A 72,089-nucleotide genomic window follows, 5' to 3' on the forward strand; every position below is an offset into this window, starting at 1 on the left:
TACTCAGCTAGTTCACTCTGCCACAGCTGCTACACATTTCCACTAATTACTCCATCTGGTTACTTTGTCATCCTTCACCCCTGCCTCAGTATTTAAGCTCCTGTTTTCTCATTATTCACTGCTGAATTCGTCCATTGCACTGCCAGATGTTCCGTTACTCAGTTTCTCTGCTAGTGCCGTGCTCTGTGTCCTGTACCTTATTGTAAGCTTCACCTTTTGTTAATATTAAATCCTTATATTCATCATGCTGCTCCCAAGTTCCTGTCTGCACTTTTTTCTGAAAACAACCTACACTACAAGACAAGCATACATGGGATGCTAAAACCAAGTGGCTAGAGTAATGTACAGGAGCCATAAATAATGAAAAGGTTTACTATAAATAATTAAAATAACAATAGAAAATAATGACAATGCTTACAATTTCTCTGGGACACCCCTCTGTTTGACATGATGGAGATGGTGGGAACGTTTTTTTTAATTCATTTATTTCTTTATTTTGGTATGAACAAACAACCTCCATCATATCATTACAGGTCCTTCTCAAAATATTAGCATATTGTGATAAAGTTCATTATTTTCCATAATGTAATGATAAAAATTTAACATTCATATATTTTAGATTCATTGCACACTAACTGAAATATTTCAGGTCTTTTATTGTCTTAATACGGATGATTGTGGCATACAGCTCATGAAAACCCAAAATTCCTATCTCACAAAATTAGCATATTTCATCCGACCAATAAAAGAAAAGTGTTTTTAATACAAAAAACGTCAACCTTCAAATAATCATGTACAGTTATGCACTCAATACTTGGTCGGGACTCCTTTGGCAGAAATGACTGCTTCAATGCGGCGTGGCATGGAGGCAATCAGCCTGTGGCACTGCTGAGGTCTTATGGAGGCCCAGGATGCTTCGATAGTGGCCTTTAGCTCATCCAGAGTGTTGGGTCTTGAGTCTCTCAACGTTCTCTTCACAATATCCCACAGATTCTCTATGGGGTTCAGGTCAGGAGAGTTGGCAGGCCAATTGAGCACAGTGATACCATGGTCAGTAAACCATTTACCAGTGGTTTTGGCACTGTGAGCAGGTGCCAGGTCGTGCTGAAAAATGAAATCTTAATCTCCATAAAGCTTTTCAGCAGATGGAAGCATGAAGTGCTCCAAAATCTCCTGATAGCTAGCTGCATTGACCCTGCCCTTGATAAAACACAGTGGACCAACACCAGCAGCTGACACGGCACCCCAGACCATCACTGACTGTGGGTACTTGACACTGGACTTCTGGGATTTTGGCATTTCCTTCTCCCCAGTCTTCCTCCAGACTCTGGCACATTGATTTCCGAATGACATGCAGAATTTGCTTTCATCCGAAAAAAGTACTTTGGACCACTGAGCAAAAGTCCAGTGCTGCTTCTCTGTAGCCCAGGTCTGGGGAATGCGGCACCTGTAGCCCATTTCCTGCACACGCCTGTGCACAGTGGCTCTGGATGTTTCTACTCCAGACTCAGTCCACTGCTTCCGCAGGTCCCCCAAGGTCTGGAATCGGCCCTTCTCCACAATCTTCCTCAGGGTCCGGTCACCTCTTCTCGTTGTGCAGCGTTTTCTGCCACACTTTTTCCTTCCCACAGACTTCCCACAGAGGTGCCTTGATACAGCACTCTGGGAACAGCCTATTCGTTCATAAATTTCTTTCTGTGTCTTACCCTCTTGCTTGAGGGTGTCAATAGTGGCCTTCTGGACAGCAGTCAGGTCGGCAGTCTTACTCATGATTGGGGTTTTGAGTGATGAACCAGGCTGGGAGTTTTAAAGGCCTCAGGAATCTTTTGCAGGTGTTTAGAGTTAACTTGTTGATTCAGATGATTAGGTTCATAGCTCGTTTAGAGACCCTTTTAATGATATGCCAATTTTGTGAGATAGGAATTTTGGGTTTTCATGAGCTGTATGCCAAAATCATCCGTATTAAGACAATAAAAGACCTGAAATATTTCAGTTAGTGTGCAATGAATCTAAAATATATGAATGTTAAATTTTCATCATTACATTATGGAAAATAATGAACTTTATCACAATATGCTAATATTTTGAGAAGGACCTGTAAATGGCATCATGGTGTGTTCTCCATCCTGGAGCAGTGGTTGTCAACTGGTTAGGGTTTTGGATCCACCATCACCTGTTACTGACAGGCTGTAATTCAAGTCAAGGTAATTTTCCCTTTATTCAAGCATTAATTATAAGTCGGATTATACAATTAGATATTAGTTTTTATTATAACTTTTTGTTTAAAAGTAAGAAATGAGGAGAACTACAGCCAGGATAGAGAAAGGATTCCTTTTTTGGGGGGTGCGGCAGAAAGAGAACATTTGGTGTCTATACGTTTAGACTTCATTGCTATTTTAATTGATCATTTTGTCAACACATTAGCATGTGTCAGTAAACATACAGAAGGTTGTCAGGAGGTTGTCTATCATAGCAGTGATGGTGTGTACAAGCTCATAAATTCTGTCATGATTCCAGCCCTTCAGCTCACCTTGACTGTGCTGATTACTCATTGCCTTCACCTGCACTGGGCTGCTCCTATTTAATCAGCTGCTCGTCACCAGCTCAGTGCGAGATCGTCTGTTGCCTCTGTCACAGCTTTCAAGCCTTGATTCATGTTTCAAGAGTTTTTTCTGGTTATCTGATCCTGCCTGTTTTTTGACCACAGATTTCTGCCTTGTCCTTCTGCTGTTCGGAAAAGTCCTGACCTCACGTTGCTGAAACCTGCCTGTCTCTGACTTTGTCTCTGGATTACAGGACTATCCCTGCCTGAAATCCTCCAGTGCTTTACCTTGGATTGTCTCCCGCTTCTGCATCTGGTTGGTGGAAATATTCTCTGTCTCCTGTTTGTTCCTGGAACCCCCAAGACCTCCTGTTGTCCACTTCCCCTTCCTCCCTCGCTGGATTTCAATTCCCTGATAAACCTCCATTCCTGTCCTTCCTGTCTGACCACTTCAGTGGAACCTCTTCTACCCAATTATTATTATTATTTTTTATATTAAAACTTTTGGTTAACCATTCTCTTGTCTGGCTGCGTTTTGGGTTCTGGTTGAGTTGCATCATCGTTACAGTACTATCTCGCCAGTATGAACCCACAGCCGAATCTCGATTGGTGTTCTAAAGTAGAGGGGGCTATTACTGGCCTAGAAAGAAATGTCCAGGAGCTTTTACGGGGACTTTCTTCTCTTAAAATCACCCAGGTCCAAGCTAGTTCCTCAGTTGCTCAACCACTCCCCTCTACTGTTACTCCGACGGCTAACGCAAACAACAAGCCTAAGTTTCCCCCCCTGAGCGTTTTAATGGGGATTCTGAACAATGCAGACCTTTTTTGACCCAGTGTTCCCTGCTATTTGAACTCCAGCCCACTGCCTTTCCTTCGGAACGGGCCAAGGTGGCCTATACAATCTCTCTACTGTCTGGTAAAGCTAAGCTTTGGGGAACTTCTGAGTGGGAGAATGATGCTGGCTGGTGTGACTCATTTATAGAGTGTTCTGATGAGATGAAGAGCGTTTTTGATCCTATTCGACCTGAGAGAGAGGCTGCCAGGAGACTGTTCTCTCTCAGACAGGGCTCTCGACCTGTTACTGACTACATTATCAATTTCCATGCCTTGAAGTCTAGTTGTTTTTGGAATAGTGAAGCCCTGTTTGACGTTTTTTACCAGGGTCTGTCAGATGATATCAAGGATGAAATTGCTACTCGTGACCCTCTCAAGACCCTCGAGGCCTTAGAAAGGCTGGCCACATGGATTGACCAACGCCTTCGTGAACGTAAGAGGGAGAGGTAATCATCTAACTATCAAAGACGAGTCTCAACCGTCCAGGTCAGTTCAAGCACTATGCCCCAAGTCTTCACTCCTCTTCCTGTTAACACTGAGGAGCCCATGCAACTGGGCAGGACCAGACTCTCCACTGAAGAGAGGGATAGGAGATTCAGGAATCAACTATGTTTTTATTGTGGAGAGAGGAATCATCGGGCCTTTAACTGTCCGTTAAAAGGGCAGGCTTAGTAAAGTTCGGGAGGTCTTTGCTTAGCCCTATCCTCAGGTCTCAGAACCCTCCCCATAATCGGTGCACCATCAGATTTCCCGACTCTCCTGAAAATAAGGAGGTACCTGTTTTCATTGACTCTGGGGCTGATGCTAACTTTATTGATGTCAGCCTAGCTCATAAGCTTGCACTGGAGTTGGAACTTCTAGAGAGACCATGTGAGATTTTTGCTATTGATGGGCATCTCATTGATCAAGTAACTTGCTGCACTAAGCCTGTTTCTGTACTCATTTCAGGAAACCACCACGACAGGATCATGTTTCTGCTAACCAGGTCTCCAGAGATTCCTGTGATTCTGGGACGCCCCTGGCTCATCAAACACAGTCCAGTCATCAACAGGCTCACTGGTGAGGTTCAGTCTTGGCGGCCATCATGCTCTACTAATTGTTTGAGGGAAGCCCCTATCATGACATCTCCCTGTGAGATCAACCTTGTTTATCCAGACTTGTCTAAGGTCCCTAAGATTTATCATGATTTGTGTGAGATATTTAACAAATCTAAGGCCACTTCTCTACCACCCCATAGAGAGTACGACTGTGCCATTGACCTTCTCCCTGGTACTACCCCTCCTTGAGGCAGAATCTATTCCATTACAGGTCCTGAGAGAGAGGCAATGGAGGAATACATTTCTGACGCCCTCAAGGCAGGACTTATCAGAAAGTCTTCTTCTCCTGCAGGTGCAGGATTCTTCTTTGTTGGCAAGAAGGATGGTTCACTTAGACCATGCATCGATTATCGAGGTCTAAACGAAATTACAGTTAAGAACAGATACCCTCTACCTCTCATGACTTCTGCTTTTGAGCTCCTTCAAGGTAGTGCTGTCTTCACCAAACTGGATCTGCGTAATGCCTACCATCTGGTCCGCATAAGAGAAGGAGACGAATGGAAGACAGCTTTTAACACCCCTTCAGGTCATTATGCATACTTAGTCATGCCTTTCGGGCTCACCAATGCCCCAGCTGTCTTCCAGGCATTGATTAATGATGTTTTAAGGGACATGCTAAACAGATTTGTTTTTGTATACCTTGATGACATCTTAATTTTTTCAAAGGATCTTTCTACCCATATCAAACATGTTTGTGAGGTTCTTCTCAGGCTTCTCCAAAATAAACTATTTGTTAAGGCCGAGAAATGTTCATTCCATCAATCATCTGTATCCTTTCTGGTCTTTGTCATAGCTCCTGGTAGAATTCACATGGACCCCTCAAAGGTGGCTGCAGTCCTGGAGTGGCCTGACCCATCCAGTTTGAAGGAACTTCAACGTTTTCTTGGGTTTGCCAATTTTTACCGCCGTTTTATCAAGGGTTATAGTTCTGTGGCCGCCCCTCTTTATCAACTCACTTCTATAAAGACTCAGTTCAAATGGTCCTCAGAAGCCAAACAGGCCTTTGACAAACTAAAACATCTCTTTACCTCAGCTCCTATTCTGCGTTTTCCAGATTCATCGAACCCTTTTGTTGTGGAGGTTGATGCCTCGGAGACTGGGGTTGGCGCTGTCCTGTCGCAAAGGTTTTCAGACGATGCTAGGTTACATCCTTGTGCTTTTTTTTCTCGCCGGCTTTCGACCTCTGAGAGAAACTATGATGTTGGGAAAAGAGAACTATTGGCTATCAAACTAGCGTTAGAGGAATGGAGGCACTGGCTTGAGGGATCCACACATCCTTTTACTGTGTGGACAGACCATAAGAACCTGGAATATCTCAAATCTGCCAAGAGACTTAACCCACGCCAGGCTAGATGGTCACTATTTTTTAGTAGATTTAACTTCACCCTAGCCTATCGACCTGGCAGCAAGAACATCAAGCCTGATGCACTTTCTAGACTTCATCAGTTTTCTGTCTGTCCTTCTGATTCTGTTGATCACGACTACATCCTTTCCTCCAAGACCAGGCTAGCTCTTACCAGTATCGAAAGCCTGCTCAAGAGGAGTCATCAGAGAGAACCACCTCCTGTTCAGTGTCCTAAGGGACTTCTGTATGTTCCTGAGGAAATGGTGTCTAAAGTCCTTCAGTTCTGTCATGGCTCTAAACTTTTCGGTCACCCAGGTATTACTAGGACCCTGGCAGTGGTCCAGTCAGGTTTCTGGTGGCCCACACTCAGAAAGGACACGCGAGAGTTAGTGTCAGCATGTACCACCTGCTCCAGAGTTAAACCCTCAAGACGCCCTCCAGCCGGTCTACTAAGGCCTCTTCCTATTCCACACCGACCATGGTCCCACATCTCTATGGATTTTGTCACCGGCCTACCTCCTTCTCATGGTAACACTGTACTCCTCAATGTGGTTGACAGATTTTCCAAGATGACCCACCTCATTCCTCTCCGTAAGTTACCCTCAGCTCCTGTACTCGCTGATGTAATAACCCGAGAGGTGTTTAGACTTCATGGCATTCCCCGTAACATCGTTTCAGATAGAGGACCTCAGTTCATTTCCCGTTTCTGGGGTGAGTTTTGCACCCTTCTTGGCATTGACGTCAGCCTTTCTTCAGGTTTCCATCCTCAGACGGACGGCCAGACGGAAAGGATGAATCAGGAAGTTGAGACCAAATTACGCATCCTATGCATGGATGCTCCCAGTCGCTGGTCACAGAATTTACCATGGGTGGAGTACGCCATCAATGGATTGCCATCAAGTGCCACAGGTCTGTCACCATTTCATGTTGTTTATGGCTATCAACCGCCTATTCTCTCTGTTCAGGAAGGGGTTACCCAGGTTCCTGCTGCCCATTTAACAGCACGTCGTTGTCTCAGAGTCTGGAGAAAGGCCAGAGCATCTCTCTGCAAGACCTCAGCTGTCTATGCCCGTAATGCCAACCGTCTCAGATCCCAAGCTCCAAGATACCTGGTGGGTCAGAAGGTCTGGTTATCCACTAAGGATTTACCCATCAAGGTAGAGAATCGCAAGTTGGCACCCCGTTTTTGGGTCCTTTTCCTATTGCCAAGGTCATTAACCCACTAGCTGTGCGTCTCAGTCTACCTTCTTCATTACGTGTGCACCCCACTTTCCATGTCTCCAAGGTCAAACCTGTAAGGTCATCCAGGTTTTGCCCTCCTTCCAGACCCTCTCCACCCCCCCGACTCATAGATGGAGCCCCTGTCTTCACTGTAAAATGCTTGCTATGTTCCCGACGTCGGGGCCGTGGCATCCAATACCTGGTGGACTGGAAGGGCTATGGTCCTGAGGAGAGGTCTTGGATACCTTCTCGCCTGATCCTGGATAAGGGCCTTATCCGCGATTTTCATCGCCGACATCCGGACCAGCCCAGAGGGGCGTCAAGGGCCGCCCCTTGAGGAGGGGGTGATGTCATGATTCCAGCCCTTCAGCTCACCTTGACTGTGCTGATTACTCATTGCCTTCACCTGCACTGGGCTGCTCCTATTTAATCAGCTGCTCGTCACCAGCTCAGTGCGAGATCGTCTGTTGCCTCTGTCACAGCTTTCAAGCCTTGATTCATGTTTCAAGAGTTTTTTCTGGTTATCTGATCCTGCCTGTTTTTTGACCACAGATTTCTGCCTTGTCCTTCTGCTGTTCGGAAAAGTCCTGACCTCACGTTGCTGAAACCTGCCTGTCTCTGACTTTGTCTCTGGATTACAGGACTATCCCTGCCTGAAATCCTCCAGTGCTTTACCTTGGATTGTCTCCCGCTTCTGCATCTGGTTGGTGGAAATATTCTCTGTCTCCTGTTTGTTCCTGGAACCCCCAAGACCTCCTGTTGTCCACTTCCCCTTCCTCCCCGGCTGGATTTCAATTCCCTGATAAACCTCCATTCCTGTCCTTCCTGTCTGACCACTTCAGTGGAACCTCTTCTACCCAATTATTATTATTATTATTTTTTATATTAAAACTTTTGGTTGACCATTCTCTTGTCTGGCTGCGTTTTGGGTTCTGGTTGAGTTGCATCATCGTTACAAAATTCTGTCGTTTTTGACTGCAGATCTAACAGGAATAGACCAAAAGTTATTATGGTCTGTCAATCAAATTAAGCAAGTCTAAACAAATTTACTGCACTTCTTTGTTCTGGTGTTTCAGCTCTGTCTCACTCACCCTTTTGTCCCTTCCTACTTAATGTTTATCTGAAGGATAACATAACAGGTTATTTAGGTCTGCAAGTGTGTTCATAGCATGCTTGTCTGCTTATCAGCATGAACAAGGGACAATACTGGAAGCTGAGGTATGCTGCTTTGGCATTAAAGTACCTGTTAACCGCTTTTCCCACAAATGCTGAAATTGAAAGAAAACATCTTAATATTGATTAAATTGGACATTAATTGTCATTATATTATGGTTAGAGATGTGATAAAAGACAATTGTGACACAAAAAAGGCATATTTCTTTGTCCTTTGCAAGTTCACAGTCGTTTGGGTGAAAGGGGAAATCTCCGGTCATTCATTGTGTTGAGCGTCAATGATAAACTGTTCAGGTAAAAACCAGGGTGCGTAAAAACAGCGTTAATATAGTGAAATAGTGCATTGCTGGTGGTGGCAGCAATACTGCGACAGCAGCTGTTAGTCTGCACTACTTTCCTGAAGTGAAGAGGATGAATAACTGCCTGGATCAGAGCTGGAAAACTGACGAGGGACAGATGGGCTGGTCTGACCAAGCAGCCAGTTGTGATAAGAGTACTTTGATTAAAACAAGAAACACCTGAATTCGCAAGATAAATTATCTCAGAGGTCGGGAAATCTTACAGGCGATGGAGAATATTGAAAGCAGATGTTATACATGCTGTTCAGTGCATCTGATGTGAAAAGATTGCCAAAGAAAAGTTACTGGAGAGAACAGATTTGATTTGTGAAACATGAAAGGTAGGGGGAATACAGAGGTGAGGTGGTAGGTTCAGGCGAACAGTGGAAGGACTGATGACGCATTCAATATGCAATGGGCCGAGGAATCCGGGGAAAATGTTTTTACAGTAAGATTTTAGAGTGATGTCTTTGGATGAGAGCCATACCTTCTGCCCGGGTGAGTATACAGGAGCCGGGATACATTTTCTGTCTGCACTGCTCCTTGTAAGGGATGGGTTAAATGCAGAGGACAAATTTTGTTGTAATGTACATGTGCAATGACCAATAAAGATGATGATTATTATTATTATTTATTTTGGAGGGAGGTGCGCTGAAGAGCGGTTGGGTTTGATCCCATATTCTGCGGTAATGGAGCAGATGCGTCTTGAAAGATTGGATGACTGTGTCAGGGAAGGACATAGGGAGAAGGGAGGGCTGATACCTTATTGAGGCTTCCTATGGGGACAACCCAGAGGCTGCAGATAGGTATGATAGTTATGGGCGTACTCGACCCATACACTCTAAGATTTAGGGTTGTTGACATAGAGACAGTGGAGAATGTTTTCAAATTCCTGATTTAGGCGCTCGCATTGACCTTTGGTTTGGGGGTGAAAACCACAGCAAAGTTGAAATTTGGGTTCCAGAGCAGAATAAAGGTCTTTACAAACCCGAGCAATGGCTGTTTAGACTGATTTATTTATATGCTTTTTCATATATTCTCTTTCGGGGCGTGAAAGGTTGTACAGCCGTCCTGAAGGGAGAGGAGCCCCTGACAGGCGATCAGTGGGGCAGTGATAAGGTCGATGAGTGGACAGAGAAAGAGGGAAATCCTTATTGAAAACCCTTTGGAGGTCATGGTACTCTGGTGGTACCCCGGAGAGATCTGAGGATGAGAGAAGTTCAGATGAATTAGTGGATGAGTGAGGAACTGCAGACTGAAGACAGGTGGAGAGACGGTGTGTGCTCCAGGATTTAATTCTGCATTTAGACCACTAGAGAGGGGGGTTGTGTTTCTTCATCCAGGCATCCCACAGCACATTAGGAACCTCCTTGGTGGGAAAGATAAAAAAGGTAATGTGTTCATGGTGGTTGCCGGAAACAACAAGGTGCAAAGGAGTGGTCTGATGTCTTACACTCTCTAAAGGACTCCCATCTAGTGCTGAGACTTTGCGAGGGAAAGGTAATTTGTGTACCAGAATGTTAAATTGTTGAACAGCTGCTGGGCTGATGAGGTTTTGTTCTGATCTTGAATCTATTAAGACCTTAACAGAAAAGTCTCTTCGGTTAGCACAAATTATGGAATTTAGCAAAAAACTTGTATGTTTGGACTAGTGAATCCAGTATCCCCTGAATATCCTGCGGTCTTGGTCGTTTGGCTATATTGGACATGTCGGATGGATGTGACTAGGAGCACCACAAAAGAGGCAACATCAGGAAGATAGTCTCCTATTTCTCTCTTCAACTGAAAGGTGGGTGCGACCAATTTGTATGGGTTCAGATGTGTGCTGCTGGGAGGGAATTAATGCAATTTTACCTTCTGACGTCACACGAGGTGATGTATTGTTTTATAGTGGGTCCGAGGGTAGATGAGTCCTCTTTTCTTTAATCCTTTCTCTGAGACGGTTATCAATGCGTATGGACAGACTGAAATCCTCCAGTGTGTTGGTTTCATCTTAGCTACATATAACCCGACTACTTCATCTTTGCTTTTTTCATTTAAGGACTTAAGTAATGCCCCCTTGGGAGCTGGTGCATTCCAGCCAGATTCAGCAGCTAATGTCTGGTTCACACAGTAGAATTTTTATGCCAATATTTGCCCAAATCTTCTCCTTCCGGCATGCCCCGATTATTGTGATGGCTCTTAAAATAATCTTTTGAGATCTTTTGAGTCTTCTCAGAAGGACATCAGGACCTCTCTGACCTGAAATCAGGGATATTCAACATTTTGGGCTTGCTACTGTATGGGTTGTTCCCTGAGGACCAGCGATCATGCAGCCTGTTGAATGAAATGTTGGCCAATCAGAAAGCGATGTGATGGAAACATGGTAGGGAATTACTCTGAATTAACGTTTGATCTTGAGAGGGTTTGCGAGATTTCCTGTGTGACATCTGAATGTTTGTAAGTGAAATCTGTTGGTGTGTGGTGTGTTGTGCTTGGCGTGTTTCTGGACATCCCTCACTGTAGGACCAAACCTGTTATACCTAAGATTTTTTTATCGTCATGTGTAGAGTCACAAGTAGGATGCCCTGCTGAGTGAGAGCTGTTTGAAACTGTGCCTGTGTTTGAGCCGCAGAGTCTATGTGGCCAGACTGTTCTGTCATAATGGTTAGTGGTCAGACTCTAGTGTGTGCAACAAATAGGCACAGGAGAAGTTTTACAAAGTTTATTGTTGATGGGTAAACAGAGTTGCTTCTTCTGGGATTCTGTGTTGGACTCTGGATTGTCACTGAGATGAGAGAGATTATTAGTGTGGAGTACGGGGGAATGAGATGAGAAGTGGAAGACAGAGAGTTGAGAGCTTACTATTAGAACGTAAGATGAGGTCTGGGAGGAATGAACAAACTCACATAGACTGAGACCAGCAGGTGGGTGTGTCTTTAGGCAGGTGGCAGATGTGGATCCATGAGAGTGCATCCAGTGGAGTGGATAAGTACAGAGGGTGGACAGGCAGGTGATCGATGGCGAATGGCAGTTAGAATTAAATTCTAAGAGGAGGCTTGGAGGAGCTGAGAGGAGACCAACAATGAGAAGAGAGTGAAGCTTCTGGTGAGTAATACCGCACCAAGCTTCGGCAAATCGTCACGCAACGAGTCGGAGAGAATCCTGGAAAAGGAGGACACAACTCAGGTTAACACTGGACAGAAGGCACAAAGAGAGAGAGAGTAACAGAGGCCTAGTTACCACACAGTAAGCGTAAACAGCCTGATCCTCTAAATGCTCCTCCTGATTGCTCCAACAAGCGGCAGCTGCGAGACCCACCTGTCAGAAGAGCCACAACCACAAAACACCTGCGCAGATCTCCGTGAGAATGACAGTAGTGTCTTCAAATCTTGAGGCATCATTTGTTTCTGTAGCAGATTTGGCTAAAACATGCATGTAGGAATGAAACACAGCATGGACCACAGGGAGGACAATGTTCAAGACCCAGCAGGCCACCCTGGCCAACCCCAAACCAATGGCATCCATACAATGCAACAACCCGCCAAAACTTGGCAGCCAACAGACCATCCGCACCCCAAAGTTTCCGTAAAGCAAAGGAACACAACCACATAGACTGCAACTGCCTTCAGGCATCACCACTGATTCAGGCCATACCTTACTGAGTGAATTGCCATCCCCAGCACTGCCCAAGAACAACCCATTGATCTTTCCATATAACCAGAAAACCCATTCCGGTTTTACAAATTAATTTACATACTATTAGAAAACTGTCTATAAAAGTTTGTCTTGAAGTTTGTTTAACACTTCAGATTTTTACACCATTACCGTTATACAACATTATGGGAGCCATCTGCTTGATTTCGATAGCTCTGGGTCTGGATCTAGCCTGTTAATAACCTCTCATACATAAGTGCTGAGATCAGAACGTTCACTCTTACCATATGAGGAAGTGCAGTGTACCTTAGATAAAACTCTGCCTCCCCTAACACCCCTACCACAAACACATGCAAACCCACAGCAGCCATCTGCACATGCACACATACATGCTCATCAGGCCTGTGCCATCTCAGCCTGTTTCCTTTGTGGGATTTGTATCTCATGGCTCCTGAGTTGGAACCCCCCCCAGGCCTCTTTGTCCTGTCAGGGTGCACTCAGGGGTACATGTTTGCAGCTTGAGCAACTATGAGAATGGGTGGTGACGCATAAAATATTGCCCATATGCTGCACTCTCGTTGTCTTCTTTTTTCACCACAACATATCAGTTAACTGAATTTGGACAGTAAAAGGTGCAGTGCTATGAGACAGTATTAACCCACTTACAGATTTCCTCTGTTTTTAAATTTATCACACTTAAATGTTTCAGTTATTCAAACATGAAATAAGATAAAGACTAAATTTGTAAACACTAACATCAGTTTTAAAACAATAGTTTAAATTAATAAGGACAAAAAGCTATTGAAATTAACCTTCAGTACATGTAAATAGATTTGCCCCTCTTACTAAATCATGAAGTAATTATAACTTGTAGGTTTAATTTTATTTTTTACTTTTTTCGCACCCAGGCCTGATCACTGTGGGACCTGCACGATCAAAGAATTACATAAAGGTAACCACATTGAGACCCGTTGTCCACAAATGGAAAAAACACGGAACAGTTGCCATCCTACCAAAAATTACTCAATATGTACATCCAGGAGGTCACAAAATAATTCAGACCATCTAAAGCATTGGTGGTCTCACTTGGATCAGACACACATATCAGTGTACATGGTTTAACAGTCAAAAAGAGACAGGGCAAAAATGGCATTTATGGGAGAGTTCCAAATCAACAACCACTGCTGACAATAACAACACGAAGGACTGTCAGAAAACATCTTGAGCCCCAAGACATCTGGGAAATGATTCTTTAGACTGACGAGACAAAAGTACATCTTTTTTGAAGTGTATCTCCCATTACATGTATAATAAAACCAACACAGCATTTTTTAAAAGAATATCATACACATAGTTAAACATGGTGATTGTAGTTAAATTGTTTGTAGCGACTTTCCTTTATCCGGACCTGCACAAATTGCAGGAATTGCTGGAACCATGAATTCTGCTTTGTGGTATAAAATCCTGAAGCAAACATATCTGGGCATCGGTTTTTACGCTCAAGTGCACTCTGGTTATGCAGTAAACTGAAAAACACCAGCTGGTCTAGCAGTGAATGCTTCAAAAAGCCAAAATCCTTTTTTCGGAGTTGCCCAATCAAAGTCCAGATCTAAGTCAGATTGAGATTCTGTGGCACCTTAAGCAAACTGTTCAAGCTCAAACACACGACAGTGTGGCTTAATTAAAACACTTTTTTAAAGAGGAATTGGTGTCTCTTACAGTGATGTAAAAGATTTATTGATGGTTTAATGCTCAAATCCTTTCTTACATATGGCCAGTTTGTTTTGGAATGCTTGCCTCCCTTAACAAATACAGTCATCATTTAAAAATGCTTTTTGTATTCACTCAAGTTATTTTTTTCTGATTTTAAAATTAGTTTGAAAATCTTAAACTTTGAAGTGTGACAAGAAACCAAAAATCGAATAAATCTGAAAGAGAGGAAATACTTTTTTGCTGCACTGAAATTACTTTTTAGTAGAGTTTAGTTTGTTTACGAGAAAATCCCTTTAAAGAAATTTTACTTGCTTAAAATGGTGTGAACCGATATGTTTTCTAAAGAAGAACAAAGTTTGTGACAATGCTGGTATTCAGCTCCCAGTCATGGGAGACCAGTGCATATGGGAATTTGTTGTAGTGTACATCAAGGCAACCCTTATTTTAAAAGGAGGACTCGATGCTATCTGCGTTACAATAGTAGATTACTGACAGCAAGGATGGAGCCTGGGCATCACATGTTGTAGCATGAAGCATCACATGATGCAGAGGAAAAACATTGTGATCCTTTCTGGAGGGGTCATTTAATGGAGACCCTGGAGGGATGTTGTTAAATATTTCTTTTCTCAAGAATAAATCCATGTTTGGGCAGCTTCACCGTGGCTGGAAGTTATTTCTCTCACTAGGTACTTGAAGCAATGTTTTTTCTCTGGAAAACTGGATCAGGATCAAGAAAACGTTCTGCTCCTGTCCAGAGAGAAGCCTGGAATCTCTGATGGTCATGGCTCACAGGCCTCTCTGTTTCCTTCCAACCGTGTGCTAAACAAGGTGGTTTTTCATATTAAACTGCCAGATTTACCACAAACTGTGTTTTTATGAGAGTGACATGGTTATCAAATTTACAACCACTGCGAGGAACCGCAGCGTGTTGGGCAACTGGAGATACAATATATCAACACAAGAGCTGCAGCACAAAACACAAGGGTTGTATGCAATTTTTCTTTTTTTGAATAAACTGCTTACTTACTGAAATTGACAATAGAAGAACTATAATTTCAGTAATTGTTTGAAAGGGCACAGAAACCAAGAATTTGCATAAATAGATGTTTTTTACTGGCACTGTGAATGTTTTTCGAGAAAATTAAATTTGGTACCTTCATTAAATCCATCCTGTGATGAAAACACAAATAACATTAATTGTGTTAGATGTCATTCAGAAAATGTCGTGAGACATACGGGTAGTATCGACCTTTTGCCAAGGAATAAACGTTTAACCATTACAGAAAATTCTCCCAATCTCTTTCTCATTTTCCTCCAAAGCTTCCTAAACTCTGACTAACAAACTTCTTAGCTTCAATGGTGGGATTTCCTGCCACCTCTTATCAGTTAGATCCTAAAACAATGGTCACTGCCCCCACAACTTTCTGCACCTTCCCCATCTGAACAGGGGGTTGCTTTGAATGACCAGATGTGTTTTTGTGGACTAGAGTCCATGAAGACAAATAATAGAAAAGACAGAATGGCTCAAGTGAAATGAACTTAAGATGTTGGTATAACCACCTGCAAAAATAAAGCTTTCGACACATACTATTTTCAGGTTCTCTGACATTGCTAAAGTCCTTCTAACAACCCCAAGAAACACATTAAACTATTTTTACAACTTTAAAGGACGGGAGGATTGTGAAAATTTATTTAAAGTAAAGGCCAACTGTTATTGATGCACTCTACAAATCTTACTTATAAGAAAAGTGACTGTAAAGCCACAGTTTGTCATGAGTCATGGAGGGGATAAGCGCATGAGAAAGAGGATCCATACAGCATTATGCAATGGGGATATTCTTCTTCAGCCGTTGCAGATATTTGAAAATTACAGGGCGAACCTGGAAGAAAACCTGTCGGAGGCTGTGTAAGTCTTGAGACTGGGGAGGACAGAGTGGCCACCCCAGTCTCAAGTAGCTGCTCTTCCAGTAGGAAAGCTTTCCTAATCATCCTTTTCCTAATCATTGGCAAAAATTAAAAACTGATGTTTACAGAAACAAACCATCCAATCTGCCTTGCAAAGAGGAATGGACAGAAATCTCAGTCTCTAAATGTGAAAAGTTGGTAGAGACATACCTCAAAGAACGTGTAGCTGTAATTGCAGCAAAATGTGGCTTTAACAACTTGGGGAATTATCTTGCAAGACACCGTAGATAAATTCTTAAAACAACATAAAATCAGGAAAATAGGAAAAATTTAAATAATGACCAAAAAATCAGAACTGAGAGTTCAATATAGACAATTTTTATTTACATTGACACTTGTAATAGCAACATATCAGATTTTCACAATAACTTTAAAGCTTTAAATAAATACATAGGGAAATGCAGCAAGCAGCTGAATGAAAAATAATCTGGTATTCAAGAAATCTCCTTCCTAACTGTAGGATCTTTTCATAGTAAATCACTGAAAAGTTGCTTGGATCATCAGATCAGCCCATTTGGACAAATGTTACTGGGGAAACTAGAAAAAATGGGAAAAAAAGTAGGAATTGGCCAAATTAAACACCAAATTGAATCTGTTCTGTTAAAGATGTCATAGTGAGAAGAGCAGTAAGCAGAATCTCTGGTTAAATCTACAGAGGGAAGTCTGTGCACATATAGGAAAATAAAGCATTATAATTTCTGTATCATGTACCGTTTCTTCATTAAGATAGACATCTTTCAAAGCAATGACATTACTTTGTAATATACGCTCCTTTATATTTACAAAAAGACGAGCAGTAAGACTTTGGGGTCTTTAGTAAGCTAAGTGACTTGATGAATCTGTAGTAGTGGCACCTCTTGACAGTAACTCTTTTAAACTAAACATTCATACAGTCATTCACATCAAGGAGGATGTGCATGCTCTCTCATGCACACAAACACAATCACACACTTATTCGTCCAAGCAAACAGGACACTTTCCTTGCACTCCTCTGAACAGCATCCACAGCTGGGAGAGATGCTGGGACCACTCCAGACAACTGGCATAGAGGTGCTGAAAACCCCGCTTCCGATAGAGGAAACAGCTGGACGAAAAAAGAAGAGAGAGACAGCAAGGAAACCAGCTACTGGCCGGACAACAATGAGACGGCCAACACAATACGTTCCACACTGAGTGTCACTGTCTGAAGGCAGAGCTAAGAAGAGCCTGTTTTTCTCTTGCTCCTGTCACCACAGGGAATACTGCAATCCACTTAATGGCATATAACATCAGGTTCAGCTTGACTTAATGCATGATATATAGTTGAAGAACTACGCTGCTAGCATGGGGTGACAACACACTACTCCAAGTTGGTAAAAACAGTTTCCAAACCATTCATGAATGGATGAAGGGTAAAAGCAGAGAAAACCCACCTAAGAAATGGCAGTACCTACCTCATGCTTGTAAACAAATATACAGCGGAACATACAGGAGAACACAGTTATATACATCTTTACAAGAGATCTTTACCTCTCGCAGTCCAGCTGTTCTCAATGTAACAAAGCACAAACAGTTGCATATCTATATCTAAGCTGTATCTGCAGTCATGCACTGATCATGGTATCTGCTAACAAAATCCCAAAAGTCATTTGCCCTTTAGGTGCTGCAATCCTGTATCGACTTCCTAATAAACGTGAAGCACTTATGGACATGTCGACGACCATGCTGCTAATAGCTTATTTACGTATCCATGCTATCATATCTCAATTCAAATTGGCCCCCAAAAGTCTCTTTTTCATACAGCATAGATCTGCACAGTTGGAAAATAATACTGACAATGAAAGTGATAAAAAAAAAAAACTAAAGACAAAACAAAAGTTGTATTATATGCATCATGTGATGTATGGAATAAAGTAAAGTTTGAGTGCCTCAAGTGCTTTGTTTTCCACCCAAAAACTGCAACAGTCAAGGAAACTGCAAATGGCGCTCCATGATAGAAAACATTAGAGAGTAACCAAAAAAGAAAAACACACCAAACGTTAAAATAAAAAAAACTCCAAAAGAAAGAAGACAGCTGCTATATGTGAACTGCTCCCCAACCCCAAAAAACAGAAGGAAAAATAATAAACAGTTTTAATGAAATGTAAAGGAAACCCGAAAAAGTGTAAAATAACCAAACATATTAACAGTGTAATAATGTACTTTGAGACAGTATTAGACTAATGGTTGATGATTGTCCACCCTCCGTGATGTCTTCAGAGTTCTTGAGATTGGGAGCAATGGTCCATGTGTCCTCCCAGCATTGAGTATGCAAGAACAGTGATTGCAAAGGTAAAAGCCATTCATCTATAGAACTTCTCTCTTGTAAGAGATGGCATTTACTCTTCCGACAACAACGTTTGCTGGTGCTAGGGAGGCGGACAGGTGTAATGGTTGGATGATTTCTTGCGTAACATGACAGGCACTTTGAGGCAGTTAAACAAGTCCAGTGGGTCCTTACACCCTCTGGGCCTGAAGGATTGTCCCCTCTATGAAGACTTCATGCTGAACCAGTAAGGGCTGTGTTGGAGCGCTCTTACTGCTGGATGACTGAGAGCTGTGAGCTGCTGTGCTGTCAGAACTGGGCTCCTCCCTCGCTCTAGGCAACACGGGGAGTCTGGAGCTGAAGTTCAAATAAATCTGAGAGAAAGGAGAAAAATAATCTGTTGGAATGGATTTATAGATGCTTTAATTCGTGAGAACCCAGTATTCTTTAAGCCTAAGTTTCTTCTCTTGTAACATTTGAAATTGCTTAGACATCTTCAAAGCTTTGGAAAAGTAATAATTGCCCTTGAACTACACATTTTGTTACATTGCCACCACAAACTTCAGTATATTTTACTGTGATTTTTATGTGATAGACCAACATAAAGTAGCACATGATTGTGAAGTGGAAGAAAAGAGGATACATGGTTTACACTAGTTTCTACCTATAAAAATCTGAAAAGCATGCTGTTCACTTGCATTCATGCCCCGTTAATGTGGTACCTGGATGTCACCTAAATAATAAATATAGTCCACTTGTTTGTGATTTAATTTCACTATAACTCCAGTGGTAGGTGAAAGCCTCAGACATTTGTTCGAGAACATTAGTGAATTACCAGCATCATAAAGACCATTATACAACATTTACTTATGCTCTCCCGAAATCTGGTCTTTCTGGAAAAGTGGCGAGAGCAAGCCAAGTATTTGAGTCAGGGGCACTGATGCAGAAACACATGTAAAAGTTGCAGGACTGGAGATTGAGATCCCTGTGCTAAATAGTATGTGGGGCAGAAAACTAGTACTGCTAATAACCATTAACACACCATCTCTACAGTGAGACATGGTGGTGACAATATCATCCTGTGGGGATATATTCTGAAATATATTCATAATATTTTTCATAATATTCAGAAATTATGAAAAAAATGGATGAAACTAATTTCAATCCTAGAAGAAATCTTGTTAAAGGCTGCAGACATGAGATTGAGGTTACATCAAGCATAATTATTAATTGAAATGGCCCAGTCAAATTTCAGACCTCAATCTGACTGAAAATCTGTGGCAAGACTAGAAAAATTGATTTTCACAAACACTCTTTATCCAATCTACCTGATTTTGAGTTATTTTGAAAAGAAGAATGGGTAAAACAGTCAGTCTCTAGGTGTAGAGCTGGTAGAGCCCAACATAAAAAGTAACTGTACAGCCTAATGACTCAGGGGGGCTGAAAACAAATACTTTTCATATCTTGATTGGTAAAAACATTTTAAACCCAAGAGTGATTTTTTTTTTTTTTTCCATTTCACAATTACATATTATGTTGTTTTACCACAAAAGAATCCCAATAAAATACAGGTTGACATTTGTCATTTAAGGGGTACTTTTGGAAGACACCATTATTGTTTTTTTGTGTACATGGAGAAAATCCTCTTAATGTTGCATGAACAGGTGTGCAAGTAATGTTATGTATAATTGATGGAGAATAAATAACCATTATCATGAATTTCTATAATCTACTTTTACATTTTTCTGTAGTTCAGAGTTTTGTGTTTACAAAACAAAGTGTGCTATTGATTGCAGAGAAAAATTAACCCATCATTTAACATGGCGATGACTGAGCCAAAGAATCTTTCCACATGTTTACACTTTGCAAGACAAGTCTATTTTGCAAAGTGCCTGTTGACATGAAGCTCATACCCTTAGGAAACATCAAGGTTTCTGGAATGTAGGAAGACTGTCAAAAGAGAGATGGGTTGCTGGATGGATTTTTGTTAGGAAGTTAATGTCATCACAACTAGTTCACAACGCAAAGGTTCAACTTTTGTGTTAGCCTCTGTCTTGATGAACTTGATGATTTCTTTATATTTTCACAAAAAATATGTTAAAGCTAAATGGGTGGTTTCCTTATTCAAGGTAGGTGCTGTAGATCAGTGGGTAGATTGGCCATCTTGGATCCACAAAACTTCCATTTGTGTACAGTGTGTCTTGAGAAAAAATACTGCTTATGTATTGTGCAGTACATTTGCACTATTATGAGAGCGTATTTTGATGGACAAATGATAAATACTTGAGAAATGGTTTTGTTAAGTCATTTACTATACCTCTGGTTTTGTAGCTAGCACAAGGTAAAGCCTGTTCTTGGGTCACATTTCATTTTAAATGTCACATTTCATTTTAAAATGTTCAATTGTATAAATATTTTAATCAGGGCTGCACAGGGGCGTATTTGGTACCACTGTTGCCTGGCAGCAAGAAGGTCCTGTGTTGGACTCCTGGGATCTTTCTGCATGGAGTTTGCCTGTTCTCCCTGTGCGTGTGAGGTTTCTCCCTGTCTGCTCTGGCTTTTTCCCACAGTCCAAAGACATGTTAGGTTAATTGGTCTCTCTAAATTACTCTTAGGTGTGTGAATGAGTGTGTGCATGGTTGTTTGTGTGTTGCCCTGCGATGGACTGGCGTCCTGCCCATAGACTGCTGAAGATAGGTACCAGCTTTCCCCCGACCCACTATGGAAGAAGCGGTATAGAAAATGACTGACTGACTAACTATTTAAATATTTTTTGTGGAGGCTCTAAAGTAATGTATAGGTTGTCTTCAGATCTCCAGATAAAACCTTTACTAATTCTCAAGCCCTGGTGGTAGATCCAGCATTACTTCAAAATCCTAAATTGCATCCTGTTAGGGCTTCCTGATATACAGTTCTCTAGGAATGTGATTTTGATAATAGAAAACAATACAGAAACAGTGAAAATTTACATGTTTAGTGGCATCTGACAGCTGTTGCTCAATGCTCTCAACCACCTTCGTGAAAGGGGGCCTCTTAAAGGGATCAGCATCCCAGCAGGAGCTCATGATCTGACACCTGCAAAGAAGCAGCCAAACACACAAACAGCATTATGTATCTCCATCTAACAGTTTTTTTGTGTTATATTGTTTTACCAAAGGATCTTTTATATATTTTTTTGTTATTCTTGTGTGAAGCCAAATACAATAGGGCAGGCTGTGATTGAACTCCCCGATGTTGCATTCTTGCATAGAATCTCCAGCTATCTAATGAAACCATCTCTCCTTTGGATGATACTTTTGAAGATGGTCAAATACCATATCAACAGAAACTCACATATCATTGGGTGCAAACTCCGGAGCGTCCATTCTGTATCCTTCTTTTATCTGTTTGTAGAACTTGGCATCCACAGGCATACCAGGATAAGGACTGTTTCCTATGTTCAGCAGAAATCACATTACACACATTACATTATGCAATGTGGATAACATCCAAATGGCCTAGACTAAGCACATAAATCATTGTGGATAGAGAAACATACCCAGTGAGAAGATTTCCCAAAGCAAGATACCGTAGGACCACACATCACTCTCAAACGTATACATGCACTCAAAGATGCTTTCTGGAGACATCCACTTCACCGGCAGGCGGGCCTGAAACAGAGGCACTCAGTGAACACATACATAGTTGCGATGCATCTTTTTCATCTTTCACTCAAAAACAAACTTGACTGATTGAAGTTTCATAAGTAAAACAAGCAAAACATAAAAGAATGCATGACCTTTTGTCTGAGGTCTGTAAAAAACACCAAAAGTAGTTCACTCTACACATTTTTTTGAATCTCTGACAATTACAGCAATGAAACAGAGACGTTTTCATTCATAAGTCTGTCTTTCAGGGGAGGACATTCTGCTGTAACCAGAAACTATGAATATAAAAGTTGAGTGCAGATGAATTTGAGATGCTTGCTTTTTTTCAAATCCAATAGCTGCAAGAACAAAATATTACAAAAACAAACTACCCTTCACTCATTTTCCACTCATAAAAAATACTTAAAAGAAGCCCCATTTAATTAGAAAAAGGTTTTCTTTCAACAGAATAGAGCAGAAGTGTGTAGCAACCTGGAAAGTGCCTTTTAGGAATTTAGATTTCTTAATATTTCACTTTTGTAGTGATTTAATTAACTGCTACACTGTCTGTAACAGCTTGTACTGGAGATTTGTTCTAGCATAACAAAAGGCAACATAAATACAATTTAGAAAAGCCAAACAACATACAACAGGTCAGTAAACTGGTTCACTTGCAAATGTATTCAACTTTTGTAGGTAGTAGTGGCCTTTATTATTCATAAATGAGTTGAAAGGAAATAGGGTGGAGGAGATGCATTAAACACCAACAGGCCAGGACTCAAATCCACGACAGCCTGCGTTGAGGGCTAAGACCTCCATACATTGTGTGCCACCCCAACATCCCAACACAACATTTAACATTTACCTAAGATTACAACCACAAACTTCAATATTAAAATTTTACAAGATAGATTTAACAGAAAGAAGTGCATAAATATTATGTAGAATGAAAAACAATATGTTTTTTTGTACATCGCTCATTAATCTAGGATGGATAGCATCTATGAACATAAATTTTCAGGTTTTGTCACAGATTCTTAATTAGATTTAGGTCTGAACTTTGATTGAATAATTTTTCAGAAACTAATGACTAATTGGCTTTGAGGTAAACCATTCCAGATTTTCAACTGATTTTAGATCTGATCTATGATTGGCCCATTTCAACACATGATCTAAGCCAGGGTGCCGAAATCCAGTCCACCAGAGCTACCATTCTGCAGCTTTTAGCTATATACCTTCTCTAACACACCAACATCAGATAAATGTCTCATAAGCAGGTATCTGCAGACCTGAAGGACTGAATGCTGAGGAGAGATTTCAGGTGTGTTGGAGCACGGATGCATCTAAAAGTTGCAGGATAGTAGCTCTCTAGCACTAGTGTTAGGGACCCCTGATTTAAATCCTTTCATTATAGCTCTGGCTAGATACTGTTTAATAACCTAACCCTACTTTAAACATCTCCTGAACTTTATCCCTGATCTGTCTGCTGTGTTCCCTGGTCTTCACAAATATTCTCTAAACTGAGTCCTTCACAGAACTGCTGGATTCCTACTGAGAATAAATTACACTCAGATGGCCCCTGATGTTTTGGAGAAAATTGTTATGTTGGAATTATTACAGGTATCAGAACCCCTTTTCACAAAACAAGGATGCATTAAGGAACTTTTTTGCTTCCTCCATGTGTCCTGTGAAAGGACTGATGCAGTGAGGGGGATCAAAATCAGACTGCTTCTGTTAAGCCCCCGATTCTCCAAGTAAGGTAGTCAAGTGGCCCGCATTGGCTAACTTTGCTTAACTTTCCAGGTCAAGAAACTGATGTGGCAATGATGTATAGTTTTTGCAACCAGAGGTTTAATAAGCATTAACAAAACTCAGAAATCATTTCTAACAAGAAGAGATGGAAGGTGAAATTTATAACTTAAATTTGACGCATTTGCTCAGCCAACAACAAGGTCCGTTATTTTTCATCCATCATTATTCTTTTGAAATGAACAATATGTGGAGACTTATGCATAGGAACTGTTGTCAATGCTGCACCACACATCTTGTCATCCCGCCCCGCAAGCCGCATTTCTAAAGCCTCACAGCTGTACAGGATATTGACGTCTCCACTTGTGAATTATGAATTGCCAGAACCAGCTCAGAGGCGACTCGCCTTTGCGGGTTTATGATGGAAATATTTTGTGAAAGACGCTAGAGTGAAGGGGCTGAATACAAATGCATGCCATACTTTTCTTTCCTTTTTTTGTTTTCAAAATCATGTATTCTTTTGCTTCCACTTCACCATTAATTATGCTCAAAATAAAGCCTAATATTTTTTTGTCTCAGTGTAATTTACAGAGTGCATCTGAAAAGCAGGAAAGTAAAGAACAGCATCATTTTTCCCCAAGCATCATACCCTTAGATCAACAGCCAACACAAGTGTTGGCAAACCACAAATTGTGAATAAGCTGAAGGTTCTAAGACAATCTTGTTTAATTCTAAACTTGCCACATAATAAGTCGAAGCCTGCAACGTTCAAACTGTAAAGCATTAAGTACTGTAACACGAATCCTTGTGTGTGTATATTTCAAGACACATATCATAACATATGATTATTTTGACACCAAGCGAAACAGCTAGTGACAAGAAAAAACAAACAAGGGTCTCACATGGTACTCAAGGCTGGGATTCATAGGGCCTTCTGTAATGCATTTTACCTATTCACACAAAATGTTGCTTGTTTATTTGCTGTATTTTTGCTGCCACTACATCAGAATGACATCTCAGGTGTGTGTAGACTTACATTGCCCTTGACGATGTAATTTGAGTCTGTGGTGATGTCCCTGGCCAGGCCAAAATCACAGATCTTTGCCACTCTTCCTTGTGTCAGTAGGATGTTTCGGGCCGCAAGGTCTCTGTGAATACACTAAAACAAGAGACATACCACTGAACATCTGATGACACATAAACAACTGACTTGAATTAGTCATGAATGAGCTTCTTCTTGTAACAGCCTTTGGTGCTGAATTTTCCATGCTGGATTCGCACGACCACTGACACACAAGATCTCAGGACACAGTATCTGTGCCTCCATAGGGTATACATTTTTAACAACATGCTCCAACGTGCGTTTTAGATCCGTTTACTAGCTGTGGAAATGCGATCAGCTCTTCTCATAAAAGCACACATTATACACACACTAAGTCAAATCATCAGATGTAAAGGGATTTATCCAAAAATCAAATTCGGCAGCTGTTCATATAAAATCTGCAAACTGTGAGGCAGAAGCTTACATTTTTGGAAGCTAAGAACTCCATGCCTTTGGCCACTTGGTATGAGAAACTGAGGAGATCCTCGGTGTCTAGAGACAAATCATCCTCATTGAACATCTCGCCATCTCCATCAGCTTCGATGTATGGGCCACCTGAGAGGATCAACAGGTCAAAGAAGACAATTTTCTGGTTCTTTATTTTACTGTTTTTAACTTTTTAGGACAGTTGAAATTTTATGAATAGCTGGCTGGCCTGCCTTTGCGTAGAGACTGTCTCCGCTCGGAAGATGAGCTCGACGGTGGGTTGCCAGTAACAGAAGGCCTCATGCTCATGTAGCCATTCAAGCTGTCACTGTGAGGAGGAAAGGAGCAGTCTGGTCTGAGTTGAGTCCTGCCATCCAAATACCCTCCCACGCACAGACTGTATTGAAAATACTGGTACTCTCATTTTCTTTTTCCGGAACTAATCACTTTTAATACACACAGAAAACAAGCCTCACCCATCTGCAAGTCTCTGTTGCATGAGGTTGCGATAGTAGTAGTTGTCCTCTAGTTTATAGGTGATGAAAGATTCTCTCTTTCTCCGGAGAAAGTTAAGAAGGTCTCCGAAGCAGCAGTATTCTGTGATCACCAGTGTAGGGCCTATAGATGGAGAAGCATCAGAATAAGCTTCCCAAATCCATGACACCTACAATGCCTTGCAAAACTATTTTACATTACAGGCACAAGCTTCATTGTATTTTATTGGGATTTCAAGTGCTAGACCAATAGAAAAAAACTCTGTACACTGAAATTGTAAAGTGGAAGAAAAAGGATTAGTTGTTTATAAAATCGTTTGCAAATAAAGCTATGAGAAGTGTGGCGTGCATTTGTATACGCCCCCTAGGGCAATGCTTTGTACAGCTACCTTTAACTGGAATGGCAGCTCTAAGGTTTTTTGGGGTATGTGTTTGATGTTGTGCACATCTGAAGCCTGAAAGTTTGAACAGCAATTTTTATCTCATGTCAACCATTCTCAATTGGATTTAGATCTGTATTTTGACCAGGTCATTTTAACACATAAACACACTTTGATCCAAGCCAGTGGTGTACAAACCTTTTGCTAGGAAGGTCAAAATTGTCAAGTTAAAAGTACTCCTGGTCCGCAAGACTTTTATTTATTTTTTCTCGAATTTAGAAATGCAAAACTTTCACTGTGAACATTTTAAGTTTTTACCTGTTGCACAAGAAACTAAGCCTGGGATATTTTAATGAATCAAACAAAACTGTCTGATTTTAAATTTGTAAGGTCCAAAAGGTCTTCATAGTTGCTCTGGCTTTATAATCAGGATTGCCCTGTATTTTCCACCAAGTTTGACGAGTGTCTCTGTCCCTGCTGAAGCAAAGTATCCCCACAGCATGATGCTGCCTCGACCATGTATTTTGAGACACACTCTTTCCACACTTTTGAGATTTACAGTTGTAAAAAATATAACCCATATATCATTTTTCTTCAATTACAACTAAATAAATCTGAGTCTTCCAGTTTCAATCTACTACACCAAAACAAATAACATAGGACAACATGATTGCCACACCTCCAACAGTGCAGGCTCCCAGCAGGTTGACAATGTTTATGTGGTTTCCCAAGTAACTGAGGACTTTCAGCTCTGACATCAGTGCCTCTTTCTCTGTGGCATGAGCGCTTGCTGTAATAAAAGCAACATGATCAGTATTTGCAAAAGGGTTAGAAGCAAAGGTAGTTGGTGTTGAAATAGGATTTAATATTCTTATCTCATGCTTTTGTGGACTGATTAAATAGATTTTTACTGCGGGCTAAATATTAAGTATGATGCTTAAGCAGCAGAATGCAAACCTTGAAATAAAGGTACCTAAAAAAACAGCTGGCATGCTCTGAACACCTGCAGGCACGTCTTAGAGCTACTGTGTACACTTGTCATATTAGTTATTTGTATATGCAGTGACAGAGCTTACATTTCAGCATTTTCACTGCCACCGTCATAACTGAGTCAGCATTGGAGAGTCCATATGCAGTGGCTTCCACCACTTTTCCAAAAGCGCCAGATCCCAGCGTCTTCCCTGAAAAAAAAGAAGTCAGACACAAAAATGTTATCCCCTGTCCTCTTTTTCCTTCAACAAACAGACAGAGTACCAGCGCTTCCAGGACAGCAACAGTTTGAGCCCTCAGGCTGTGTGCAGTCACCAGGACATGTAGGATCCTGTTTGAAGAGGGCTGTTGAAAACAACACCCAGAATATGTCAACAATATTATGTTTGCATTGGAGGAGTGTGGTTTCTTTTTTTTTTGAGCTGAGGAACGAGTTGGTCAGTAACAACCACAGACACAACAAATACCTTAATTCTGTGTACACGTCTGTAAAAAGAAAAGGGTAAATCAGCGTAAAGTAGCTGGAAGGTGTCAGCATTAGTGTGATGTCATTTTCACTGTACAGTCTGGCTTCATGATTTTAATCCGTCAGGTATGATGGATTAATGGTATTATGGTGGCAATTCAAGGACGCCCACTCTAATGGACTTTGATAAAGGCGTGCTCACCGAAACGCAAGTTGCTCCGTGGGAACTCCCACTGGTAAGAGTAAGGCAGCTGAGTGGGGTCAATGTACACATAGTTGTTCCCATTAATTCCCTCAATGACCTTCCACTGAATCTGGTATTTGGGTTTCTGGCATGAAAAACAGAGGAACAAATAAATTTATAACTGTGACAGGCCCCATGTACGCTTGATTTGAGGGTGTGCCTCACGCTGAGAAAACGCAACACTGTCTTACCTGCATGTACTTGTAGAACAGCATGATAACAATGAGGCAGAGGATGCCTGCTGCTGATATGAAGCCAATTAGCAGAGGAGTGAACAGATCATGCATAACTCCTTTCTCTGCAAGGAGACAGAAGTGATAATGTTAGATAATGAAAGACCTAATCAGTTACTCTTTCTTTGGTTTGTCATGTTTATAAACTGTAAATGACATTGCAAAGGGGCGTTAAGGTAAGTCAGAGAAGACTAAGCTACAGTGAAGCACATTTTGATCAAATAGCAGTGAACTAATCCAATTACTCATGTATACATACATGAATTCACCCCTTTTATTCATTGAACACAACATTTGCACCTCATTTTGTTCTAATGTCACATGATTTCACTCTGTTTTCAGTATTGTTGTTGCCTTTGCAGCTGTGCTGGTGAGCAATTGTTTGTAGTCAGTGTTCTGTTCCTTTGTGTGTGCCCGGTTGTGATGTCTCATTGTTTTGCTCCTCTGTACACACCGGGGTGTAATAAGCTCTTTAGCGATAAGAAGCTTTCTCTCCACTTCAAATCTGAGAATGCAGAGTCTGCAGGAACTAATCCCCTGTAAACCTGTCAGTGGGTTCTAAAGCTCTGTTTTCTTTGCTGCAGCTCCCTGACACCTACAAGCCTCCCACAGACCACCGAATGCCCACTGCCGGGGCTCCTACTGTGCTCCTACACTCTCAAGCGCCTCCGCCTGGTTTGCTGTTACTCAGTACTCAACAATTCCTGGGACTCGCTCTCAAAGCCATGTCCTGCCTGGTCACAGACACTCACTGTCCCCATAATGCACACCCACAGATAGAGAACACCCCCCCCCCCCCCCCCCCCCCCCGTCCACACACACACACACATGTAGATATCCCTGCAAGCTTAGACAGGACACTTTGGTGTAGATTCAGCTGCTACACCACCACTTGTAGGACATCATGCAGCAGATGGGGAGGCCGTTGCAAGAGAGGGGATTTAGAGTCATAACATACACAAATCACTAAAGCTAATTCCCGTTTTTACAAGACCACATGTTATTGCAGCCAATCATGTCTAAGGTAGCATCCCTTTGCTTATGTTTACCAAACGAATTATAACCAACGAAGAGTTAGCAGTGAGTCCAGGGTTAATCTTTACTAAAATCCTTGTTTTTAGTAAACAGTTTTGAGCTGAGGAATTATCCCTTTTTGGATTTACTGAGGGTGCAAGGCAACTGAGATAATCAAGACAACAGAGCAGGAAATCACAGGCAATTTGGATTAGGTTTGTTGTTTAAATAAAGATGTGTTTTTAGACCCATGGTTCTTAAGCTGTGAAATGATCACTATTAGCAGCACAGATGAAATTTTGGAAATACTTATTTACAAAACAAATTAACTGTGATGTAGAGCTAATAAATGCCTACAGCCAAACAGATGAGTTGTTCAAGCACATTGGTCGCATCCCAAAAGAGCTCAGAATACTCAGAAGAGAACAGCAGTAGAAAACGTTTTGGAAACCAGTGGGATTTGATCTACTCAGTAACCAGGCTAACTAATATTAGCAATAAGCATTCACACTCTGCAAACATGTTCACCAAAAGAGGCTTTTAAAGTACTGTATGTGTGAAATGTTTAATGAAGTACCAATTCATAGATTTTTTTTTCTTGCATCTGTACCATAACTACCTTTACATGCAAGGCATGTGGTAATATTTGGTTTTTAGTTGGTGAGAAATTTCCAACACTGACTTCCAACGTCTATGGACTTTTCTGTTCATTTTTACAAATGCAAACATAGAGGCTTACTTTATGAGTTATTAAACACATATTTAATCTGCATTCCTCAATCAATCAACCACAGCCATTGTGGTTTAAACAAAAAATATATTCTGTATACAACAGTTTTTAATTTAAGAAGAATACTCATGTTTTTTGTCAATGTTTCACTTCATGCAGAAGACTACATGAACTTGGCCGATCTGCACCAAGACCACACTTCTTTTTTATAAGTGAAAACAGTTTTTTTGTGAATGTATAAACTGGATGCCTATTTACCACTGATGGAAAACAGTATAAAGGCTTGCTCTCCCTCCGCTGTGGCGACGCACTCCAGCGTATTAAACCGTCCTCTGTTGACATTCACTCGACTCTCCACCCCAGTCTTTCCGAACTTGGGGCTGACCAATGTGACAGTCCTGACGTTGCGCTCTTCCTGTGTGGCATTCTTCTGCTGGGAGCACCTAAAGTCAGATGGTTTTGTTATTATTTCATTATCACATCATTTCAGCAAATCTATGCTTTACAGTCTACAAACCCCAGATTTATAGATGCACCAAACATCTGGCCATTGATCAGAATCAAACAATCTGCCTTTGACCGGCTCTCCTGGGTTACTGGAAAGTGAAGTGCTAACAAATCAGATTTGTTTTTCCCATTTATGAAATGCATAACGTAATAACTCCTATCATTTCTAGTCTATAAACTGATCAGTTAACAATATGTTTTTAGATGTAAGTTTTTGAGTTGAAGAAAAATAATATAAAGGTTATGGGCACATGCTTTAAATGTTTTATATTGGGATAATCCTATAAAATCTTCATTTTTCTGTGGTATTCAAAACTACTATCGCTATCAAAGAACCTATAGCACATTATTTCTCTTGTATGCACTATAGCCCTTAGAAAACAACAATTGGAAACAGTTAATTAGCAGATCAGAAAGGCGTAAATCTGTATTGGTATCAAGAAGACCCTGATCAGTGCATATACTCTTTTTGACAGAGAGCGTTTAAAAAAAACAGCAGAACCACAGTAACACATCTTTATATTTTAATATAGATCACCTGCTGTTTATTTCAAGAGAAAAAAAACCCCTGAAGTTTCTGTGTTTATCAAACAAAGGTTTGCTTTGTTGCGCCATGCTGATAGTCTCAAGACGGTCATGCTACCTGCTCTTCATGTTTAAACATTAATGCACCTGTCATGAATGTGCATGTAATGAGCATTAAGTGGATTTGTTTTCATTTCTTAATAAAATGACTGGGCAGGATTATCAAGTGTGACTCATTGCATGTGCTGCTTGGGATTGGTGTTGCTATGGCAATAAGATGCTCTTCCCTCATCACTGTAAATGTTTAACAAGTTGTATCCAAGCAGATGTGCCCGTCTTCATCCAATCATAAGTCGATTGTTAACAATCCATTGTCATATGGGAGGGGATGCAGGAAATCATCTCATCACTGCCAACCAATCACAAGTCAGCCCTGTCAAATCCAACAATCGCACATTCCACCCTCATCATAATTTCCTGACTCGATCCAATGTGCCTTATGTGACCTTTAGAAACCTCGGGATAAACTTCATGGCTAATTGTTCAAGTTTAATTATAGAAATTAAACAAACAAAAACCAGATCTGAACTGCGCAGAGTGGCTGCGTGGTAAATGTGTTGTTAGGAGTGTAAATAAAGAACATCAAATGCAATGGAAAAAAATAAGCTAAATTAACAAATGCATATTGAAAGTATGAAGAATGATTATTATTATATTTTTTTCATTAAGATAACTCATGGCAGCTCAGCTTTTGTTTTACTTTGATGGGCTGTTCATGACTTTGTCACTTTGTGAGGCAGATGCTCATCCTGATTGATATATAACTATTTAAATTAGCCAAAGATTTTAAATCATAGGATTTAAAATTAATCATCTCCATTTTCTTTATATTAATACCTCATCATAAAATGACTGACATAGGGTGTTGTCAATGTTTTCAAATTCATCCAAACTTATAAGGCCAGTGAGAAAGGCTGAAACAAGAAGACTTTGACAGACATCTTGTGTTCATGCTGATAATAAATGATTGAATCTTTTTTTCAGCTTCTGAAAGTCTCACCTGACATACTGATCACAGTAGTACCATTTGATCTGGGGTGCAGGGTACCCTTCAGCCACACAACGCACCTGTCCATCCACTGGGCCCTCATGAGATGTAATCTCAGGCTTACCTAGGAAACAAAAGTTAACGTCAGACTGAGAGCTTTAAGCAATAAATTTCAGGCTGTACAAAAGGTGGTTGCCCTATTTTTTGCACAGCTGTAACCTTTATAAGGTGTAGCCGGAGGGTTTGGTGAGTCCGGAGAGTTAGACTTAATTTTATTACAGTACATTCTTACAGGTCAATTCCCTTGTGTCATTTGCCGAAGATGAATGCAGTCTGGAAAAACACATTTCATGTGTGGCTTAAGGAGAAAGAGAACCTTTCAGGAAATGCATAACATTACTTACTGATCACAAAGATGGTGAAGGTCTGATTTACCGACACGTCGTTGTTGCATGCTTCAAAGCTATAAATGCCACTTTCTGCTACTTGTAACCGCACCAGCCTCAGCTCGCTGCTGTAACTGAACATGAGATAAATACATTTTAATCATGAATACATTATGTTTTTCTAATTGCCTTAAGTTATGAGCAAATAGAAAATAACTAATAATCACTGACATCAGCCCTGCCTGAGAAACAATGTCACATTTGAAAATACATGCATTCTAGATAATCAGTGCTCCACTTTAGTAACATGTTCCCTTTCTCACATCTGCATAACATTTGTTTTCATGTCCAGCTGAGGATCGAATGTTATGTCTTAACTCTTCCCATATTAACAAAGATGTTTGGGTGGAGGTGTGGACATGTGGGCCTGGATAACACCTAATATTTTATTCCCCAAAAGTCATGGATTTCATGGCTTGATGTTCTAAAGAAAAACACCAACTGATGTTTGCAATCTGGTCGTGAGTGCTTCACAAGAAACCCTGGGGCGAGAAGTTTTGCTCCAGCTGTTTTTTTCAGGAAGCTACAGCACGGCCAAAGCTGCTAAATTCCAAAAAATGTAAAACTCATTTTCTTCTGTGTGGCTGGAGTTTGTTGAGTTTGAGTGTGCTCATACCTGTAGTCTTTGCTGTGCATACTGATGACGTGGTCACTGGTATTTTTTAGTTTGCGGCCCATGAAGCTCCAGGAGACAGTGTGTGGCTTTGGGTATGCCTCCATGCTAACTTTCAAAGTCAAACTCTCGCCTGAACGGACATGGAAGGTTCTGTTGTAGATTTGTGATAAGCTGATAAATCCTCTTTCTGAAAAATAATAATATGAGATATTAGTGTGGAAAGTTTACTCCATATTTTACTTGAATGAGGATAGCTGTTATAAGGACTGTCTGGTATATCACATCAACAAAATATGCACATTAAGACTACACATCTGCTAGAAGTGTTAAGTTAATACATGACAGATCACTCAACGTGTGAGCGGTTTAGAATAAGTTTTGACGTTTTGGGAAAGATCCTGGGGAGCGGGAAGCGTGGGGGGGGGGTGTAATGTACTGACATATTTAAAAGTTCAATTTCAGGCATCAATGGGCAGCATAATTGCTTTGATCAGCCTGAGGGCTGATTAGAGACTGTGCTTAGCTATGGTCTTGTCAGGAGTTAGTTGAAGGGATCACACCGACTCTGTCTTTAAACAAAATTTCTACATACTAATAGAAATCTGGTAACTACTCTCAGTTAGCTAGATTTAGAAAGCTTGACCCCGTTATTAAGAATGAAAAAGATGGTATTGTTTTACCATCTTTATTTAAAAATTCAGTTTGAAGGCAGGACATTTCTGCTCTTTCAGTGCTGTCCCTACTGATTTAAAAATGCAAATTTTAAGCTAAATGCTGCATTGTCTTGTTAATTTTGTGGAACCCCTCAGCTAATGTGAGCTAAGCAAGGCTAATCGGCATCTTGTGGTAATTTGATATTATCTGTTCAAACACTGGAGTGAAATTGCTGAAGTTCCTTTGCACAAATATTTACACCCCTTAAACTTTTTTGCATTTTGTTACATTATAACCAGAAACGTATTTTGAAGTGCGGAGGGGGCTTTTATGGGGGCATAGTTTTCAAAAATGCCAGCGCAACTACTTGCCTTTAGAAGTCACTCAGTCTAGCTCTGTGCAATTATATGTCTAGGTGATTGCTTGGTCACACTTGCTTTTATTTGAGGGTAACAGAGTAAAGGAGGCTAAATAAAATTTCACGCAAATACTTTTCAGATGTTTATTTGTGAAAAAATGTAAAACCATGCATTATTTCCCTTTCGCTTCACAATGATTAGCTAAATTATGTCAGTCTACCGGATAAAATCCCAATATAATAAACTGATCTTTCTGGTTATGATGTGACAAAATATGGAGATGATCAAGGCACACATACTTTGCTGCACTGTAAAGTTTCTAGTGAGTGTTTCAAAATCTCAAACACTTTTGAAACATATACATCCGGAAACCTAAAGCTCTTGTGTGCCTTTCTGAAGCAGGAAAACAAGTATTCAGGGGTTCAACAAATGAATGGTGTACGCTCATAGTCATCTGTGAAAGGCATAGATTGGTCATCAGAATTCCATCAGAATTAATTTAGATTTAATCAGAAAGGCGAGTAGAGAAACATTTTGGCTTTTGCATACTCACCATAAACATCCAGCCACACTGACTTGGTGCTGTTCCCTTTTTCGTTTTCAGCTTCACATTTGTAACTCCCAGTATCTTGTGGATGCACTGCCGATATTTGCAGCGTGGCACTGTGCACATGAAGGTAGTTCGCCATCAGGATACGTGCATCGCCATCAACCTTTGGTTGTTGCTGTGGATACCAGACGGCACCCTGTCAACGCCCAGAGATCTCTAGAGATTAACCCCGAATTTATGTCTATCCTTGCCAAGCAAATACTAGCAAAGACACACAACTGCAAGCATGCGACCACAGACACAAACTCTCCATTCCGCAACTGTGGTCTGCAGAATATACATACATCCAAGATCCCATTGCACATGCAGAGAGACCTTTGACTCTCTTCCCTCTTGCACATTCAAACAGATAATGAGAAGGCACAGGAAAGGTAAACTCGTTTTTGGACAAGCAAACATTCTAAAGCACTTTCTAGGGCAAAGACAAAGCTGATGGGTCTCACCGAGCCAGGTGGTGCCACCCACTTCACCGTGAGGTCTCCATTGACATTAGTGGCATTGCAGGTGATTGACAGACTCTGATTTCGAATTAAAATAATTCTTCTGGGATAATGCATCTGAATTACAGGAGGAGCAACAGGTACTGAAAGAAAACAAGATGATCTAGATTAGAGTTAGATTGAAAAGAATTACATAAAAGGAGGCTTCACCATCTATGCAAACTCAGTAACACACATGCATTGAACATAAAGGCACATCGTTACCTGGTCTAACTGTCAGGGAATATTCCTCTGATCTGATGTGTCTTCCCTGTAATGTCCCTGTGCATACATAGCAACCTTCATAAGTCATTTTTATGTTGTGGATGATGATGCCTTGCTCCAGGCTCGTGGAAAACTGGAGACCAGGGGAGAGGGCTTCTCCAGAGCATGTTTCCAAACTTAAACTGCTCAGACTTGGATCAGTGGCGTAGCATGAGATGGAAGCAGTGTCTCCCTCACGAGTAAGAATGCTGGACACCACTGGTTTTCTGAAAGGATTCTCAGGATCTGCCAAGAAAATGTAATTGCACAGGTGGTGTCAGAGAGCTGCGAGCAGGGATTCACACTGAGTTGTTGAACCTTTATAGCTGTGTTTTTTGTGCTGACATCTTGGCGGCGTGATAGGCTGTAAAAATAATGAAAATAAAATGCTGCTGATGCAAGTACATTTATGTGAACAATGCCTTTACGATTAGGTTTTCTGCCTGCCGATGAATACATAAAATTATTTTCCACATTTCCATGTAGCACAACTTCACAGAAAATGCCTCAAACAAAAACTTGATGTAAAAGCCATTACAAAGTCTGTATTCAAATCAGTTCAAGGGCAAACAATAAAATAATTATACAGTTCTGGTAACGTTTTGAGTTTAAGCAACTACAAAGTGATTTTGGGCAAAATCTTCCTCAACTGCAATTGTGTGTAGGGGAACAGCAGCTTCAGGGAATGCTGAAGTCAGATGCTTCATGCTTGTCATGAGTTGCTCTGTTTTTTCTTCTGCTGCAGTTTGTTGCAATGGGGAATATATATATAACCATCCCTTTGCTGGTAAAAGTAAACCCTTATTTTTATTAAGTAATCGTGACTTTTCCCAGAATTTTCACTTAGCTTAACTACCATTTTTACACTGTTTGTAGATTTTCAAAAGGGGTTGGTTTACATTGTAACTGCTGAATGCAACTGCTAAACAAAGCCGACAGAGGCAGCAATTACACACACAAATTTAAACCAGGTTTGCCTCTTTGGAAATTAGGGTTAGGGTCTGGAATATTGAACTGCCTGGAGCTCTATTATTCAGGATTTGTTATGTCAACATAAATATCCAGTTACTAAGGCAAAAACAAACTTTAGTGGCTTAATCTCATCAAATCTGTTCGCATATTTCTTTCAAGATGCGTTTAATATCCCAAAATAAACAAGGTAGTTTTATGAAATGATACATTCGAATTGTATTGTTTGTTGTTTTTAAGAGAGATGCAAGACGGTTGAGCGAATGATCAGCACATGATAAGAGCCAGCAGTGATGGCATGGGGCCAAAGGAATGTGGGGATCACACAGAGAAGAAAATACAGTAAAACTCAGTCATGCACTCAATAAATAGCACCAGAATCTACCTCACCTGTCCGGGGCAGAGTTACATACACATTATTCTGCAAACAAACCCACACACTCTGTTTCCTGTCAGTAAAGACAGCACTGCCAAAATACTTTGCCTGTTGCTGCCTGGAGTCTGATTCCATTTCCTCCTAATTTAAGTTCCCCTTATCTCACACACAAACCAATCATAGTTTCATACAGTTATGATCATGGAAATTCATTCAGATACCTTTCACGTAGACAAAGATGGAAGCTTCCTCACTGGATTTCTCATCCCGGCAGAGGTAGCGGCCCATATGGGAAGCCTGAGCTTTGGGGTAATGTATTGTCCACATCCCACCTATGAGCGTTGCTCTAAGAGGCTTGTTCCGATTCTCTCGCCACCACAGTGTCCTGGTTTCACTCTTGCAGCGCAGGGTAATGGAATGGTGGAGCAGGACAACGAGGTGGGGCTCGTCAGGGATAATAGTGGGCTTGGTGTTGCCTAAAATAGGATTGGAGAGAGGGTTATGCTTCAGCAGTGCTCTCTAGAGCTGACATATCCTAGCATCTACACTACTCACACAATGCCTGTGCATGACCAGATCATAACAAGACATCTCTAATGAAAGGGTTAATAATGCCCACATCAAACATTAAGTCTGGATCGACAAGTGCCATTAACTAACATGTTAATATACACAAGGCAAAGGCAGTTAATTAGAAGAATTAGGTAGGATTCCCATCTTGCTTCATATAAAACATGAAACCAAATACTAATTTCTTTCAGTTGGAAAGTCAAAGCGCAAAGAACTCACAAGCAAAATACCTTCAAGGACCTTTTAATTTGATCAGAGTTTTAAGTTTGTTTACTCCAAACAATGCAGGACAGTTAACTATGGAAAGATCCAGAACTGGGTTGATTTTCCACTACAGGGTTTGTAATGGTTCCACATACTGGGTTAGCTTTTCTTTCCAAAACTGAGTTAATGTGACAAATGTGCAACACTAAAGCTATCAAAGAGTGATTTGAAAAAAAATAACAATAAAATGGTTTACTAAACTAGGTTTTTTAGGCTTAATGTTCGATTCATTTTCCATACCCACTTAACCCTCACTGGGTCTCAGGAGCAAATCTTCTAAAGGCGACAAGGGGAGAGAAGAGGTAATGTTCAGAATCCATAACAGGGGAGCACAGAGACATACAGGATAGACAGGAGTACTCTGAGCTGTTAAGGGAACAGACTCATACTCTAGTGTGAACTAAATACATTAACACAACTCTCTGACATTAATATCATTTAGATAGAACAGAATAGAGCACACTTTTATCATTTCATAATTCCTAATTTTATCATTTGTGAAGGTTTCATTTAAGTCAAATCAGAATAGAATAGACCATATCTTTATTGGTCATTTTCACCATGTACAAAAATTTTGAGATGTCATTCTGGAGCAGAAGTCAATGGTAGGTCATTGTATTATTTAAAATGGCAGTATGAAAAATGATGAGTTGTCTCTTTACTCATTTCTCCAACCCAACGAACTGGGTCACAATTTTTGACCCAGTGTTTGGTCAAAGACTAACCAACTTCAGTTGTAGTGCATAATTTCAGTATTTTGGTTAAACAGATGACCCAGCAAGTTTTGAAATATGTAACAACCTTGTTCAAATGGAGGGAATTAAACACTCAATGTTTTGGCATATGAGCTGACATTCTTAACACAAGACCAATAAAAATGTGACTGGAAATGACCCAGAACATTTCACTTGTCACCATATGTTGACTTTATCATCCATTGCTTTGTTAAGAGAACTTTTAATCCTTCACAGCCACTATAAACAGACAAAGTTAGTCACAGCTGTACTGTACATCCTCTGAAAAAACACATCATGTATTTTAGAGCAAACCTTCTTAAGATGATCATTATGAGAAACCCCAGTGAGAGCATGAAACAGGCAGCTCCTGACAGAGATGTGCTCTCAGTTGGCGAAGACCTCACTGAGGCGTTATGTAAAGCATGCATTGGCCATTTAAATGCAGGATTGTCATATCAATGAATGGCTAACCAGGAATGGCTCCAGAGAGGTTTGGCCAGACCAGGGCCGCTAACAATCGTTGAGTGGCCTGTCAAAACTGAGAGCCCTACAACGTTTTTACTTTGGGCTACTACTGGGCTATGGAAAATGAAAAGTAGCTAAATAAATAAACGCACAAATGTTGCTACTCACTAAAACTTGTCTTTTCTCTCTTAAATTAATTTCCTAAACATAAATATACCTATATCTGGTCAGAGGGGATTAAATGGGAGGGAGGGGGCAGCAAATACACAGAGGTAGCCATAGACAACCCAGCCCAGCCCGATTTGGTGGCGCCACGGAAGAAACCAGCTGTAAATATTTTAATAACTACAACTACTTTGTTTAACACTGCTGGTAACGCTGTCTATTTGTCTGACGCCAACTATTTTACAAACAATAGTAAAGAGAAAAAAATGAAAATATAGCGTTCATGCATGTTATTTAAAAATTAATTATTTAACGTATTCATTCACTGCATCATCATCATCACCATCATAAAACCTGGCTTATTATCTGTTGACCAGCTCTAGGTAACTTCTTGACGTGCCCTGTTGCGTCACATGACAGTTCAGCCTGAGCACACTCCCTCGAAATGTGGCACTCATTCAAATTCCGAGATGATATGATCGATATGGCTTTTTCAGGCTTCTTAATCAGGTCTCAAGGAGCTTTTGATCGGATGGAAACGGCTACGAAGGTTCACCTGACGCCGCCCTGAAAAACAGGAGCCTCCGCACGGGCGCAGCGAGTGCGCAAAGGTGCGCTAAGCAGAAATAAAAAACACCTCGTTGATTCACTTTTTTTTTTTTTTTTTCCTTTCAAAACCGTCTCCACCGAGACACGTTTTCCATATATTTGCCTATAATCTCTGAGGAATTCCAACTGCCCTTAATTTAAAAAGATTACAAATATGCCTCCGGATAACAAACTTGGACATGTATCTACTTCCCTGAAACAACATTGTCCAACGTATCCTAAAGGTGGTTATTTCTTTCTGTTTAAATAAGTAATAAAGTGTCTTCTTTTGGCTATTGTGGACCTTGACCTTCATAACTAGGGTCCTTTAGATAATGCCAAATCATAACAAATGCAATGTGTTTTAAGCCAAAGCCCACCCAGAGTGGGTACAGGTTTTAAAGTGTTGAGTCACAGATCACCTCGGAACGGAAAAAGCGAACCCGTCAAACGGTCGTGTATCGAACTCGTTTGCATGTTTTATTTTTAAATATTGACGGTTATGCTGCTAGATTATTTGCATCTTATTATTATTACTAAAGATCCAGCTCCACCCCTAGAGAGTTTTGTGTTTTGGTTTCCTCAATAGCGCCCTGTTTCTTGATTAAATCGTGAATTATTTAAATACGTCTCGCATTCAATTCAGAGTATCTGCTTCCCTCATTGGGTTTCTGTGGCTTCAGGTTGTCCTTACAGACTTGGGATCTGGCTCCACATACAAAGAAAAAGTGTCACAATACTGATGCAAAATAAAACAAAACAAATCTTCCAAAATATGATGATTTACTATAGCCGGCTAGACTTCAATCCACCCTTTCCCTTGAGTAAGCAGCAACAAGTTGTGCGCGTAAAGTGGCGAGTCAAGGCACACATGCTCTGGAGTCTTACCTGGGTGGAAGCTTAGCTGTAAAAACACAAACAGCAGTATCCAGAGGTATTCCATAGTTAGTATTCCATGGGTCTAGCTGTAAGGGTGAGCCAGTGCCGCAATGGTCAAGGTAGCTCTCGCTCGCCGAGCGCGTCGGGCTTGGGGGAAGTTTGACTGCGGGGCTATGACAGAGGCGCGCTTCACAGAGCTTTAAAGGCACAGATGCTCATCAGCCTATCTGAAAGCATGCTGTTGTCCTGCAGCGTGCCGGAGGGGACGGTGCGGGCCCACCAGGTGGCTCTGCCTGAGGAGGAAAGTCAAGAGCATGTTTGTAGGAGCGCAGTTGTGGAGTCTATTTTACTCACACGGTTCCAGAGAGAGAGAGAGAGAAAGAGGGAGAGAGGGAGGCGTCTGTGGCCACTTGTCTCTGCCTCCCCACGAAAAAAATACAAAGACTGACCGAAAGATGAAGAAAAGAGACATTTGTAGGTTGCTTAAATTATACACACCCAGAGGACCCAGACAGACAAGTATAAACGTCTATTATTTAGTAACACCATTTGTACATTTTACAGAACCTAAGTCACTTTTACATTGACTTGTAGAATCAAAGCCCTCAAATAGAACCTGTTTGTCAACATGTAGTAGGCTTAAAGATCTAAAGAACGTGCACCGAATTCAATAAATTTAAGGACAGTTGACAAGCAGATTGACAATCATGAGCCTGGAAAGGTTTACAAAGACAATTCAAATATCAGTTTGTGGTCTTCAGCTCAAAGACACTTGGTTTATGCAGCAAAACAATGAACCAAAGGACAACATAAATTCCTCCTTAAAAACTGTTTGAATTTTCCAGGGTGTCCAACAAACTGCATACATTTGTTTCAGATATATTTTAATTAATATATCTAAGTATCAATCAGATTCAAGCTACTTACAGTTTGCATTAAAAATTTCACTTTCATGTTGTTATTTGCCTGTAAATCGTTATTTAACTGGATACAAGTTACCCTTATAACAAAGCAAATTCCGTGTTCCTTGCATCTCCCTCATACATGCCATAGAGCATTAATTAATATAATGGAGGATTGCTGTAATGCTAGTGTGCTAAAAGTATATCTATTAGTGATTTTCTCTGTCCCTTTGTTCACATTAGTTTTGCAGTGGTGTTTACTTGTATTCAGTACAAAATCCCTGTGCTTCCTGTAAGAACACTGTATATGTTTCTAGGTAATTTGGCTATAAAAAACAAGTATAAGTGATTCATGAAGAGTACCAGGAAAAAGTGGAACAGACAAAGAAGAAGGCATGCTGTAGTGAGTGAATGAGCAAACCTTCAGAATTCAGCACCTGATTTAGTTAAGTCACAGAAATAAGTATTCAGCTCTGTGTATCCACATTCTAGAGTGTTTATCCATTTTGTGGCACTAGTGGCCTTTATTTCTATTGTTACAGAAGAAGATTCAGAGTGCAGGCAGGCTACCTGAGATCCAGTAAATGAGCGCAAGAGGCCCATTTTAAAGCTGCATAGAAGACCTTGAGGCTGGTGTTGAAGGTGCTCTGAGGTTCGCCCAAAAGGTGTCAGAAACCCAAAGAAGAAGCTTTGGAGGTTGTTGGAGGAGAAACTTTGGAGGCCAGTCATGAAGCCATATAGGCTCATGAAGAAGCCCTGGCGGATGACCTGAATGAAGGAGATCTGGAGGGAAGCAACAGGAGTTCTGGAGGATGGTTGGAGAGTGGCGTGAACCCACAAAGAAGCTTGTCAGGAAACACAGGAGTAGGAATGTGAGATGTAGGTGAGCTGTGCCCTCTCTTCAAAGAACATGGGAATAGAAACTTGAGATGGAGGAGAGTCCATGTGAGCCCCCTTGTCTGAGAACTCAGGAACAAGAACTTTGTTGGAATCCTCTGGAGGCAGAGGAGATGTCCCTGGCATCATTCCATAAGAGGGTGATTATGAAGATGGAACAGGAGATGGTGATGAAGATGGCACAGCTGGTGGAAATGATGCACTCCAGACTGCGTAGGAGAGACTGATGATGATGATACTAGAATGGGTGCTGGAGAGTTAGATGGTGGTAATAATGGGGATGAAGAAGATAGTTTAGGAGAGGATAATAATCATGATCTCAATGAAGGCTTCACTGAAGGCTGCACTGGAAGTGTTTCTGACAGAACAACCAGCAAAATGTCAGAGAATTAGTGATGATGTAATGTTTAAAGTAAACATTAGCTAAACAAATGAAACAGGCAGTTAATTGAAAAAACAATAACCGAAGTGACTCATAAACAAACATAAGAAGATTTCTATACCAAATGAAAATGATCTCCATGTTAACCATCTCACAGAAACCTGGCTGCAGTCAGCTTCTTTTTATTATTTACAATTTTACATTCCTCAAAATACTTGGCAAGGAGGAGGAGTGACCATCTTTCAATCAGATTTATTATTAACAATTGTCAGCAACAATTCTCTTGAATATCAAATTCTTAGTTTTTCACTTTCAAATTACAGAGCATTGAACCACTTTTGTTTGTATAGTTATGTACCATCAACCAAGCCCTAACTCTTAATTTTTCGATCAGTTCTCAGATTTCTTATCTGATTTAGTGTTAATACAGATAAGGTCATTGTAGCGGGTTGACACTAAAAGTGATTGCCTAAATATAGCCGTTAATGCCATCTTAGATTCCATTGGTTTGCTCAAAATCTCTGCAGACCTACCCACTTTTGTCTTCATACGGTGGACCTTGTTCTGTCGTGTTTGACCTTGTGTTTGTTCACACACAACATATTTCATCATATCCCTGTCCTGTGTGACTATTTTTAATAACCTTTAAGTTTAATATAACTGAGCACCCTCCCCCTGAGACAAAATGACTTTATAGTAGGTATTTATCAGATATTGTTGTAACAACAAAAAATGAATCTTTTCTATGTATTAAATTTCCTCTGTATCACAGAAAATGACTTCAAATGACAGCAACTTCATTTCTATGTCTTTACAAATAGATATTAATGTTCATAATGTTACTTCCTCACTGTGTAATGCATTAGACAATGTACCCTCTTTTAAAAAGAATGTAATTTTTCATACTCTGGTTTAATTCAGAGCTGTGAACTTTAAGGCACAACTCTTGGAAATTAGAGAAAAAGTCTAGAGCAGTCCTTATGAATCATGGAAAAATAGTCTATGTTGTACAAAAAGACCATTCGCCAAGCTAGAGCACCATATTTTTGTAATCAATAAAATAGAACAAAAATTATTCTGAGATTTTTGTTTATTACAATTGCCAAACTTGCAGAGTCATTACTCTGTTGAGCTGTCTGCTCCCTCAGCTCTCTAGCAGTAATTACTTGATGGGATTTTTTATTACTAAAACTAGTTCTATTAAAAATGAAATCATTTGAATCTCTCTAACATTTGAATTCCACGGGCTCTGTAGATTACCACACCCATTTTAAATCTGGTTAATCTAACCTTAGTAAATGGATACGTACCAAAGGCTTTTAAGGTAGCTGTAAAAAACCCTATACTTAAGAAATGTTCTCTCGATCAATATGACTTAAATTACAGACTTATGTCTAATGTAATTTTCTAATCTAAAATTATTGACAAATAGTTAATTATTAAGTGTGTGAACATTTACACAGTAAACACTTTTGAAGACATTTAAAGAGTTTCTGTCAGTTTTCAGTCAGGTTTTAGAACTCATTATAGCACTGAAAGAGCACTGGTGAAAGTCACTACTGATATATACATGGACTCAGAGAGTGGATTTTTGTCTGTACTTGTCCTATTAGATCTCAGTGCTGCATTTGATACAGTTCACAGTTTACATTATTCTCTTAGAAAGGCTTGAACATGCTGTTGGGATAAAGGGATATATATGCTGTATGCTATATACAGCGGTTGGACAATGAAACTGAAACACCTGGTTTTAGACCACAATAATTTATTAGTATGGTGTAGGGTCTCCTTTTGTGGCCAATACAGCGTCAATTTGTCTTGGGAATGACATGTACAAGTCCTGCACAGTGGTCAGAGGGATTTTAAGCCATTCTTCTTGCAGGATAGTGGCCAGGTCACTACGTGATACTGGTGGAGGAAAACCTTTCCTGACTCGCTCCTCCAAAACACCCCAAAGTGGCTCAATAATATTTAGATCTGGTGACTGTGCAGGCCATGGGAGATGTTCAACTTCACTTTTATGTTCATCAAACCAATCTTTCACCAGTCTTGCTGTGTGTATTGGTGCACCGCCTTCAGGATACAATGTTTGAACCATTGGGTGCACATGGTCCCAAGAATGGTTCGGTAGTCCTTGGCAGTGACGCGCCCATCTAGCACAAGCATTGGGCCAAGGGAATGCCATGATATGGCAGCCCAAACCATCACTGATCCACCCCCATGCTTCACTCTGGGCATGCAACAGTCTGGTTGCTACGCTTCTTTGGGGCTTCTCCACACCGTAACTCTCCCGGATGTGGGGAAAACAGTAAAGGTGGACTCATCAGAGAACAATACATGTTTCACTTTGTCCACAGCCCAAGTTTTGCGCTCCTTGCACCATTGAAACCGACATTTGGCATTGGCATGATTGACCAAAGTTTGGCTATAGCAGCCCGGCCGTGTATATTGACCCTGTGGAGCTCCCGACAGGCAGTTCTGGTGGATACAGGAGAGTTGAGGTGCACATTTAATTCTGCCGTGATTTGGGCAGCCGTGGTTTTATGTTTTTTGGATACAATAGCATCCGAACATCCCTTTCAGACAGCTTCCTCACAGATGCGGCAGCAAGACGTGCACCAACAATTTGTCCTCTTTTGAACTCTGGTATGTTACCCATAATGTTATGTGCATTTCAATATTTTGAGCAAAACTGTGCTCTTACCCTACTAATTGAACCTTCACACTCTGCTCTTACTGGTGCAATGTGCAATCAATGAAGACTGGCTACCAGGCTGGTCCAATTTACCCATGAAACCTCCCACATTAAAATGACAGGTGTTTCAGTTTCATTGTCCAACCCTTGTATATATGCTTCAACTTGGTAAAATTATCATGGGATAAATTTCCACTGTTATGCTAAAGATACACAGGTCTATTTATCCATAAATTCTCATGAATTCAGTCAGTCAGGTAGAATATGTCTTGAAGACATAAACACTGTGCCTGACTTAATGTTTTCTGCTTTTAACTTCAGACAAGACAGATGTCATCTTTGGACCAGAGTCTTTAAAAAAAGAAACTGCTTAGTCAGTCACCTTATCTGAATGGCATTCAACTGGCCTCTGGTTATAAAGCAAAGCCCTTTGAACAGGACATTAAAAATCCAACATTAAACTGGTTTCTAGGAGTTCTTTCACCTCCTGAATATTGCCAAAATTGGAAATGTTATGCACAGGAGTAATGCTGAAAAACTAGCCCATGCATTTGTCTTTTCAAGGCTGGACTATTATAATTCATTACTATCACGAAGTCCAAAATGTACAGGTTTAAGTCTTCAGCTTATGCTGCAGCAAGAGTTATGATAAAAATTAAAAAGATAAACATTGGTTTTCAAACATAGATAACACTTAATGGTAATATTACATAATTTATTTGGTTAGGGTTTTCAACCATTTTTATTGGTTTTCTTGTTCCTTTATTTGTATATAGCTCATCAGTTTTGTTTATTCCTGTCATTTGTTTGCAATAGATCTGACCCACATACAGAGAGTACTCCGGAGAACAGAATATGTAGAAGATGTTTATTGTGACAAAGGTAATTGGGAACGTAATGGATGATTCTCCAACTGTATGGGAAGAAGGGAAGAGAACTGGTGAAAATAGGGAACTGAATGATACCAAACTAAGAACAATGAATTAATGCAATCAAGAGAACATTTTACTAAATAGGTGTGGTCAGGTCGCCAGGGGAAGAGGCATTCAGGATCCAGATTTGTAGACGTTTCTTTAGGTGCTGTTCAGTGTGAGCTCGGAGAAAAACAGGAATGAGTTCGGTGTGCAGATGCTTACATTGGAGGGTGGACAGGGTACACTTACGGCTTGGTCCAGGAGGCGAAAGTAGCAGGAAACTGCCAGCTAGATGCAAATCCAAACGAAGACAGTAGATAGGAAATTAAATCCTCAGAATGTAGATAGCCTTGATCATCCAGAAAGAACTCCGGACACGTAGTCAGTATTCAGTGACATAAATCGAGGGTACAGGTTTACTTAGCCTGCAAAGGAGCATAAACAAAGTTACACGAGGTCGAAGAACCAAACACAGACTTAGTGTTTGGCTTGAGCTTGTTACCACTGTGGGCAAAACACTCTGGCATCGAAGTGCTGGCAGCCTCCTGCTTAAGTACTTCTCAAAGTAATCAGTAGAATAAGTTGCACCTGCCACCCAACACACCTGAGAACCCCAGCACTGTCTGAGAACACTGAACACATGTAGCAAGCACAAAACACAAACACAGCACAACCCAGATCCTGACATCATCCCCCCCTCAATGGCCGCCTCCTGGCAGCCCAGAAGAAGTAGAAGGTAGGGAGGCACGGTAGTCATCAATGAGAGAAGAGTCACAAATGAATGACCGGGGCACCCAGGTGCAATCCTCGGGACCGTAACCCTCCCAGTCGACGAGGTACTGCCAACCACGACCCCTCCGACGGGCATCCACGATCCGTCGTACTGCGTAGACTGTGTGCCCCTGACGGTCCAGGGTGGGTGGTGGAAAGTTTAACTATTTTAACACTAATATATTCACTCTTAATACAACACATAAAAAACAATCTGGGTATTATTTAGCCTTCATAAGACAGAACCTACAATGAACTGGCGACTGCGATGGACTGTCAACCTGTCCACGGTGTACTCCGCCTCCTGCCCATAGACTGCTGAAAGGCAAGCTTCCCCGCGACCCACTATGGAAGACGCGGTAGAAAATGACTGACTGACTGAAGACAGAATCTTTAGTTTTTACTCAATCACTCCATAAATGAATGAATGAATGAATTAATCAATCAATGATTGAACCAATCAATCAATCAATCAATCGATCAATCAAATAATTTGTGCTTCAAATTTAAATAAAGCTGTCAACATCTTTGTAAGATAAGTTTAAAATTTTGTTAATTTTTCATGAAGGGTGTTTTGTATGAATTTTGTTTATGGTGATTATTGATTTTAACAGGCTGTTCTTTGTGAGCTGACATAAAAGCACATTTCAAGTCTGATTCCAAGAAGGAAGTGTATGCAAACTTGTTTCAGTAAATGGGCGCTGTTTACTACCTGACAACAAGACCTGTTTGTTTGTCAGTAGATGTGGATGTGCATTTGAGAGGGCGGTCTGCCGTATAAAAAAGCCATACAGCTTAGGCTTAAAATGCATTTAAATTTTTTGTTATCTGTAATCTAGGTACTGCAAGTTTTATTTCTTTCTGAATGTGATGATTACACTAGTGCTGTCATATACAACATCAAAGACGTTTCCCAAAAACAAATTCCCCCAAATAATATCTTAGGTCTCCAATGACTGGAATAAATATTTTTTGTCATAAAAATGCATGCTATTAATTAGATCTGGGTGATAAAATGATAGCAAGCAGAATGCAGGTACCTGAACTGATCTCACATTATCTTCTCTTTGAAAGACATTTATGTATATGTATATTTCAAATATATTTTCTATTTCCATTTATATTGACAAAAAAAAAAAAAGAGTTCACTGAGAGCAAAGTGTACCGGAGTGAAATTCCTTGTTTGTGTGCACAAACCTGGCAATAAAGCTGATACTGATTTTATTTATCCAAAACAGGTGAATCATGTTTGATTACAACTTTTCAATTTAAAATTTGGAATCAAAAATACCCTTCTGATATCTTCCAATCTCACATAATAGTAACAGGGAACATTGAAGATTGACAAAAATGAATATACAATTGTATCAGCAGTGGACAGAAGGTTGACAAATGGGAAAAGTTACATTTTCAGAAAAAAGAAAATTCTTAGTGAAGTTAAATAGGTAATTAATTTTAACAAATATCTCTGACTATAGACTTGAGTCTGAATGCAACACTAAAGGAAGAAGAGAGAGCAGAAACTTGTTAAACAAAACTTACAATCTGTTCTTCAACGTTTTGGGAAGATGTTGCACACATAAGTGGTTCATGTGGAGAATGATTTGTTTGCAGCCATCTGTTAGTGCTGCAGAACCCCAACAGTGACACAACAAAACTCTGTTGCACAGAGTGAGAGACTGCTCTGCAGTGAAGAGTGTTACACAAGCTTCTAACTACAGTGGCCATCTGCATATCAAACGTCTGAAAAAGTGTTTCTAATTTGTAATTTCTATGGTAATATTGAGCTCAGTTTCAGTAGAGTTGAATAAATACTTTTTTGAGTTAACTGAAATTTAAAAGATTATACACTGCATTTATAAATGGCTGTAACTTCAAAATACAGTTCAAAATCAACATCTAAGATTTTGAATCTGAAAATATATGTTTAATTACCAGAGCAGTGATTTATGGAACTGACATTGGACAAAAAAATACGAAGTACTAACTCATTCCCACATAATATTAATTTGTGCCCACGAAATACTAATTCGTTCCCATGAAGTGACCTGTGTTGCAGGAGATGTGTAACTCTTATGTGATGGAGCTCAGTGTATGGTGGGTGTGTAAATGTGTCTGTGTGCATACGTGCGGTGGTGCTGTGTGCTGTCAGACTGAGACCATGAAGAAAAGTTCAGAGAGAAAGAAGAAGAGTGTGCGTGCGGTTGTGTGTTTTGGCAGTATGCACGACGGCGACCAGGGAGGAAGTTCAGCTGGCCACGGTATATTTAACGTGCAATCAGTGTACAGTACAGTTATTAAAAACTCTGCTGCTTCAGCAATCCAGTTCCTTCATAACTATAGAAGTCTCACCCCCGTGACACGCAAGTACACGGAATTAATCCTGAAGTGAACAACCATTTCGTTCCTGGAGGAAGCATCTCCACTGCGTTTCCCAACCATGGTCAGGAAACAGAAGCAAGAAGGGTTAATACCTGGCTCTCAATATTCTATTTAAATGCCTCTCAATAATGAGAATTCCTTATGATGCCAGGCTTTTCAGAATCTCTTTGTAGCTCCTTCCTAGCCTAAAATAAAACTCAATCAGACTATCCCTGTCCATCCAGTTGTTTTTTTTTCGTCCTTTGTATGTTTGAGAAAGTGCACTGTTTTAGTATTTCCTGTGCATGTTATACCTAGATTGCGGTCTCAAAGTGGAAGTAGAACCACTACTTTATTCCCCTTGAGGTAAAAGGCAAGAACTTACATGTGAAGTAAATAATAAAAGTTCACTGTAAGTAGGCTACTTGTCTATGTAATTCCACTTTATGCTACCGGCTTGTGAAACATTAAAAAAAAGTCTAAATTCATAGACATATTTGAACTTTAAAAAAGTAACGCAATAGTTACTTTCCCTGTTAACTCATTACTTTTATAGTGGAATAACTCAGTTACAAACCGAGTTGCTTTTTGAGAGAAGCAACTAGTAACTATAACTAATTACTTTTTTAAAGTAACATGCCTAATTGGCAGACCCGTTTGACTGAGCTGAACCAATAGGTGTCCCAGCAAACCAAAACACACCTGCAGTGACTTGAAATGCTAACCTCTTGCTTTTAAACATGGCTGTTGTACACTGTAATTTTCTATGTTGCTGTCACATCCCCAAGTTGGATGTTTTTGTTTTGGTATTGAAGTAATGCCTTGTTCTGTTCTAGGCTCCGCCTCCTCCAAGATTGGGTGCTGCTTCCTGGGTTTCAATCCAGTCAGCAATTACCTGCACACTATTTAATGGTTGTGGAGCTGCACTTCAGGGCCTTTTGGCCACTTGACTGCCATACACCCCTAGTTGTTGTGTAGACTTGAATGCCTATTGGTATATTTGTTCTAATGTGAACATGGTCAGACGGCCTTGGTAGAAGAGAGCTGCCTTATGTTTAACCCCAGTTTTCTCCTGTTTATGTGCTTGTTAGGTAGGTTGTTTTGTAGGTTTGTATATTTTGCTTTTATTGGAGTTAGGTAAGTTATCTTTTATTTTTCTCTCAGAGTTGTTTTGTTTGTTATATTGGCATGAGCTCTCCCTGAAGCTTTCACCAGTCTGAACAGAAAATAAACTTAAAAATGGCAGAAAATAAACCTCTTTAATTGCCCTTTTGACTCATCATTTCACTGTCTAAAATTATGAACTTATGTTGATCCTTTATATCCCCTAGACCAAGCCATGGGACGTAACATAACTCGGAAAAAAAGGGTTTCGACTTTCATTGTATTTGCAGCATAATGTTAACACTAATGCTGTCCATGATTTGCTGCACTAAATGCGTTCCCATTATTTATTTAGCTTTTTATCAGAATGCCACAGCTTGAACCTTTAAGGATCTGTAAAGGGGAGCCTGAATAGATTTCTTTTGTTATTCAATAGCATTTGCACAGATCGAGCATCACAGACCACTCTTAAAGTCTCAAATGGCTGACGCACTGAAACCAAATCTTTAATTTCATTTCCTTGAAGCATCAATTCCTAGAAAAGACCCATCAATTATTGCCCATTGATTTTTCAACTTACATATATGTCTGTTTGGATAACTTAAAATGATTGTTGTCTGGTCCAAATGCACAAACACAATATTGTAGACAATGAATTTGAGTGGAGAACATTTTAAAAATAATCCACACTTTGTTTTGAGAAGCACAGTCCAAACATTATTAATGAAGGAGGTTTCTGCTGCAGGCGAAAGGAACGAGATTAATGTGCGGAAATGTAATGTAATACTTTGTAAATGGTGTTCAAGAGAAAGAATTTTAAACCTATTTTTAATATCAACATCAAAAGAAAAAAAGAGCTGAAGTTGGTTATCGTAGCCTGGAAAGTGAAAAACATATGTTCTGTAAGAATCTTTACATACTTGCTGCTCATAAGCAAATCTTTGTTTTGTTTGTTTCTTGTTGGGCAGAACCTTATTTCAACATATAAAATCATGATTGTAAAAACAAAAGAATGTTTTGTCTATTGTGTGTTCTTAAGAGGAGACACCAGAATCTCCCCTAAGCTCCAAAACAAAGTTTTTACTGTTCCTCTGTCCAAAACATTTCCCCTGATAAAATAAGCAATGGACACCAAATGAACTGTTGCGGAGGTCTGTGCCAGCCTTCTGACAAGCTAACTGATGCTTTAGCAACAAGGACACGAAGCTGCATTCAAATAAAACAAATTAAAGGAAAATATATTTGATGGAGGGTAGCTGCTGGTTGCTAGAAGCAGCATATATGATTTTAGTCAACAAACCCAAAGAAGTCTTCATCTCAGAACCACAGAACCCGATGGAACAGATGCTCTTTGTATTATTTTGTTTGCTACATGTCAGCCTGAAAGAAAATCTACAAAAAAAAAAATGATAAAAATTATAATTTCATTTATAATAACATTTATTTATAATACATTCATAAATGTAATTGTAAAACAAACAAATAAATACATACATTTCACATCTAAATTGTAACTACAACAGAAAAATCCATGAAATGTACCGTAATGATAGATACAAAAAACTGGTTGTAAACAAATTATATGGAAATAAGATGCAAACAAGTGGATGCATCTGTGTTCCCATTCTTCAGTTTTATCTACTGAATGTTTTTCCATCTGAATATTTTGGCTGATGTATTTAATTTTGTACAAAAGCTTATAAAACTTCACATTACCAACATTAAGTATTTAATTAATTAATTAAAATTTACAGAAATTTTGATGTGTTGGAGCAGTTTACCAAGTGTATTTTCTTATCTGCTGTGCTTCACTCCTAGTATTTTACATTTTGACTACAGCTCATTTAAACTTTGCAAAGAAAGGTTTGTGCAAGCAAAAATGTCTGTATAAAAAATACAATTTGTTTTGTATAAAAGTATTTCAAAAACAATTATCCTATTAGCTACAGCTTTCAGAGTATTATCTGACAAAATAAGCAATCCATTTATTCGAAAACTATTCGGCTGATTTTTTTGTTGTTGGAAATAATTGGATGCAGATAGGCGAACAATAGTACAAAATCTTCTGCCCTTAAGCAAATTTTAAGAGGAACATTGGACATCATCATTTGATGGTGTTTGCAATTATTGTTTTATATTTATTTTTTTTTGCTCAAGTTTGGACTTCTTGAATTTCATGTTTTGTGTTTCAGCCTTACTTCTTCTTTTAAGTTTTTTTTTTCACTGTGTTCTTGTTTTTGTGGTTTGTTTTTGGTCTGTTGGACTTTGATGTTAATTTCAGTTTCTCATGAATATATTTAATAAATATAATTTATACTGCTCAAAAAAATAAAGGGAACACTCAAATAACTCATCCGAGATCTGAATGAAGGAAATATTCTCATTGAATACTTTGTTCTGTACAAAGTTGAATGTGCTGACAACAAAATCACACAAAAATCATCAATGGAAATCAAATTTATTAACCATTGGAGGCCTGGATTTGGAGTCACACACAAAATTAAAGTGGAAAAACACACTACAGGCTGATCCAACTTTGATGTAATGTCCTTAAAACAAGTCAAAATTAAGCTCAGTATTGTGTGTGGCCTCCATGTGCCTGTATGACCTCCCTACAACGCCTGGGCATGCTCCTGATGAGACGGCGGATGGTCTCCTGAGGGATCTCCTCCTAGACCTGGACTAAAGCATCCGCCAACTCCTGGACAATCTGTGGTGCAACGTGACGTTGGTGGATGGAGTGAGACATGATGTCCCAGATGTGCTCAATTGGATTCAGGTCTGGGGAACAGGCGGTCCAGTCCATAGCTTCAATGTCTTCATCTTGCAGGAACTGCTGACACACTCCAGCCACATGAGATCTAGCATTGTCCTGCATTAGGAGGAACCCAGGGCCAAGCGCACCAGCATATGGTCTCACAAGGGGTCTGAGGATCTCATCTCTGTACCTAATAGCAGTCCCTCCAAAGAAATGCCACCCCATACCATTACTGACCCACTGCCAAACCGGTCATGCTGAAGGATGTTGCAGGCAGCAGATCACTCTCCACGGTGTCTCCAGACTCTGTTACGTCTGTCACATGTGCTCAGTGTGAACCTGCTTTCATCTGTGAAGAGCACAGGGCACCAGTGGCGTATTTGCCAATCCTGTTGTTCTCTGGCAAATGCCAAGTGTCCTGCACGGTGTTGGGCTGTGAGCACAACCTCCATTTGTGGACGTCGGGCCCTCATACCATCCTCATGGAGTCAGTTTCTAACCATTTGTGCAGACACATGCACATTTGTGGTCTGCTGGAGGTCATTTTGCAGGGCTCTGGCAGTGCTCCTCCTGTTCCTCCTTGCACAAAGGCGGAGGTAGCGGTCCTGCTGCTGGGTTGTTGCCCTCCTACGGCCTCCTTCACGTCTCCTGGTGTACTGGCCTGTCTCCTGGTAGCGCCTCCCGGCTCTGGACACTATGCTGACAGACACAGCAAACCTTCTTGCCACAGCTCGCATTGATGTGCCATCCTGGATGAGCTGCACTACTTGAGCCACTTGTGTGGGTTGTAGAGTCCGTCTCATGCTACCACGAGTGTGAAAGCACCACCAACATTCAAAAGTGACCAAGACATCAGCCAGAAAGCATAGGTACTGAGAAGTGGTCTGTGGTCAACACCTGCAGAACCAGTCCTTTATTAAATGTGTCTTGCTAATCGCCAAAGATTTCCCCCTGTTGTCTTTTCCATTTGCACAACAGCTGTGAAATTGATTGTCAATCAGTGTTGCTTCCTAAGTGGACAGTTTGATTTCACAGAAGTTTGATTTACTTGGAGTTATATTGTGTTGTTTAAGTGCTCCCTTTAATTTTTTGAGCAGTGTATATAATATAATATATAAGTTTGGTTTCTCTCCTGCTACACTATTTATTTTAGATGCAAGTTTTCTGGAGTTGGTTCACTGCTGCGCCTTTACTTTTCACATTTCCTTTTCTCACCAGCCTGCCTCCTGTTTCTGAGCCTTTGCTATTATATATTTTTGAGTGATCTATAGTATGTACTGTATCATGAGAACTTATTCATGCCATTTGAACTTTCAACATTTTGTCAAATTACATCCACTTTTTCAGTGTACTGTACTGGGATTTTGTTCCATAGACCAACACCAATTAGAGCATAATTGTGAAGTGGAAGCTTTTCAAATTTTGAAGTTTATCTGTACTGAGCCCCCTTTACGCCTATACCCTTCTTTAAACTACAGTTTACTATTACCTTCAAAAGTCACCTTATAAGTAAATAGATCCTCGGCTCCTCTTTGAACCACCGCTTTAACGTGGTGGAGGGGTTTGAGTGCCCGGATGATCATAGAGGCTATGTTGTCTGGGGCTTAAATACCCCTGGTAGGGTCTCCCATGGCAAACAGGCTCTGGGTGACGGGTCAGACAAAGAGCAGTTCAAGACACCCTCAAGAAGACTGCACAAACGAGACGTGTGACGTCGCCGGGTACAGCAGAGCCGGGGTCCCACCCTGGAGCCAGGCCTGGGGTCGGGACCCGTCAGAAAGCGCCTGGTGGCTGGGTTGCTTCTCACGGGACCCGGCATGACCAAGCCCGAAGGAGAGACAGGAGGCCATCCCCCAGTGGGCCTGTGAGGGACCGGTGCAAAGAGGATTGGGCGGCGGATGAAGGTGGAGACCTCGGCGGCCTGATCCCCGGATGCTTAGGCTGGCTCTAGGAACGTGGAATGTCACCTCACTGGGGGGGAAGGAGCCTGAGCTTGTGTGGGAGGTCAAGAAATATTTACACGAAATAGTCGGGCTCACCTCCATGCACAGCGTGGGCTCTGGAACCCATCCCCTCGAGAGGGGCTGGACTCTCTTCTACTCTGGAGTGGCCCACGGGGAGAGGCGGTGGGCTGGGGTGGGTTTGCTTGTTGCCCCCCAGCTCAGCCGTCTCGTGTTAGGGTTTACCCCTGTGGATGAGAGGGTCACATCCCTGCGCCTTTGGGTTGGGGACAGGTCTCTGACTGTCATTTTGGCCTACGAGCCAGGCGGTAGTGTGGAGTACCCGGCCTTCGTGGCGTCCCTGTTGGGGGTGCTGCATAGTGCCCCTCCCGGGGACTCCATTATTCTGCTGGGGGACTTCAACGCCCACGTGGGAAACAACAATGACACCTGGAGAGGCGTGATTGGGAGAATGGCCTCCACGATCTGAATCCGAGTGGTGTTTGTTATTGAACTTCTGTGCTAGTCACTGATTGTCCATAATGAACATCATGTTTAAGCATAAGGGTGTCCATCAGTGCACTTGGCACCAGGACACCCTAGGCAGGAGGTCGATGATCGACTTTGTTGTCGTATCGTCAGACATTCAGCTGCATGTTTTGGACACTCGGGTGAAGATAGGGGGTGAGCTGTCCACTGATTCCCACCTGGTGGTGAGTTGGACCGCTGGAAGAGGAGAAAGCCAGACAGACTTGGCAGGCCCAAGCGCATAGTGAGGGTCTGCTGGGAACGTCTGGCGGAGCCCTTGGCCAGGGATGTATTCAACTCCCACCTTCGGGAGAGCTTTGACCAGATTCAGAGGGATGTTGGAGACATAGAATCCGAGTGGACCATGTTCTCCGCATCTATTGTCGATGTTGCTGCCCGTAGCTGCGGCCGTAAGGTCTGCGGTGCCTGTCACAGCGGCAATCCCCAAACCCGGTGGTGGACACCGGCATTAAGGGACGCTGTCAAGCTGAAGAAAGAGTCCTATCGGCTGTGGTTGGCTTGTGGGACTCCTGAGGTGGCTGACGGGTACCGTGGGGCCAAGCGTGCCGCGGCCCGGGTGGTGGCAGAGGCAAAAACCCGGACCTGGGAGGAGTTCGGTGAGGCCATGGGGACCAGTGGATTTTGTCTCTTCTTTTTGCAGATGACGTGGTCCTACTGGCCCCCTCTAGCCAAGACCGACAGCATGCGCTGGAGCGGTTCGCAGCCAAGTGTGAAGTGGCTGGGATGAAGATCAGCTCCTCCAAGTACGAAGCCATGGTTCTCAACCAGAAAAGGGTGGCTTGTCCTTTTCAGGTTGGAAGGGACCTCCTGCCTCAAGTGGAGGAGTTCAAGTATCTCGGGGACTTGTTCACAAGTGAGGGAAGAATGGAGCGGGAGATCGACAGACGGATCGGTGCAGCTGCCACAGTAATGGAGGCACTGTGCCGGTCCATTGTGGTGAAGAGAGAGCTGCGCTGAAAAGTGAAGCTCTCGATTTACCGCTCGGTCTACGTTCCTACCGTCACCTATGGCCATGAACTTTGGGTCATGACCGAAAGAACCAAATCCCGGATACAAGCCGGTGAAATTAGCTTCCTCCGTAGGTTGGCCGGGCACTCCCTTAGAGATAGGGTGAGGAGCTTGGCCATCTGGGAGGGGCTCGGAGTAGAGGTGCTGGTCCTCCACATTGCGAGGGGCCAGTTGAAGTGGCTCGGGCATCTATACCGGATGCCTCCCGGACGCCTTCCTCGGGAGGTGTTCCAGGCATGTCCCACCGGGAGGAGGCCCAAGACACGGCCCAGGACACGCTGGAGCGACTATGTCTCTCAGCTGGCCTGGGAACGCCTTGGGCTCCCCCCCGGAGGAGCTGGAGGAGGTGTCTGGAGAGAGGAACGTCTGGGCGTCTCTGCTGAGTCTGCTGCCCCCGCAACCCGGTCCCAGATAAAGCGGAAGACGACGAGTACGAGATTCCACTTGGTTGTAATATGATCTCAATATAAATCCAGCTATCCTGTGAAGGTCTCAGAGGTTTGTTAGTTAAAACTGTTCAACAAACAGCATCACGATGACCAAGGAACACAGCAGACAATTCAGTGATAATGTTGTTGACAAGTTAAATGAGGGTGTAGTTATAAAAAAACAGGACACGGTTCAATCTATCATTTGAATATGGAAAATCTATATTTCCACATTAATAAATCTATTTTAGAAGCTATAATAAGACTTGAAAATGTATGATCCTCTCTGTCCAGTCTGAATGAGCTTCAGTTTGTTTCCAAAGAAGAATGGGCAAAAATTTCAGTCTAGATGTAAAAGATGGGAGAGACATACTCCCAAAAACTTTAGCTCTCATCCTAGCGAAAGCTAGGTCCACAAAGTATTTTAGTCATAGGGGCAGAATGCAAATGCCTTTATTTGTAAAATAAAAACGTTTAAAAACCATGAATCCCTTTCCTTCACCTTCACATTTGCACACTACTTTATGTTGATCTATCACATAAAATCCTACAAAAATACATTAAAGCTTATGGTTGTAATGTTACAATAGGTGAAATAGTTCAACGGGAGTGAATACTTTTCCACTGCAATGTCAGAATCAGAATCAACTTTATTGCCAAGTTTGTGACACATACAAGAAATTTGACTCTAGTAAACTCAGTGAAGATGTTTTTTTTTTGTAATGTACTTGTTGCTTTTGAAACCTTTGTTTATTTAGTTTCTGTTTGCCTAGATACTGATGCTCAATATTTCGGACATGCAGCAAAAAGCTGCCTCTCTGTGACCTTTAGAACCGTAAGCTGCAGAAGTGTTGAGTACACTTGTACGTATTAGAGGCATGACATCAAAGATGTGGTTTTGCATGTTTAACAAAGAGGAATCCATCAAACCAGGAAGGTACATAAAGTTGTCCCCTTAGCATTGCATGCTTTTTTGACAACAGAATGTGTTTCCTGCTGAGAAACAGCAGATAAACACCATGCACAGAGTCTATTTGTTTTTGGAAAGACCGAAGCTCCTCATGCAATCTCTCAAAACGACATAAAAAATAGACCAGCTTTTGTTAAGCTCTGAGTTAGACCTCAGGCTAGCTAAACACTTCCATGTAGACCATCACATGCCTGCAGCTTCTTCACAATAAAAGTCTTCTTTTTTAAGCTTGCCCTTGAGTCATCACTGCCCCCAGACGTCTGGCAGGAGTTTGGTCTACTTTCCAATAAAACCTCTAGGTAAATATGGATGTGTGTAAGTTTTGGAAATGATAAGTCAATTTTTCTAGTTTAAAGTTCAAATTAAACAGCTTTCAAATTTGGCTTTTGCATATTAACACAAGAAAAAAATCTTTTTTTTATTGAGTTGTTTTGCAGTTTGCTGTTATTGCAAAAAACGAACGTGTATTTATAACAACATTTTTAATATAACTGAGCTTGTAAAAATCTTCTTCATTTTTAATAATTTATAATCTGTCATGAACAGATCAGAGGAAAAGAGTATGAAGCAGCTGCTATTGTCAGTGCACACACTCAGTAAACTGCACAAATCCTGATTTATGGAGTTATGGGGAAAGATGGCAACAAGTGGCATGCAAAGGTCTTTACATCAAATGAACTTTTTCATATTTTTAAATGATTTTAAAACAATTTACAAATAAAAATCTGGTGTTGTATTGACCCCTTCTCAAGCTTTGAAGAACCACCTTTGAGTGCAGTTTCAGATGCAAATCATTTAGGGAATGTTTCTACCAGCTTTGAACATCTACAGATTGACAGTGTTGCCCTTCTTTGCAAAATAGGTCAAACTTAGATGGAGAGCATCTGTCAACATGAAATTTGCAGGTTTTGGTTTTCTGGACATTGACTAGGCAGTTGTAACACCTGAATATGCTTCCATCCAAATCATTTAATTGTAGTTTGGGCTTATTTAGTATTGTTGTTATAATGGAACATGATCTTCTGCCCTATTCTCAGGTTTTGAGTGATCTCCAGCAGGTTTTCTTCCAATGTTGCCCTGTATTTAGTTCCATCCCTCCTCCCTTTAAATCTTAGCAGCCTCCCTCTCACTGCTGATAAAAACCATTCCAACAGCTTGATTATCCAGCACCATGTTTGCTGTGGGGATGATTTGGGCAATGCTACATTTCTGCCACACATAGCGTTTTGTATGTATGTTACTTTTCGTCGCATTGAACCGAACATCTTATTCCACATGTTGGATGTTTACCTTACTTGGTTTGTGGCTGCCTCCAAATAGAATTTCTTATGTCTTTCTTTCAAACATGGCTTTCTTCTAGGTTCCCAACTAGTGGTTGTCTTTTCACCTATGTCTCCTCCACAGAAACCATTGGTCTTGCGTTTACTTCATCATATGGATGGTTTGCTGTGGTTTATGTGCAATATTTATTTTTGTGATGCAACACTGAAAGGGGTATGGGGTATGGTAAGGTTCAAGAGGTATGACTTCTTTTGCAAAGCACTGTAAGACAAGAATAGAATAGAAATATCCTTTATTGTCCCACAGTGGGGAAATGCAGGTGTATCAGCAGCAAAGTACAGCAACAATAATTTTATATGTATAGCACTTTAAAAACAACATCATTTATCATAATGTTGTACATAATTAAAGTAACAAAACAGTCAAGACTATGAAACAATAAAAGTCAAAATCTCAAACTGTGTTAAAAACTAAATAGAAAAAATAGAAAATATTTTGAGGACTTTAAAACAAAAGAGGAACTTTTAAGGGGATCTCTTCCGTTTTGTTTGGTGTTAAACTAAAACATTTTAAAAAAAGAACAACGTACCAACAGTTAAACATGGTGGTTCTACCGCAATTGTTTGCTTCTTCAAAAAGTCGTCACAGAAGAAATCTGAGCACAATTTTACCAGAACATATCAGACACTGCGTGATATTTGTCATAGTGTGTCTTTGGTCGTGGGAGTTCTAATTTGGTGGTGTGCATCTGAACCTGAACCAAAAAGTTTCCAGTGTGATTCAATTAAATACATTAAAGCAATTTGGAAAAGAAGAGCTCAAAACTCCTTCCCAATAATGTAAGACTCATTGCCAATAATTGCAAATGCTTGATGGAGGCTGTTAAGGCAAAGGGTGGCACACAACTAGTTGTTAGGTTTAAGGAGTAGTTACTTTTTACATAGGGGCAGGCTGCTTTGGATAGTTTGTGTGTTTAAAATTAGCTTTTTGTATTTAAACAGGTTATTGTTTCTGGACATAAAATGTTTGATGAAATGTGTAACCTGGGCGTGACAAAATAATATACCTGAGTAATGTAATATTGCTACTATCCTTTCATTTCCCTGCAGAGTTTGACAGAACAGTGATACTATGAAATGTTCTGAAACAGTATAGCTGACTCTAATCTTCGATAACTTTACACAGACATTATATGAAGCCCAGTATGCAGAATAACTCAGTTTAATTTTCTAATCCTGTTTCTATAACTACAGTCATGGGAACATGAAAGTTTCTATGACTGCCAATACAGTCATGGGAGAAATACAGTAGACTAGTTGCTTCAACAGAATTTAATATCAGGCAGGTGCTGCCAATAATATTCCATTGTTTACCTGACTGTCAGAAAGTGTGATCACCTCTATAAAAGCAAGAGTTTTGCCAGCTTGCTGCTCTAAGTCCATCATTCTAACGTGAGATTGTTTACAAGAGTAAAACTGCCAATCTTTCAAGGAATGGATCTTTCCTCGAGGCCAAGGCTGAAAAATCGAACAGCTCCATTTCAGATTCTGAGATCACGTGTCATGTTTAATGTTTTACATCTGTGACCCAAATGCATGACCAAACAAAAAGCAAGTACGATAAAGAAAATGTTTATTGAACAAATTTGACTTGTTATGACGTCCTGAATAAGGGAAGATCTGAGCAGCAGGTAATGCTCTTGGTGAGTGGAGACATGGATTAGGCAGGTGGAAAACAGTCCATCAATAGAAAGACCAAACTTGTATGAAATCTTGCAATATTGCATCTAAATTGACCATAATAGTTTTTGAACAATATATTTAAGATAGGAAAGAACAAAGTAGAGTGATGTACATCGGTGGTTGAAACATAATAATCTTGTACTGAGTTTGAAAAAAGAGTTTCTGCTTGCTGTTCAATCAGAAAACACAGTACCTCGTGCACACATTTAAATTACAAAATGCAACAGGTTACTGAATGACATTTTCTTGGGATCATTATGGACCCACAGCTTAAATTTAATAAAACATATATTTTAAAAAGTCAAAAGTAGTAAAAACTAACCTCAAATGTTTTAAGTTAATCAAAGATTATATACTTATTCAAGCTGCTCAGACATTTATGCATCCTATGATTTTCTCACATGCTTCCTGCTGTATATTAGTTGCACTATAACACCAGATGTGTCCCATCTAATCAAGCACTGAAAATCATGGATAAAAAGCTAATTTGGAAGCATCACTGTTGTAAAAAGGTATAACTATTAATCTTTGTTTTCTTAACTTAATATTTAAATGTTTTCATAATCCAGCCCCAGAGGCTCGTTCCTGTTAGATCCAAAGGTATCATTATAATAAGCAGTAATAAAGGCCAAGAGCATGGTGAAATAAAGAACTATATTTTGGCTGTTTGTTTTTTTAATTAAAGACTTTTGGTTGATATTTGAAACACTCTACTAAGTAAAATCAATACATTTCTGAAATTAAATAGTTTACAGTAAATGTTAAGTGTTGGGTGAAAGGAAAAAAAAAAGTTTTTATGGCTGGTAGAAAAATACTAAAGTATTAAGAATGAGTTTAAATGATCGGTATTTTTTCTGACTATTCAGTATTCTATAGTAAAGCCCTCAGATGCCTACTGCTGTGAGCTAGTACTCAATAAATAAACATAATTTCCTAAATGCCTGGTTGCATCTGATATGTACTGTATCAAATATACTTTACAAAAGAGGGATGTACTCTAAACAGAGTTTTAGGCCTCCTTTAAATGTAGAAACAACAGATTTTCTTTTCTATTGTTCTGTATTTTGAATCATGTTATGATTTTCCCACAAGTTCCCATAGAATGACACGTTGACCGACAAGGCAGTTTTTGAGTTGGCAAGAAGGTCAATTTGCGGCCACTGGGGTGCCAGTGGTTCAACGAAAATAAAACATGGAAGTTAGGGCACAGGCACATCCTGGTTAACAGAGAGACCCTTTAGCATTTGGATAAAACACACTGACATTCATACACACTCAAATACACATACACAGGAAAACCAGAGCAAGGGAAGTTAAATATTTGGTGTGTACCACATTGGGAATGAACTGAAAAAGGCCATTCTCCTAATGGAGTGGCCTTCGTGGAAGAACCCAGAGACAAAATTGGCTTTGAATTTGAAAAACTATAAAAACTTATTTTCCACAAAATGTGAACCTCTCCCTCATCTAAACCAGAGAGGAATTTCTTTGTCCATGGAAGCTTCGGAGCAACCTTTGAAAACAGATGTTTACATCCACTGTTATAAAGAGACATAATCTTTTTTATCTCACTGCCTAGCATTAAATAATACTAAATAATCCTGTTATGAGGTCTGGTCTAATTACCCAAATTATTTCTATTTGCTAAATGTCAGAATAATGAAAAATCGTTGTTTGCTTTTTTCAAATACAGGATTCTACATACATTAAGACTGCAATGTTTTTAAATAATTCGGGGTGATGATTCCATGGCTTTGTAAGCCTGCGGTAGGTTAAACCGCAACAATTATGTTGGATGAACATGTTTGTGCAAAATGTGTGAATCAGAGCAAAAACAAATGTCCTGTGTCTGGAAAATAAGTCCAAATCATTACCCCTCCACCATTAACAGTTGGTATTGTGTTGTACAGAGTGTTTTCCAGTCATATTACTGCCTCTCTTTCTCTACTCTGTGAAAAAACATTGCACCAGAAATCTTGCGGTTCATGCAGATGCAATTTTGTAAACCCAGATTGTGCTGCCATTTTTGAAAAATTAATCTATCCCCTAACAGCCCTTCCAAACAAACTGTAGTTGGTTAGTCAATTTGTCATTGTACCGTCTTCAGCTTTAAAATGTAAAATCCAAATTAACCAAAGTCAGCAATGAAGATTCTTTTTGTGTGCAATTTCTCAGATCTTTGCATGGTCTGACACTGGGGTGAATTTGCCCAACCTTATTCTTTTAAAGAGGTGCTCACTTGCTAATGATCAGTTTTCCACATGCAGTATCAGAATCTTACTTTCTTTTTTAAATCCCAAAATAAAGTACAGGAAAACAAAAACACAGCAAGCATGGAAAAGCTCTTTCACCAGGTGCGTACTGATGTCGGCATTATATTATGGATCAAAACGTAGGATTACATTTTAGATATAGGGTTAAGTTTTGGAGTAAGACAATGAGATGGGATTTAGCCGCAGACGAGCCACAGATAATAAATCCTACTAAAGTACCTAACTTTGAGTATCAACTTCTTATTTGTTAGATTGTAGCAGCTTTCACTCTGTGGTTATGATGTAACTTGGTGATCATTGCATTTTAGGTAATTATTTTACCAATGTGTCTTTTCATACACACCAGCACCAAGCACAGCTCATGTCAATTTTTTAATCACTTGTTATTTTTTCTTTGGGTAACTTTCACATCTTGGAATACAGTAACGGTTGCATTCAAAAAACATTTATAGGTGAAAAATATGTTGCAATCTCTGCCACATATAATACTTTGTTATGGGCCATAAAACTACCAACATGACACTTACAGGCTGCAATAAACCTCTGAGAGTCACAAAAGAGGAAGTCGCAAGCCTAACACAACTGTATACTTTAATACTGTCTACTTCACATAAGGGCGCAGCTGTCACGATAGTTCACCATGTAAATATTGAAAATCTATTTTTCCAGCAAGAGTGGCCTAGCTATTGCTTGACTTATGACAAATTTACGATGTAGACATAACTGGAATCAGGTACTCTGAGGGACGGGACAGTTTTAAGATGGCAGTTTTATTTATTCCACCGTGAATTGTTTATTTTGTTTATAACTCTAGCATTTGGCTAGAGAAGGTCATGCAGCTTTATGATCTCCACCACAAACTTTTTATTTACTTAAGCAATTGTCAACCATTTGCAGGTGACTAAAACCTAGAAACCACCAGCTGCATTCTTACAGAAACTTCTACAGGTGTTGATGCCATTGTTGTGTGTAACTTGGGAAAGCAACTTCTATGGGTGTCAAAGTAAGGAGTAAAATGTAAATGCATACCACATTTTCCAATCTGTCTTTGTAAAAAATTTCATAAAAACCATGTATTTTTTTTTTCCATTTCACAAGTATGTGCTACTTTTGATGGCCTACCATAGACAGTCAGCATATTTGAGGTTGTAGTGTGACAAAATGTGAGAAAAACCAGGGTGTATGAATACTTTTACAAAGTATGAAAAAATACCTTCAAAATTATTTTCACAGTTTGAGTTTCTTTGTTATCGGTGCCATCACAAAAGCTTACAACATAATTCTACCTACTGTACTGTGCGTACAAACCTTTGACCATGTTGTCATATGGAGCAGTTTGCAAAGGTGTCACTGTCACTGGCGAGCATGTGCAGCCCTGGATTTTGCTGTGTTGACTGTTTGCAATGACAACACGTGCAACACCATTACTGAATAGTGCTGCCATGGGCATGGTATATTCAGAAAAATAGAAGTACAACTGTGTCTTTAGGAGAAAAACGAATAGTTTAAAAAACATATTTGTTGTTTTGTGGTTTTTTTAACAAGAAAAATATTACACTTAGAGATGAGTATGACAAAATCACCCAATTAATCCCAGGTAAGAAGTTACTCTCTTTCCTCATTTAGTTCTTTTGCAAAAATGATTGAGTAATTTAAAGAGACAGTGGACACACTTTGTGCTGTAACCATTTTTTTTGCCTACAAGCAACATTATGACAAAGCTGGCTAATGAGAAATAAAAGGAACTCTAAAAACTCTGTGGAAAAACCATTGACTGTCTGTTGTAGTTAAAAGCTGTACAGTAGATACCTTTTAAATAATTTCCATCCATGAAGTGAAAATTGTTAATCCAGACAGTTTCATTATGTTTCCTGGAGATTTAAATGAGACAAAATTAAAAAGTTCTGCCCAAATTCACTGATCTCGCCACTTCCCAGCTAGAGGAGCTAGCACATTTGATCCTGTGCACCCAAACACTAAAGAAGCTTACAAAGCATTGCCTTATCCCCATCTCAGAGCCTTCTGTTGTGCTTTTCCCAGCATACTGAATACATTAAAAGGCTGTCAGACTGTATTAAAGCAGGTCAGTTTGTCCTGAGGATCTAACTGCAGTAATTCAGTACTGTTTTGCATGTCTACATACCTAAAGGGTGGGGTCTGTTGCATTATTACATGTTGCCTTTGAAAAAAAACAGGGAAAAATTAGACGAGCAGCAGGTGGTGCATCTCCTGCTTCCAATATATGGAGTTGAAATGCTTACATATAATATGTAAGAAAAACACACAACTCTTTGTTGTCACCAAAAGTAAATTGAATGAATCCTTTGTTATTTTTGTTCAGTTAGGAATACCAAAAGTATTTCTATTTGCAAAATGCCAGAATAAGAAGATAGATAATTTTTAGAGAATAATTTATTTTCTTCTTTTTCCATTATGACTTTTTGAGTTTTTGTTAATTCACAACATTGGGCCCTGGGGAAAATGGGGGCACAACTATGGATGTATTTTATAGCAACACCTCAAACATACTGTCATTACCCACAGTGAAATGATTCTTATACCCACTTGGACTGAAAGGCCCCTCAGAGAGGAAGAAGCTTTCTCTCATTGTTATGAGGTTATGCAAATGTAAATATTTTTTTAGTCCTTACTGACGTAAACAGGAAATGTTTAGTCTGATCTAATGTCAGACAGTGAGATAAAAGGTGACATGTCTCTTCATACAGTGCATCTGGTTTCAACTGAGTAATAATGGCATGTTTTTTTAGGGAATAAAAATTCTGGCAATCTAGTCAAAGCAAAACGTGTGCACCTTCCACTCAGCTTACAAACAACCAAACAAAACTCTTTAATGGCTAATTAAAAGCCATTGGTCCTCAGTTTTGTTGTGATTCAGAGTTTACTGTTGTCTCGTTCAACATTATCAGACCCAAGGAAGTGCATGAAGTTATCTGTCTCCTTAGATTAAAAAATCAGCTCTGCTCTTGTTATCCATAGTGGCTTTCAGGTCAAGCAGTTAATCTGTGACTAACAAATGCAAGATGCTACATGTTATTGTAATATTTTGTTTGCCTGATCAAATAAAAAAGAGGATTTCAAATATTTTTATTCATTTTACATATTCAATTTTTTAATTAAATTTTCTATTTTTATTTCAATTAAAAGCATATGGATTAGTCCCTAATAAAAAGAACAGTAATGTTTGAAGGACACCTGCATCTATGAATAATAATAAGGAGAAGAGGTTCGTGCAATATTGTAGATATAGTGCTCATGCTGACATGAAATTCTATCCATTCAGTAGCTGCACATGCTGATTGTCACATAGGAACTGGAGGATATCTCAGCTAACCTCGAGTCGAGAGAAAGGCTGGACTGGACTTTTTGCATAACAAAAGAAAACACTCAGATACACAATTAAAACAATTAGAAATTCCCATTTAACCCATACTGCATATTTTAAATCTAAGCAAAATGCAACGTCAACCAGAAAAGACTTTAGCTGACCAGCAAATTTGAAGCTGTAAATTGCTATTATTTGTAACTTTTTAAAATGTTTTTCAGAACTACAATTCAATCCTGTCAGTCTCATAAATGTAAACACAAAGAAAGGATATTAGAAGTTTATTTATATACATTTTCCTTTGGCGCTCAGACCCCGGGGGAGAAGACCTGAACGCTGCAAATGATGAGAGCTTGAATGAGTATTTTTATAGGATTGAGTAGGGATGTCTTCCCCTCAACAAGGGCCGAGGCCGGCTGAAATAATGATTGGTTAATGAAGGATTTAGAGAAGCGAAGTAAAAAGGGTGAAAAATGCGAAAGCATGGGGCGCGGCGCTGATGGTGTAGGGGTTAAGCGCGCGACCATATACGGAGGCTACAGTCCTCAAAGCGGCCGTCCCAGGTTCGAGTCCCGGACCCAGCGACATTTGCCGAATGTCTCCTCCTCTCTCTGCCCCTCTTTCCTGTCTGCCTCCTGTCAAAACATAAAAAATAAAAGGCCACTAGTGCTGAAAAAATATCTTTAAAAAAAAGAGAAAGCATGAGGAAGAAGTTCTGAAAGGAGAATATGGTTGAGAATTAATTAAGCTGATACGGGAATGAATGGAGATTAACGGGTAGGAGGAAAATGGGTGAAGTTGACATAGAAATAGAATACGGGCAAGATGAAGGAATTGCGGAAACAAAGAAAGAGAAGGAGAGAGGAGAATTAAATAATTAAGGAATTTAGAGAAGAATGAGAAATAGAAGGTTTGAGATGGAAAGATTAAGGACAAATGCATTATGCCGTGGAGGCATATGAGTTGATGATAGAAGAAAACGAAGGATGATGACTTGTGGAGGCATCTAGATTAGGAATGCGTTACACCCCAAAGTCATATGAATTGTTGCTTGATGCTGCAATGCGATACATGATGACTCAAGCTGTGTAGGATTCGAGAAGGAATGCGTAATGCCGAAGAGGCATAATGAATAGGGGAAGAAGTGAGAGAGTGAAGAGGGTAAAATGGAAAGAGAATACCTGCTGGCAAACAAGTTAAAGATGAAATGAATGAAGAAATGATTGATGAGTTTGATGAATACTGGAATGGCAACATGAAATAAATATAAATTAGATAAATTGATTAAAGGAGATGAAGTGAAAAGGAGGCCATCCACCACCGGAAATGCGAATTCATACCTAGGAACTGATTGAAAGTCTGGACGAACATACCAAGAAATAATGAAGATGACCAGCGGCCAAGTTGTTGCAGTGAAGCTGAGGAAATCCTCGGATGACTGCAATAATGGCTGCGCCTATTCTAAATGAACGGCTAAACTGACCAGGGCAGGTTGCATAGGATTAGAGTCTGTCTAAAATATGAGGAACCAGGAGGAAGACATAGGGCTCCTGCTGTAGAGAGAAAAAGGGGGCATGATGGGTGATGTTTGAGTGCGAATTTAAGCATGGCTTGAAATTAGCTGAATGGTCATCGAGGCGAACAATAAAATGAAACATGGGCCTTCCCTTTGGAATATTGAGATGGGTTCAAAATGATCAGGATAGAACTTAAAGTCAGAAAAGACTAAATATCTAAATGGAACGAAAGTTATTAGAGGAGGTAAATGCACTTAACTGGAAGCCCGTAGAGGGCTTGAACATCAAAGAGTTAAGATTAGATATGATACCCCCCAAAACCGAGGCCAAGGCCGAGGAAAAGAAATATGAGTGGATGACTAGGGGAGGAAAAGGATGATAAGAGCCTGACAGGCGAAAGAGGGGAAGGACATGACTGTGGCCAAAGACAAAGGAAAGGAAACATAACGGAGTGTCGAGTAAGTGCTAAACTGAGCCTATTGAGTGGAGGATAAAGATGAAGCAGACTGGCTGGAAAGGGAATGGAATAAGCTGCTTAGGCTGGAATGAGCATGATGAGGCGAAGATGGGACGTGATAACCCTGACTAGACCTGCGGATACAGACTTGGGCAAGCCTGACAGTGAACTGAGAAAATACATGATAGCTGATAAGCAAGAAAATGGGAACTGGTAAACCTGACAATGCAGGCAGAGAGAATGACTTGGTCATGCCTGACGAGCAAAAAGGGGAAGCAAGGATAAGTTTAAACTGAACAGGCCAACCATCGCCAGTTCATGCAGAAGCTCTTACCTAAGAGCTAATTGAGCAGAGCACAGAATGAAAGTTTGGGCGGACATATGAAGAGAATGCTAAAGTCAACCGGTGGCTGAGTTGTTGTAGGGAAGTGGAAAAGGCTGGACCTGAGATACAGTCAAGTTAGACTGAATGCGACGAAGGAAGGAGAGTGAGGAATAATCGGAGTAGGGTGAAAGTAGGCTGATGGACAGAGAAGGCAGAATAAGTGAAAATTTAAAATGAGACGGGGCCTTACTAATATGTCTGTACATGATTTATTTCATTGGAGTTTGTTGTTCTGCTGCGGCAGTAATGCAGATACTTACTGTGAAAACAGTAAGTTGCAAGCAAACAGAACAGCGTAGACCTGGTCTGCCGAGAGAAGTGCACCACGATGATGACAGGAAGATATAATTTAAGATGTATTGAAACAGTAAATGATCCTTAGCGCCTGGATGATAAGGGAACGAGGTTGGGATAAAAGTACGAGTGCGTAAATGAATATTTAGGTATTTTACGGAGCAAACGGGTTGCTGTTATATTTTAACTAGTTTCAAATTAAAAGTTAAGTAAAGACACAGCAATTGAAATATTATATGTTGCATATTTTGATTAGTGCTACAGAGAAAATAAAGAAGAAAATATTTACAAGTTTAAAAATACAAGTGGTAAAAACAGGGTAAAAGCACTCAAGGGAAAATTGACAACAATGAAAGGGGGTGTAATATTTTTAGGTAAATAATAAATTTTAGTCAAATGATAAGGCAAGAGGTTAAAAGCAGCATATTGTTAAAGTTACTAAGGTATTATGTTCTGAAAATTCTTAGCTCTAATATGTGTTCACATGCAAACTTGTCAACAAGGATAATGAACCATTTGTTCCAGAGGCCATATCAACGGGGACTAGAGATCGTAAAGCTGTAACGAGTCAGCCGAGAGAATGACGTCGCCGTAACAGAAGGATATACGAATCCAGATCATAAGGAGACTGGAGCGGGAAGCCAGCGGCTTGAGTTTGGTCGGCAGGAGTGCTGGAAGAAAGGAAGACAATAACAAAGGGTGCTCTGACTAACTGAGCCGCAGGAATCTGAGTTTTCGGCACTAGTGGCCATTATTTATTTTTTGACAGTAGGCGGACAGGAAAGGGGGTAGAGAGAGGGGGAGACATTCGGCAAATGTCGCCAGGTCCGGGACTCAAACCCAGGACAGCCGCTTTGAGGACTGTAGCCTCTGCATATGGTCGCGTGCTTAACCCCTACACCTTCAGCGCTCTGCCCATGGTATAATTTTAGATGTGCGAATAAACTAGACTAGCAGACTCCTGATTGAGTGAGGGTGGATGTGGCTTGGCAGCGAAGAATTATGATATGATAGAAAATCGGAAAGCCAGTTTGAAATCTAGATCGATGACGAGGGACAAATGGGATTGAGCTTATTCTATGGGTTAAGAGCAGAAGATGTTTTTTGGAGCAGAGCCTGAGATGTTAGAATGCATAGGAGTATATAAACCACCGGAATGAAAAGAGGAGTGCGAAACACAGCATGCTGAAGGGCATGAATGAGGAAACGGTTTTAGAAAAGAGAATGAAGTGATACATCTCACCTAAGAGACGAGCCAGGATGAATGTTGAGTTGGGGAATGACAGTGGAAAGAGTCGAGGATTCGAGGAGTGAGTTGAGCGTCGACAGAGTGGAGCTTAGGAACTGCTGACGTGACAGTGTTGGAAGCAGACTCCCAAAGAAGCTGAGTAATGGATGATATGGAGCAATGGAGAGAGTCCATGAACGGAATGAACGAAGCAGCGAGGATTGAGGGACGACCGGAGTAGAAGAAGACATGGAAGCCCTGGTGCCAGATGATCTTCCTTAAAGACGAGCCAGGATGAGCATTGCGATGGTGAATGACAGGGGGAGGAACCAAGGAGCAGGTTGAGCGACGACAGCGGAGACTAGGAAGTGCTGACGTGGTAGAGTTGGAAGCAGACTCCTGAAGAAGCTGAGTAATGGATGACTTGAGCACTGGAGAGGGTCCATGAACAGAATGAACGAAACAGGAAGGATTTGAGGGACAACCAGAGTAGAGGAAGACGTGGAAGCCTGGGGTGCCAGATGATCGCTTGGAAGAGAAGCTGCTGCTGGAGACGGCGGGAGCTGGGTTACAGGCAGGACTGTGTCATTGATGCTTAGAGGGAGAATCAAAGCTCAGTGGAAGAGCGAGAATCTTATCTGACTCTGAGAATTTATCTAAGAATTTTATCTGACTCAGTGTTAATGTCTGATTAAATTATGGTATTATGAGAAATTGCTATCCATATGGATGTAGATGGCGAACGCCAACAGCTGTTTCCATTGACCATCAAATTGTGCAAATTGTAATTATGAAAAACAATCACTTAATGGAAACACGGTAATTTTGATTTCCGATTTTCGCTAAAAAGTTTTTGCACTAGGATGAGGTGGTTTTGTGGTTGTATCGAAATTTGTGTATTTCGCAAAACTGAAATGGAAACACTTTTCACATCACACGAGTCACATGATCAACAACCAGATGGTACAACTGGTGAAAAAGACGAAGAAGATGAAAGGAAGTAGTAGAAGGATGATGGCGGGGGATGTTGGATTCACCAGGAGACGGAGTATTTTTTAAATTGAGTTTGCTAAACGTGCATTACCAGGATTTGATATTCCAAAAAGCAAAAAAATGCAAGCATTTACCAAGATCTTAATGCAACCATCCATCGCCGCCATATTTTTTAATGAGTTATCGCGTGAACAAACTTATTCACGTGTGATTTTAATTGTATTTCTTATTTAATGGAAACATCGGAATTGCGAAATTGTGTTTTTTTGACATTGGCAGAATATTGACAAAGTTTTGTGCACATTTGTAATGGAAATGCAGGTAATGAATATAAGAACCAAAATAATATATTTATTATTGTGGGAAAATTGACTCGCAATAACACCTCAGTTGATTATTGTACTCCTTTTGGGATTAACTGTGATGATTTTATTGATTATTTTACTCGTAAAATGTTTGTCATTAGAGAAAACGTACTTCTCTCCCTCCCCAGTGCTCGCACAGTCATCATTACTAATTCAATTCAATTCAGTTTATTTATATAGCGCCAATTCACAACACATGTTGTCTCAAGGCACTTCACAACAGTCAGGTACATACATTCCAATTAGTCCTAATCATTGAATAGTGCAGTCAGAGTTAGTTATTTATTCAAATTGGATAAAAAGTTTTTCTGTCTAAGGAAACCCAGCAGATTGCATCCAGTCAGTGACTTGCAGCATTTACTCTGGATGAGCATGTAGAGACAGTGGACAGTCACTTGGGTTGACTTTG

General features: G+C 40.3%; 1 protein-coding gene across 2 annotated transcripts; it reads right to left on the bottom strand.

The window, feature by feature from the left end:
* Positions 1–16,160: 16,160 nt before the first annotated feature.
* Positions 16,161–40,574, bottom strand: kita (KIT proto-oncogene, receptor tyrosine kinase a). Of its 2 annotated transcripts, none has more exons than XM_047375916.1 (21): positions 40,133–40,574; positions 36,677–36,931; positions 35,072–35,356; positions 34,811–34,950; positions 34,311–34,482; positions 32,745–32,931; positions 32,087–32,202; positions 31,695–31,806; positions 29,861–30,045; positions 27,817–27,923; positions 27,584–27,710; positions 27,002–27,106; positions 26,605–26,715; positions 25,528–25,669; positions 25,285–25,379; positions 25,050–25,180; positions 24,560–24,682; positions 21,687–21,798; positions 21,482–21,581; positions 21,118–21,223; positions 16,161–18,522 (listed from the first exon to the last, which is right to left on the bottom strand). In XM_047375916.1, exons 1-21 carry the CDS (start codon positions 40,185–40,187, stop codon positions 18,340–18,342), a joined length of 2,949 nt encoding a protein of 982 aa, XP_047231872.1. In that variant the 5' UTR covers positions 40,188–40,574; the 3' UTR covers positions 16,161–18,339. The 2 variants fall into 2 exon arrangements, with proteins under 2 accessions (XP_047231872.1, XP_047231871.1); XM_047375915.1 differs by having other exon boundaries at positions 34,311–34,503.
* Positions 40,575–72,089: the final 31,515 nt, after the last annotated feature.

The sequence above is a fragment of the Girardinichthys multiradiatus genome, chromosome 9, assembly GCF_021462225.1.
Source record: "Girardinichthys multiradiatus isolate DD_20200921_A chromosome 9, DD_fGirMul_XY1, whole genome shotgun sequence".
Lineage (NCBI taxonomy): Eukaryota > Metazoa > Chordata > Actinopteri > Cyprinodontiformes > Goodeidae > Girardinichthys > Girardinichthys multiradiatus.

What these genes read in the sequence shown, in the direction of transcription:
- kita (XM_047375915.1), bottom strand. Translation starts at nt 40,187, where the DNA reads ATGGAATACCTCTGGATACTGCTGTTTGTGTTTTTACAGCTAAGCTTC. An exon ending in ATTACATCGTCAAGGGCAAT is followed by an intron (nt 21,799 to 24,559) that starts GTAAGTCTACAC and finishes CCTCTGTTTCAG; the next exon opens with GCCCGCCTGCCGGTGAAGTG. An exon ending in TGTCAGATGCCACTAAACAT is followed by an intron (nt 18,523 to 21,117) that starts GTAAATTTTCAC and finishes CCTTTCTCTCAG; the next exon opens with ATTTATTTGAACTTCAGCTC.